At 41.8% G+C, this 72089-nt stretch overlaps 1 protein-coding gene across 4 annotated transcripts; it reads left to right on the top strand.

Moving 5' to 3' along the window:
- The first annotated feature begins 21089 nt into the window (after positions 1–21089).
- Positions 21090–52326, top strand: TOX3 (TOX high mobility group box family member 3). 4 transcript variants are annotated; one of them, XM_040498011.1, is made up of 7 exons: positions 21090–21818; positions 26036–26287; positions 39581–39850; positions 44165–44392; positions 45944–46024; positions 50376–51065; positions 51350–52326. In XM_040498011.1, exons 1-7 carry the CDS (start codon positions 21774–21776, stop codon positions 51401–51403), a joined length of 1620 nt encoding a protein of 539 aa, XP_040353945.1. In that variant the 5' UTR covers positions 21090–21773; the 3' UTR covers positions 51404–52326. The 4 variants fall into 4 exon arrangements, with proteins under 4 accessions (XP_040353945.1, XP_040353944.1, XP_040353947.1 ...); XM_040498010.1 differs by having other exon boundaries at positions 21091–21818; positions 26033–26287; XM_040498013.1 differs by having other exon boundaries at positions 21091–21818; positions 50376–52326.
- Positions 52327–72089: the final 19763 nt, after the last annotated feature.

Below are 72089 nucleotides of genomic sequence, written 5' to 3'. Positions count from 1 at the left end.
GTCGAGGGGGTAAGGTTGACAGCGGGCGAGGGGAAGGGAATGAGGCTGTACAGATAAGGTGATGGCCATTTGTGAATGGCTTTTCTCCCCCTACTGAGGAAAAGAGCTTGAAATCAGTAAGCTGCGGGCAGCCTTTGAAGGATTTTAAGCCCCACAAGGATTCGCATGATCAGATTTCCATTTTGGAAGACTAACCTTACTGAGAACTAATTATGTGAATTATGCTATGCCCATGCCTTGACGTACCCTGTAACTATTAAACATCACATCTTAGGGGCACCTGGGTGGCTCAGTTGGTTAAGCATCCGACTTCGGCTCTGGTCGTGATCTCACAGTGCGTGGGTTTGAGCCCCGCATCAGGCTCTGTGCTGCCAGCACAGAGCCGGCTTCAGATCCCCTGTGCCCCCTCCCCGCCCCTCCCCGGTTTGCACTCTGTCTCTCTCAAAATAAATAAACTTAAAAAAAAAATCACATGTTAGAGGGTAACAGTAAGGAAAATGGTTGGGGAACATCTTTAAGCTTAAAAAGTATTAGACACTTTGGTCCCAATTTTACTTTCAAGATTACACTATACATTGTGGAGAGGAAAGACAAGATAGGAAGTCATTATGTGAACGTATTGAACGGTCGGTCATGTTGGGCAGGGGTGAGAAATGCCTTTTCTGATAGTCCTACTCTTCAGTATTATCCGCTGTTTTACAATGTAGTAAAAATGTTGTTTGGGAGATGAATTGAAAGAATGGTAACTCCAGACATGGATTAGAAGGAATCAAATCTGGACTGGAATCTGAGGGCTGGGTGGCACTGGCATTGGCATTGCCATTAGAAGAACAACGTGAAAGATGTATGTGTCACTGCCTGCTTGATGGCTGAATGACCTTTTGTGGAAGATGACAGAGGGGATCAAGGGCGATGTTTTGGATGGGAAGTTTAGATAGTGGTTAGGTTACTTGAGGCAAACACGTCTGCGATTTGTAAAGAAGATCGCTGCGTTGGGTTTGTTGAATTTGAGTTGTTGGTAAGACACCCATGGTGAGATTCAGAAGGAGTTGGAAAATTACAACTCAGTACAACGACTGATATTTAGACTGGAGGGCTGGTGGTGGTTGACACATCGGACGTGATGAATTATCAGAGCATGTGTTAAGAAGAAACTGAGAAATCTTCAGGGGGCTAAGAAAACTGTCTGAGAGTAACTAGTTCCAAATGAAAACACTCTTTCATAAAAGGAATGGTTGAAAATGTCAGAGGAGGAAAAGCGATCATTTGAGACCGAGAGATTGTGGGGAAGTGTCCATGGGATTGGGTAATTAGTCCACGGTGTACTTAATGACAAGCAGTTCATTAAATGGAGGAAGACGGATTGCAGGAGGGTTAGGGGTGAATGAAAGATCAAGGTGTGGAGCTGGGTTAGGGGCGATGGGGGAAGGAAGTGATGCTAACTTGAGAGGGACTCAGTGGTTTTCCCCGCACCCCTGGGGATGAACAGGGTTGGAACGTTTTTGTAAACTGAGGGAGGAAGCAGCGGGGTGGGAAAAGCTGAAGAACCCAATGAGAGGTGACTTCGTGGAGCCGTGTCTAGATGGGGGTGGGATTTAGAGTAGCTGTGGAAGAACACAAAAGAAGGAAAAGGATGATTTAAGGTGCTGGTGTGGGGGTGACAGTTGAAGAATTCAACCGATAGCCTCTGTGTTTCTTGGTGAGGGACAGAGTTCTTTAGAGGAGGATGGGACAGAATGCTGGAGGTGGGGGAAGGGAGGGGGGAGGAGAAGAGGGTGGAGGAGGGGAAAGAAGGAGGGAGGAGAGAATTTGGTAGAGCTGCTCTAGGAAATGAATAGGAAGAGTTACAAGGGATTGCTGAGTGCTCACAGGGGCTCTGCTGAGATCAGAAACCTAATAATAAAGAGATAGATCATGCCTGTTGGGACATACATATTATTGGTGCTCTTGTCTCCAAGGCTTATTTTAATCCTTGTATACATATGTCTGTGTGTGTGTGTGTGTGTGTGTGTGTGTGTGTGTGTGTGTGTGTGTCTATTTATATATTCCATAATGAAGGCTCAGTGTACCTTTGTTGAATAAATGAGTCAACTGTAGATTTGCAGACCATTTGGGGCGGGGAGGGAGTCTATTTCCTGGAACCCAACTAATATAATGTTAAGACTTGAATCCTTTTTCCTTGTTATGTTTTACTTCTATGACCTTTGTTTTCTTTGTCTTCAGTTGGTATTTCCTCTTCCGCTTAAAAAAAAAAAAAAAAAGTTCATGGAGAATGCAGAGATACATCCAAACACTTACTTGGGTCCCTTCTGCTGATAAAGCATTGTATGTAGTTAGTCCTGCAAGTGTCCTCTGGGACAAGATGGTTCTTGCCCCTTAAGAAGCTTCCAGTGTGTGGGAGATGTGGGGGGGGGGGGCGCGAAGCATAGGAAGAATCCCTTATTATCAGCACATGCTGAGTGCCATAAAAGAGGTGGAAAGGAAGGGCTTTGAAGATTCTAAAGGAGACAGCAACTCTGGTGGCCCAAGCTGAGGAGGGTTTCTGCAGGAGGAGGTGTTTGCATTGCATCTTGATGAATGCATGGAATTTCAGCTGGAGGCCCCTAGCTGCAGGCAAGGGTGTGTTGCACTGGGGGTGGGAAGAAGCATTTCAGATGGGGACTGGAGCTTGAGGGAGCTTGAAGTCTGGAGAACGTGGGGTATGTTCAAGATGGAAAATACATAGCAGGAGGCCACCTAAATAGAAAGTATAGTCTGTTAGTTACTCAAATTTGGGGACATGGAAGTTTCTCTTCTTATTTAATAGAGCTGACAGGACAGCAGTTGAAAGGGGAAAGAGTCAGTGTGGATGAATTTCATTCTTTAGACACATCAGAATGGAGGGGGCGGGTAGAATTCACTTTTCACTATTAATCATTATTACTTTTTTTTTTTTTTTGCTTCTAGACTTTATTTCCATATTTTCTTCATCGTTAAGTTTTTGGTTCTTAAAAACCGTAGACTTGTAGGAATTCACCTGGCTTTGCAGAGGGTTTAAAAAGTACCCCAACATCAACAATCATCAAAACAAATTGTTTTGTGAGGAATGAATGGTTTCAGATTTTATTAGAAATTTCCTCAAATGTTCACATTTACTATTTCCTGCATTAACTTGAACTGCAAAATCTAGTCTGACTCTCTTGTATTTTACAACGGATATTGAGGAGACACGTGGCAGTGGCAGTTTCCGGCTTACAAACGGGTGTCCCAGAGACTGAGACGGTGCTTTTAATCCTGTTTCTTCTAGTGGATGTCAGTTTCTTCTGAACACATTGTGGAAGTTCCTCAAACTTAAAGTCAATAAAACTGGAGATGAAAGGTATTTCTTGCTTAATAATACATGGATGTTTAGTTTTGAATTGGTTAGTATTAAGTCTCGAGGTAGGAGTCAACCTGTAATACCTTTTAACATATGACCCTTCCCTAGCAGTGAAAGAGTATTGGGAAAGCTCGTCTTTGTCCCTTTTGCACCACTCATGATGAAGGGGATGGCATTTGATTTTTTTCTTTTTTGTCATCTATGACTCAGCTGCTCCAGTGACCCCTGATAATCCAGGCAACGGGGAGGGATGTGAGGTAGCAGTGTGAGCACAGGGTGGCCCTGTGCTTACCACCACTGGAAGCCAACCAGTTTCCGGAACGTACGGTGCTTACAGATCATAGACAAGCAAGGCCATTCCACTAATCCCAAAAGGTAGATCTCTGCTTTATTGTAAGAAAATCTCTTTTGCCCATTTGTTCCAAGGAATTTTCCTTTACAGACATTTTTTTAGACTCTTGTCTATCTATTGAGGGTAACTTATATGCTTAAGGGCATAATGCTTACTATCTCTTCTCCCATAATAAATCAGGATCATATGATGGGTATTCACATTTTCTTTATAAAGTTGACCCTTGAACAATGTGAGTTTGAACTGTGTGGGTCCAGTTTTATGTGAATTTGGGGCATAAATACAGTACAGAATTATAAATGTCTTTTCCTTATGATTTTCTCTTTCTAAACTACTTTGTTTTTTAAAAGTTTATTTATTAGAGAGAGAGAGAGCAAGCGAACGTGAGTGGGGGAGGGGGAGAAAGAGAGGGAGAGGGAGAATCCCAAGCAGGCTTCTTGCTGTCAGCGCAGAGCCCCCACACGGAGCTTGATGTCACGAGCCATGAGATCATGACCTGACCTGAACAAGAGTCGGAGGCTTAACCGGCTGAGCCATCCAGATGCCCGGACTTCCTTATGATTTTCTTGTTTTTTTTTTTTTTTTTTTTAACGTTTATTTATTTTTGAGACAGAGAGAGAGCATGAACGGGGGAGGGTCAGAGAGAGGGAGACACAGAATCTGAAACAGGCTCCAGGCTCTGAGCTGTCAGCACAGAGCCCGACGCGGGGCTCAAACTCACGGACCGCGAGATCGTGACCTGAGCCGAAGTCGTTCGCTCAACCGACTGAGCCACCCAGGCGCCCCCCCTTATGATTTTCTTAATAACATTTTCTTTTCTCTAGCTTGCTATGTATGTTAAGAATACAGTATATAATACATATAACATACAAAATATGTATTAATTGACTGTTGTCGGTAAGCCTTCTGGTCAACTGTAGGCTGTCATGAGTTAAGTTTTGGGGAATCAAAATTATATGGGGCTTTTCAACTACACAGCAGTCGGTGCCCCTAACCCCCACATCATTCAGGCATCACCTGTAAGTGTGACTCACCCTTAGCCACAGCATGACCTCTTGGCCCCTCCATTTTGTCTCCTCCCACCAAAACTGGAGTGAGTATTTGAGTTTCTTTTGGATATGGTTCCATGATGTTGCATAGAGGTCTGTTTTGTCTTCGCAAGTCCTGGAGGGCCTTGGGGCCTGTCCCTCCCTGCATTTCCGCTCTGTGCTTTTTGTGAATGGCAAAGTGTCTTGGTGTCACTAAAACAAACAGATCACACTTCAAGTTTTTCAGTATTTAACATTACTCATCCCTCTCTTCTTCCTGAAGTCTTCTCCTAACGTCAGGAAGACCACCCTCTCTAAGCTGCTTCTACAACCCTTGTCACTTTCACAGGCTCCTTTGCTGGATCTATATCTGGGTCATTAAATACTGAAGTTCCTCAGGGTTCTGCCCTAGACCTCCTCTTGCCCCACTCCAGGTAGTCTCTCTCCCCGGTCTCATTCATGTTCATGGCTTCGTTAAACATCTGCACGTACAAAATCTCTATTCCACTCTGTTCCCATAAACTACAGACATCTCTTGGCGCCTCAATCCCAGCACATTGAAAATGCACCCATGATTCAGCCCTCCTTCCCTCAAGACTGATTCTTTCCTGCTGACTCGTATCCAGTTATGGAAGCTCCAAACCTAGCTGTCTTCCCTGATAGCCCCTTCTCGCTCTCGCCTCTCAACTCATCAAGTCCTCCAGGGTCAAAATTCTGGGACTCCATCCACTTCTTCACTTTCCTCATTACCTCCTTAGTTCATCCTACCATCATATCTCACCTGCTCTGTTGCAGTATTTTCCTGGCTGGTCAGCCAACACGCATTCTAATCCATCCCACACCCTGTGTCTTTCTCAGTGGCATACTTCACAGGTGACATTTCACTTGATACTTTTTTTTTTTAATTTTTAAAAATATTTATTTATTTTTGAGAGAGAGAGGGCAAGCAGGGGAGGGGCAGAGAGAGAGAGAGGGAGACACGGAATCCGAAGCAGGCTCCAGGCTCTGAGCTGTCAGCACAGAGCCCGATGCGGGGCTCAAACTCACGAACCGTGAGATCATGATCTGAGCCGAAGTCAGACGCTCAACTGACTGAGCCACCCAGGCGCCCCTTCACTCTATATTTGTATAATCGTTAGGTTGTTTTCTTATTTCTCTGCTCAAGGTTGTGTGCTCCATGAAGGCAGGGACTTTTTTGGCTATGTGCTATTTTGACTACTTCAGCAAACTGCTTGGCAACATAGATGTTATCAGAATATATTTGTTGTTAGAAAGAGTAAATGAATAAACAGTAAAAATTGATTATTGCTTTTTTTTTCAGGATTTTTATACACTTACGTGCTTTATGCTGATAGAGACTAGGGAACTCCTTTCTGGGCAGTTCCATTGTAAATGTATTTTTTTTTTTCTGATTACAGAACTAGTAGGTACTAATTTTAGAACGCGCACAAAAATAAAAGAAGAAAAATTCCATAACAATGTACACAGTTTCGAATCATCGTGTTTACACCATGGCCATTTTCCTATGTCATTAAAACCACTTCACAACTGTTTCAAATAAAATCAATAAATTTGAGACATACCACCTTTCTAGAATGTTTACATCTGACGCAGTTAAACTCCTAGGAAGACCTTGCCCAGTGAATGAAGTTTCTCTCCACTACTGGAGTCCATAAGGTTTGATGAACATTAGGCACTTGGGATGAGCACTGGGTGTTGCATGTAAGTGATGAATCACAAGAATCTATCCAAAACCAAGAGCACACTGTATACTGTATATTAGCCAACTTGACAAGAAACTATATTAAGTAAATAAAATAAAATAAAATAAAATAAATAAAATATATTACATTGTGTTTAGTGTCAAAGATACCTTTTCTACTTCATTACTCCTGCTACTTGGTAAAACTCCATATCTTATCCAGACCTTCCATCATGAACGTCCCTCGAGAGCAGGATGATAATTCCTTGGTCACTCTTTGTCAGAAAGCAATACTATATCTAGTTCCAGATTGGACCGCATAAAGCATCAACGTCAGGTTCTGCTGCTAGAAATTAAATCTCATCTCTTTGGTAAAGTTACTTTTCTTGTATTAAAAACTGTCAGGACCAACTTTAAAAAACTTCTGGCCAGTGTACATCCACAAACCTGTGAGGGTTGGTTTCTTTTTATTTTTAGCTCATTTTCGAAAGGCATGCGAGGGGAGTTTGTAATTGTTCGATGCTGGAACGAGACAAGCACTTGGTATTTTCTCGGGCTCTTATGGTCAATGCGAAGAGCTTTGACTTAATATAACCTATTTCCTGTTATCTCTGGAGGGTGTATTTTCCCATTGGGGAAATCTGATGTTTTACGTCGAGTTCTCTTCTACATGTACTTTTTTTTTTTTTTTAACCAGTTGTTCTTTAGGCTATTATCTTTATCACCTGGAGAATGTTATTAAAACATAAGAGTTAAACAGTTTGAGCAGTAAGCATGGTCTTTCCTGTGAGCACTTATTTTTGGTATGGAGTGTTTGCACAGCCCGTTGGGGAAGGGAGCCGCTTATGGCCAGTACCAGATGGACATCCCTCATGGAATCTGTTACTTATCCCAGGGGGCCCTATTAGACGGGGTTTGTTTTCAGTATTAATCTTGATATGAAAGCAGCTGCAGTTCTTTTTAAAAAAAGATCATACCTCTAACTTATTTTTATGATGGCCAAAGAAATTTATAGATAGGCTTTATAGATGGTTCGTACTTCTTCCCTCAGTTATTAACCAGCGCCGTGAAATGTGGAGCGATTTTTCCTTTGTGCCATATATATTCTTCCACTAGTAGCAATGAGGAAAAAAAAAAAAAAAACAACAAAACACATCCCTTTCTAGGAATAAATGGAGTCAGGATTGGTTGGTCATGTGTGCACTTTGTAGAAGTCCCTGTAAAATGGTGCTAACATTTTATTTTAAAGCTAAGCACTTTGTCCTTTTGTAAAAAAAAGTCCCTAAGCAAAAATGCCCTCCCCAGATAGGTTGCATTTGTAACTGTGGCATATTGAGAAGGTTGGTCAGTATTTAGATAGTATTCATGTACTGTCTTTAGCTTAAAACGCAGCCCCACTAATATCCTTTTACGATTGTTTTAAGATTTTTGCATCTGCTTTATCTCCTTTTTGGTCACTTTTGCCTTTACAACTCGATACAGTTTTCCTTCATATAGTTGAGTTACTCCTCTGGAACAGGATTGGACTTTTGCTGAAGTGGGTAAAATTTGATAGATGATTTGAGAAGAGCTGCTTACACATTGCTGTATAATCACATCTTTTTAAATTCACGCAAGGCAATGTTAAGGTAATCTTGAATGTGTTAGTATACAATGACTTTTTGGGATTCCAAGAATAAAATGCCTCTTTTATATAGGAATACTTGAATTCATGGTTATTTTATGTAAAATGCTAAAATAACTTTGACATCTTGACTGAATTAACATTGACATCTTGACTGAATTCCATTTTTTGTCTTCAAGATGAAAGCCAATGGCCCCTCCTTTGAAGGGATTTTATTTTATGGTTATGTGTAAGAAATCATTAGCCTCCTAACCAAAAGTAATTAAAATACAAGTCTGGGGTAGGGGGGAACCTCTCTTTTTTACAGTAAACATGTTACGAAATCTGAAATTACAGATTTCGGAAGAGCTGGTGGGGAGGAATGTAATTTTGCTTTCTCTTGCCCCAGACCTTATCAGAAGTGGGATTTAGGGTCTTGTGTGAGCCCCTTCCCAGTACAAGATTTTAGATTAAAAAACAAACATAACTGGTAAGATAGAGACAACTAATGAAAGCCGTATGATCACCCATCTGGTAAAAAGTTGTCCCTACAGAATTCAGGCAATCATAAAAGCACACAAAGATGTACGTAATCAAGATATTCTTGCAGCGTGAGCAAAAGCTCCCTGCCACTGTGCTGTAAAACACTAGGCCTGACATGTTTGAATCACCAGAACAGCGCTGGTGGCTTCTTATGTTATCATCCTTATCAAGTATCTGAGGCTTGCTCTTAAACTTTTGGAAGTGATGGATGTGAATTCGTAGACATTAATCCTGTTGGATTTAAATGATTGTATTTTATATATGTTTGGGATCGTCTTATCACTGATGGTTTTTGAGTGACGTACTTGAAGTATTCAGTCTATCAAGTATGATCGAGACTGAAAAATAAACACATTAAATCACAATTCTTCAGGAAGAATTTATTAGAGGTTTGTTGCTCTTTTTTTAAATGTTAGCCTTAGAATAACGTGTTACACTATTTCTGTTTCTTCATTTATTTGCGGCAGGGAAAAGAAAAAAAAAAAGCAACTGAGCATTTATGTAAATGGAAAGCTTCCTAGCTGACAACCAACTATTTGATACATATTTGAAACACATTTAAGATAATCCTTGGTTGCAGTCAATAATCTTATAAGTAGGTCTATCCAAAGTCAGCATAATGCCCACTTGAAGAAAGAACACTGATTGTGTTTGGATAGCGCAGAAGCAGTAATCCTGTAGTATTTATTTTTAAAACACTTCAAATATCTTTTGTTTATGCTTAATGTATGGATTGATCTATATCAGGGTTTCTCAGTCTTGGTACTATTGACATTTTGGACAGGATAATTCTTTATTGGGGGAGTTGCTCTGTGTACTGTTGGATGTTTAGCAACATCTCTGGCTTTTACCCACTAGATGCCAGAAGCATCCCCTAGTCGGGACATTAAAAACTCTCTCCAGACATCATCAAATGTCCCTTGGGGGGCAAAATTGCCCGTGGCTGAGAATCTTGTCTGTATATCTTGATGCTTTACCTGCACATCTACATCTATAGCTTTATCGGCCTCTCTGTATTAGCTATTTGTCTTAGGCACCTGGACATGATATAATTGAAGAGCACTACGTTTTATACTTTACAGATCAAGGAATGGAAGACCGATAATGGGAAGCCGTCGATGATTTGAAGGAATTCATAACAAATCATAATTGGAGGGACTGATTGAAATTACAGAACATCATGAGTTTTACCCCTGGTTAGGAGAGTTTAGTTATTGAACTCAAGAAATGCTGTGATTGTTTAAAACATTTTCACTTAAAAATCCTGCAGGATATTTGGCCACTTTTACATTTGAAATTTCATATAGTTGTGTAAGAAGGGAAGCCCAGGAGACTTACTAAGGGTATTCGGTATAAATAGGTCACATCATTAGAGACCTTAAAGTTTGTTTTCAGTGGAAAGTCTCTGAGGTCCTTAGTCATTTGGTTGCAGCATGAGCTACAGAATCTGGAAGTATGAGGAAAATAACCCCCCGATTTTATCTTCTATGACTTCCCATTTCTGTTTTGTTTTAGGCTGTGCAGTACTTTGGGGGTCCATAACCATTCGGGGTTCTCCCGAATGCAATGTGGACTGAATCACGTGCACAGAAAAAGAAATAGCTCAGTTACACGTTTTTCAAACCACACTGAAGCTGCCAGTTGGAAGTACCCCTGAGCCTGATCCTGGGGCACTGTCTTAGCAGTTGAGTACCTACTGTGTGCCAGGATATGGTGCCGCGGTGGCCAGTGAGGCTTTTATAGCCCCTGCCCTTGAGGGAGATGGACTGGGAAGTAGGTCACTTTAGCACCATGCTGCGTGACACACAGACTGCCTTGGAGCTTGGAGGCGAACCCCGTGCAGCCGGAGGTGGGCAAGGTGGCGCCGAGGAGTACTTTTCCAAGGTGTTATTTTCTGACCACCCTTGCAGATGATACCTACTGTGCGTCTCCATGGCTCTACCTACTATAAACAAATTACCACTGAAGTGCCCCTAACAGATGAGAGCTAAGTTGTTCTTCCTCCCAGGAATATTAGAATTTATCAGGAGACACAACCCTTTCTACACCCAAGGGATGTACCACTGGTGATGGAAACCTACACACGAACGTCAAAACTTTTGGGGACGGGGAAGGGTTCTTTCCGGTTCTAACACTGACATCAAAGAACGTACCCGCCTTTTTCCATCCAGACCAATAACTGTTAGCTATCATGTCAGTGATTTTCAAGACACCAAAGCAGACCAAGTACATCTATCTCTTTTACAAGTTGCTGTCACTGTATAAAAGATGCCCACAGTTTGCCGAAAACAACAGAAAACACACAGAATAGACGTTATTCGTACTTTCTGGAAATTATGCTCTGAATCTTCTCTTCTGCTTATTGTTGGCTGATCTTCCTTCACTTTTGTGTTTTCTCTCTCCTCCACCTACAAACATGTCGTGAGTCTCCTTTTATCCATACAGCATGTTGGAGCTAAACTTCTCCAGAGTGTCGTCTGTAAACCTCTCCAAAGTATAGTCTGTACTTGCTGGCCCTGGCTCCTGTTTCAACCCTCCCTCTGTCCTCTGCCAAGAGGGCTTGTAGCCCGGTGTCCTGGTCAGCCAGGCCCACTTTTATGACAGGGCTTTGCCCAAGTAGTTTTCTCTGCCAGATTGCTCTTGTCTCACAGGCAAGCTCCTCTCCTACACACCCCTCAAGACCCCACTTGAATGGCTCCTTTTCTCTGAAATCTTCGGCTGACGTTTCATGGGGAGTGCTTTGCATATATCCATACTGTAGCACCTGTCAAAATTCCTACCTTTTGAGAGTGAGGCTCCTCACTCTCAATTCCTGACATTTACCAAGTGCCTCTTCCATACAAGACCGTTCGCTCTCCCTTCTCACACAGTCCAGCCCCGACAGAGCTCTATTCTTTCATCTTAGGAATGAAGAACAGAAACTCGGAGTGCTAACACGAAGCAGCTCGCAAGTGTGATAGAGCTGGGATTTGCACTTGAATCGCTCTGGCCATTCCTTCCCTCCCCCATTCAACAAATATTTACCGAGCACCTACATATCACAGGCCACCGACTGTCCCAGGGTCAGAGGAAACGGCATGCAGCCAGACATTAAGCAGAAACCTGCATAGAGTAAGGGGAGAGGGGAGAGCAGTCCGGTCCGGGTCAGGAGGATGGCAGGGGCAGAGGCCCAGAGAGTGAGGAGTAGTCAGGGCAGTGTGCTTGGGGCTTAGTGGTCAGGAGCGGCCCTCTGAGGAGGGAGTTTGGAAAAGCAATGAGCAGCCAGATCATCTGGGAACTTGGATTTTACTCGAAATAACATTGAGAAGTCACTGGAGTTCTTCGAGTAGTAAAACTCTCTCCCTCTGCCAGTATAAGCCACAACAGTCTGTAAAACAGATAACGCGTGGTCTGCTTTGGTTTCTGAAAGACTCACTGAAATGTTACCTAGCCATTAGTACAGATAGAAAAGGTGGCTTCTTAGGTACAACGCTATTTAGTCCTCAAAACCCCCAGGATGAGGCAAAATGCTGTTCTTATTCCCATATCGTAGATTGGGGCGGGGGGAAGGGAGGGACTTAAGCGCACAGAGGCTCAGTAGCTTGTGCACAGTTAACATGGCTAGCAAGGGGATCAGCTGGGGTTTGAACGGGCCCTTAAGACAAGTTAGGCAACTTGTCTACCATCCCGCAGCTAGTGTGGCAGGATTGGAGTTCAGAGCCGTTTAGTTTGACTCGAGATGAAACGTTCTCTGTGTCCGCTCCTCCCTCTGCCCAGTCTGGACGCCTGCAACCCCATGCCAACCTTGACGTGTTCTTAACCGGTCTTGCTTCCGGTTTTTCCCAGAACTGACCGTGTCCACCCTGGACTCTCCATGTGCTCAGGTGTGGGTTTTGCATCTCTCTCTGCTTCTTCCCTCCAACAAAATCCTTCACAGACCTTCCGATGTAGTACATTTCAAAATGCTTAGACTGGCCCTCAGGGCTCTGCAGAGCCTGGCTGCCGACCATCTCCCCTAGCTTACCTCCCCTTCTCTCAATACCTGGTGCCTCCCTGCAACCAGACTGGTCTCTGCTCTGCTTCTTTGAACGCAGCCTGTGCACACTTTGCAGCCTCGCGCACTCCCTTCTCTCTGCATGGGACGTCCCCTCCTCCTGCCCCCTTCTGTGGTTCCAGACTTGTTCCTCAGGGTGGCCATTCCCTTTTGTTCTTCTTCTGAAAGTACGTATCATTGGTCAGCGTCACTCCCGGACTTAGCCCTTAGGCTGAGAGATGTTTTTGCCCCATCACCCTAACTGGGTTGTCATCCCTTAAAAGCAACAGTCGTATCTCCTACTTCTTGACATCTTTGGAAAGTTAGATATATTCCCCAAACACATCCTACTAGTTGGTATCCAGTAGGTGCTGGGTTCAGTGTCAGTGAGGCTTTTGGGAGAAAGGGGAGAGCTGAGAGAATTACACAAAACGTGTGGCCACTTAACAGCAGGTGCATTACCACTGGCTTCTTTTCATTGGTTGTGTGCTTAAGACCTGTTGGGTCTTTCTTTTCCCATCCTCTCACTATTGGTGATGCTTGCTTGCTGGGCTAGTCTCGAAGATTGCTCCATTTTTGTGAAAAAGAAAACTTGATTTGGGAAGCTTAGTGTCTTCTCCCCTGCTTCTATTTGTTTTTCTGATATTAAACAAGTGCAGTTGGGTTTGAGAGGGTGTTGTGTTTTTTTTTTTTTTTCTTGCCACCTCTAACTAGTCCAGATGGTTATGCAATTTACAGACTCAGATGCATCCAGATCATGAAAATCCAAAGGCCTCCATGTTTGAGTAGAGTCCATATGTTGAGGCATTGTTTTTTCCTTGTGTCCCTGGAACTTGTTGAGAAATCTAAAACCTGTATTCTAGAAGTCTAGAACCTTTTTTCCCTCCTTGGTCCAACTTAGGACGTTTCTGTCTTTCCTTCTGCTCATGAGGGTGGGAGGGGGGCTGATGGTCCCCTCATGGGTGTTTACATTTTCCCGTAAGTGAGGAAGGTAAGAAGAGATTGGAAATAATTGAGCCAAGCATTTATTGCTTTAAACAGAACAGCTTGTGCTACATCAGCATTTCAATAAGATCATCTTCAGATGTATGGAAAGCTTTATTTAAAGAAAATTTTTTTTTCTACATTAGTCCAAGATGAACTAGACTAGTAGTTTTCAAATATTAGCACGTTCTAGAATTCCCGAGAAGCTGGTTAAAAAAAAAAACGCAGAATTTTAGGGCCCCACCGGCTAGAGCTTCTGATACAGTAAACTCTGGGGAATTAGGTAATCTGCATTTTTTTTTAAACAGGCATCTGGTTAATTGGTAGTCCCTAGCACTGCACTTTGAGAAACTCTGACCTAACCTTTGAAGCAAAAATTTCTTAAAAACAGAATATTTTAAATTAGAAAAAAAAAATCAACTGTCAGATTTAATACTCAGATTCTTGGTCCCTTGATGTTAGATTATTGGCTTTCCCTTCTCCGGGCTTTTTGCCTGCAGGCCAGAATCAGCCTTGTCCACTGCAGTGCATTTTCAAACACCAAGGCACCCACCCTTAACACTCCAACCTCACCCACCCAGGCCTCTGTGTCTTTTTGATAAAAGGACTAGTGCATCATCTAGAACGAAGCTTTTTTTTTTTTTTTCAAGCTAAGTGTCTCTAACGTTTGAAATATTAATTTTATTAGAATATATGATTCTTCCCTTCACCCTTTCTTTCCAATAGGTGTGGTTTGTGCAGGAACATTTGGTGATGGATGCTTGGTTTCTCCTTTTTTGCTTGAATTTCAAGTGCTTATCTGGTGCCCTGCTTGGCTTGGAGAACAGTTCTGCGTACCAGCATTTCACATCTAGAAATAAACTTATTTGCTCATGCATTCAACACAGATTTGTTGAACACTTACTATTTATCAAACTCTCCTTGGTACTGGGACATCAGCGTAAACAGTAGACAACACGTACTTATCCTCATTAAATTTACATTCTAGGTTGGGGGGGGCGGAGAAGACAGTAAATATGTTACGCTGAAAAGCATCATGAGAACAATCAAGGCAGGGAAGGGGACTAGAAAGTACTGGAGGAGAAAGAGGGCTGCAAAGAAATCTTAGAGGGTAGTCAGAAGATGACCTTTGAGAAAAGACTCAAGAGGGAAGTGAGGCTCAGTGGTTCAGTCAGTTGAGAGTCCGACTTGATTTTGGCTCAGGTCACGATCTCAAGGTTCAAAAGTTTGAGCCCCATGTTGGGCTCTGCCTTGGGCTCTGCACGGGCAGCAAGGAGCCTGCTTGGGATCCTCTCTCTCCCTCTGTCTCTCTCTGCCCCTCCCCTGCTCACATGCTTGGGAGCTCGTGTGCGCGCGCTCTCTCTCTCTCTCTCTCTCTCTCTCAAAATAAATAAACATTTTAAAAAGAGAGAGAGAGAAGGAAGTGAGCAAGAGCCTTGAGGGCATTGCAAGGAAAGAGCCAGTACAAAGGCCCTGAGGTAGGAATGTGTCTGGGGTATTGGAGCAACAACAGGGAAGCCAGCAGGGTTAGAGGAGGAGAGGCAAGGGGGAGAACATTGGCCAAGGGTCAGAGAAGAAATGGGGGGTCATTATGAGGTCTTGGCTTCTTCTCTGAGGGAATAGGAAGCCATTGGAAAGTTCTACGCAGAGGAGGGGTATGACCTGATTAGGTTTTCAAGGTCTGTCTTTGGTTCTGTGCTGAGAATAGACTGGTGGACATTGTGGTAGGACCAGCGAGACTTGCCAGGAGGGGGAGCATTGACCCCAGGAGGGGATGGGTGGCTTGAGCCTGGGTGAATCCAGTTGAGAGAGTGACCAGCGGTCAGTTGTGTGTGTAACTGGAAAGAGGAGCTAACAGAATCTCTGATGATTTGATGGCGGAAGGAGAAAGAGTGGATTCAAAGATGATTTTTGGCCTGAGTCCCTGGAACTGAGTCATCTCCCCATCAAAGGAGATGGGGAAGGCTGTGGGTGGAGCAGGTTTGGGGAGAAGATGAGGAATTCAGTTTTGTGCATGTGATTGGGATGCCTATTGAGATCCACATGCAAATGTAGGCAGTTGGGTATGTGAGTCTGGTGCTCAGGAGATAATTATCTAGGAGTTTTTAGCATATGGAAAGGCAAATAATATTTTTGAAAGTTTATTTTCTTGCAAAAATCTTGCTTTATATTTGAACCTATTAATATATATATGTGAATTTATATATGTGTGTGTATAATTATACATATACGTGAACATAATCCTCTCTTTGTGTATACATAATTAGCGGACTTGTGTGTGTGTGTGTGTGTGTGTGTGTGTGTGTGTACTCTCCTGCTAATTACACATCTTAGTCCATTGTTTGCAGTTTCTGTTTCCAGACTGCTGTTGAACCCGTAGCCTTTGGTATGGACTGTCTGTATTCACTACGTCGTTGTTCGTTCATGATGTGGTGTGCCAGATCCACCCCTGATAATCTCCAGTATTTATTGTCACTTGCCATATCTGGCTTGTGTTCCCTCTTTGGGGCTCTATATCTCGAAACAGATTCCCACTGCCAGAGATGGTTAAACCTTGATTGTCTTTGGTAAGTTCTTTTCCACGGGGTAGCAAACAGAGCCTTTGAGAGTGTGCGAACTTTGAGGCACTGCCTTCTCATCATGTGACCGTACTTTGGCGCACTTGGTCCGTGATGGCGCAGTTCATCTGTGTAAGCAACTTGACAGATGTCCTTACTGAGGCATCAAATTGGATGGTGTCTGCTAACAAATCTAATGGGAACAAAGAAAAGAGAAATCGAAGGATTATCTTTTTTTTTAAGGATTAAATTGGTGCCATTTAGCTGTTTGATACCCTGTAGTTAATGCAGCTTTATTAGAAGCCTACACAATTCTTCACATGGGTGTCAAAATAATTTTAGTGAAAATCATGTTGTGTGGACTGATCAAGCCGAAGTATCCGTCTTGTGATTACAGACGGGTTTTGTCTGGGCTGCTCTACTTTCTTCCAAGCCTTTTGCTGGACAAGCGAGAATTAACAATCTCCATTAATTTACTTTGGCACTTCACACGGGTAGACAGGCCATGAACACGATGGTCTTTAATAAATTTTTTTAGAAATCCCGCAATGCTCCTTTTTAATTGATGTCCTTCACAAATTGTATTTGCCGAAGCTATAATTATTCATCAAGCCGCAAAAGCAAATCTACCTCCAGGTACAATGAAGATGTGCTTTTGTGAAATTATTAAGATACAGAAGTTTGACATGCAGAGTAATTCCGTCCTGCTTTATAATTATATCTTTGGGGATTATATCTTTGGGGATCACATCTATTAGAGCCTATCAAAGTGGAAAGGACCGATCATCACCAGTGTACTTCATAAATGCCCCTGCCTCGCAGTGACCATTCCCCCAATGTGTAAGCTCTTTGAAACACTTGGAATTGGTCTGTTTCTTAAGAAAGAAGCATTAAGGAATGTTTTTACGTGCTCTCCGTCGTAGGTAACTCTGTTTCACCTGACGTTCCTTCAGTTGATTTGAAATATTTTGTTTTGACTCCTGAAATCACGGTAAATAATCTTAATGTGGCTGAACTGGGGGATCTTCAAAGGAACATCAGTGGAGAGCTACCACCTAGAAAACTTGGAAGTCGGCCAAATTACGAAAGCCCAGAATGAGTAATTTAGAAATTCTTATTTAGGTGATTCATAAAAGGCGTAAACTTTACCATGGTGCAAAATGAGGATGTTAGCTTCTTGTAGGAAGTATTTGGGAAAGTAAAAGAATATTGTCAATAAGGGGTTTGGAACAAGGTTTCCCAAAGTGTTCCCGCAGACTGTTGTGGGGGAAACCAAAAGAGGTGTCCCATGGCAAATATGGGGGGAAAGGGGAGGTTTGCTATCTCCCACTCAAAGAAAACTGTGAGCTGCATCCAGGTAGGAACTTTGTCATCTTTCTCACCGTTTTGTTGCCAGAGCCTAACGCAGTGCCTTGCACACAGTAGGCACATAAATAAGTGTTTGCTGTGAATGAATGAGCTGCAGGACTTCTTGGAACGTTTGCCTGGTGTAGTGGGCACAGGGACTCATAAAAGAGGGGCAGTAGTCTGCAGCCTTTCTCAAACTTATGGGCTTTGCAACTCTGCAACTCTTTTCTTTAAAAAAAATTTTTTTTAAATGTTTATTTTTGAGAGACAGAACACAAGCAGGGGAGGGACAGAGAGAGAGGGAGACACAGAATCCAAAGCAGGTTCCAGGCTCCAAGCTGTCAGCACAGAGCCCGACACAGGGCTCGAACCCACGAACTGTGAGATCATGACCTGAGCTGAAGTCAGAGGCTTAACCGACTGAGCCACCCAGGCGCCCCTGCAACTCTTTTCTTAAGGAGCATTCTGCTAGACTTAGGTACCTGGAAACACCTCCTGGGAGACTGTAGCCTTGAGTGAGAGGATAAAAACCAAGTTCTAACATTGAATTCATCGCTGAGTGAAATATTCAAGGTTCCGTGCCTATTGAAATGTTAAGAGGGGTACCAGACTCCAGTATTTACCTCTGTGATTTGGGGCATGGACCCCTTGAAGCCTCAGTCTATTTATCTATAAAATAGGGATAATTTCCTTTTTTCTAACTTGTTCTTGGGAAAATAAATTACATTTAGTCCTGCTTGGGAGAGTTAAATGAAATAATGTATGTAGAAGGCCTCTCAGGGTAATTAGAATGTGATCAACCTTTCTCCCCCTCCCTCTCTCTTCAGCAAGTGTTGGAGTGCTTCTAATATGCCTGGCATTGGTGCCAGTTTGTGGGGAGACAGCAGTGAACACAGTGAAGGCCCTTTCCCTCATGGACCTAGGGATTTTTTTGTAATATATTCTGTTTACCGATGTCACTGTCTCTTCGAACGTAAAGTAAATTTAATTGTACACAATTCAGTTAAAGCTAATTGTTCTGAGGTCATTATATTAGAGATCTGCCCCCAAAGGATCACTTTTTCTCTCAGAATCAGATCTGTTCTTACACAAAATGAGTAAAGCAGGATTCATAGGTCACATTTTAAAATAAAGCAAATTAAATTAAGCTAGTGTTACCAGATAAGGTAAATCAAATGGAAAGTGGCATTCCTGTCATCCTGATCAATTTAACGATGCTGTAGGGTGGCCAAATTTAGCAAGTAAAAATACACAATATAGCAGGGTATAGTTGAATCACAGATAGAGAATACTTTTTTTTAGTATAAGTATATCCCAAATTGTGCATGGGACATACTTACACTTTGAAAGTCGTGTATTTGAAAGCCAAATTTAACTGGACAGCCTGTATTTTATCCAGCCACCCTACCACGCTCAAGCAGGGACCCAGCCACCTGTGCAAGAGAAAGACCCTTCCCTGCACAAGTCAGTATCTGAGGCCATATTTGTAGGGGAGATACGTTACCCCCAGTGGAACAGCAACCCTTGCTTCTATTTGAAATGATTTATAACTGTTCCCGCCCAATGGCCAAGTGTTTCCAAATTAAAAGCCATTAATTAAGGCCTGCTATAGATACAAAAGATATGCAAGGAGTGCTTTGTAATTCCAGCTCAGTACTTCAGGTGAGAGCTTTTCAAATTACGTGGACCACTGGAGCCACCTGCTTGACTAAACGCAGCGCGGCCGTCGCGTGGCTCGTCAGCACACCGCGGTGCCAGCGTCGTTCCTGATTTTTCTCATTTCTCCAGGGCAAATACTAATTAATGGATACAATTCACAGCTGATTAGCTGTAGTTTCTTCAGTAATTACATTCGCATACTAACTGTTCAGAAGAGGATTTCTAACCCAGTTCTTATTTTACTCTAAGCTTAATTTGTTTTTTGAATTGTTTAGGCCCTTAGTTTAATAGCCATTTTATTTTTCTTTGTTGTTTTAGGTGCTATTAGGTAATAAGTGAGTTTAATCTTAAAAAAATACTCTCTGATAATGAGCTGCTTTCCTTAAATGGATTTCTAATTCCCCAACAACACGTACATTTAAATAACGTTAAAGCTGGGTGGCAGGCTTTGGGCCGCTTGCGGGAGGCATGGAATGAGTGCCTGGAAGGCACATGGTGACCGAAGTCCTCATAAACATCCAAAAAGAATAGTCAGAACGGAGGCCCCGAGATTTAATTCTAGGATCATTAATTCATCAAAAATTCCCAGACAGAAACCTGTGCTTTTGCTTGCATGCATTTAATGTCGTAGGAAAAGGGGGGGAAATGTGTCTGTGTATGTGGGCGGGAGGTGCAGGTGCGTGCGCACCCGCCCACGCAGGTACCTTTTTTCATTTTAAAATTATTTTAAAACCGTTTTATTGAGATATGATGGGCATACCACAAGCGGTACCTATATAACGTATATGCACCTTGATGGGTTTGGACATAAGTATGTGTTGGTGAAACCATCCCCACACGTTTTGGATATCCCGTGCCTTCAGAGAAACTAGGTAAAGGTCTCTCTTAAGTGCTAACAAATACATCTTTCAGAAATCCTTATAAAGATGTTTATCCAAATGAATCTGAAGCTCATTGCGTGAGTATGTATTTAGGAGTCGTTTTACAGGGTGGGATTTTGCTTCCGGAGACCACAACAGCACTCTGGAACCATTAGAGCCTTCTGTGTAAATCCTGCTTAGTGCTTGGATCCCTGACATGATAAAGTGTAGCATGTCAGTTGGGCTTCTGTGCACGAATCCTACAGGTTCAGAGTCAGGGGCCGAGAGCCCCCTAGAAATAAGTGTTGGTGGGTTTACTACGAGGAGAATTATGTGGATCTTCCATATCTATGTGTCTATATTTATTCTCTACATTTATCTATCTGTGTATCTGTATTTCTTTTCTCTCTCTCTCCCTCTCTCCTTGGGGAAGTTATGCCTTTTACTTAATTTTTTAAATGTTTTGTAAAGTCTATTTATTTTGAGAGAGAGAGCAGGGAAGGAGCAGAGAGAAGGAAAGCCAGAATCCCAAGCAGGCTCTGCACTGTCAACATAGAGCCCCACGCGGGGCTCGAACTCACAAACTGTGAGATCATGCTCTGAGCTGAGATCAGGAGTCAGACATTTAACTGATTGAGCCACCCAGGCTCCCTGCCTCTTAGTTTAAATAATTGATAGCTCTATTTACATGAGAGAATGGATGTATACATTTCACCCTTTGCAGACCAAACCTTTATGTTACTTGATGCACTGAAGGAAAGAAACAGTACACGTTACAAAAAGAAGGGCATTCTTTTACCACTTCATAAAATCGTGAAAATAATATAGCCCCAGATAATTATGCTCACAGAGCCTTTCCATATTGCCAGACTGATAACAGAATGTTTAAAGCAACAAAACGCGCCTCCTTATACCATCTGAACCTGAAAATACATTTCTGGCAAAATCCCAGTTTTACATTTTGATAACAGGTCTCTAGCAGTAAAGAGCTTACGTCTGAAATGCTGATACAGTCTTATTTGTGATGGTATGAATGGGCTATTGTGTTAGGGAATTAAATAAAAATTGCTGTGTTCATAGGATTCCGTTTATATTTTAAACCTCTTTGCACTTAATGTTACATCGAGAGATTAAATATCACTGTTTTCAACAGCTCTGATGGATACAGATATCGTTTTCAACTCTGTTTGGAGATTTGAAAAATATTCTTTAGTCTTATTATTTATTTATATTCATGCCACACCCCATTCGCTAGAAAATAGAATTTGAGTCCTGGGAATTGGATTCTATTCCCTTTAATTCACATCTTAACCTACTCACACTCGTGACATCTGTTCTTGAAAAGTGAGCTATGAAATCTCAACATGCTGTAAAAATGTGTCAAGGTGGTTTTCTTGGAAACTTTTCCTTCTCCTCTCTCACAAATGCCAGTTCAGTAAACAACACCCACTAGTGACCGGGCGGCCAGAGGTTCGTCATGGTCTCCCTTCGCTGTTAGTCTTGGTGAGAATCAACCCCGTTTCCCAGAATTCTCAAGTTAGCTTGACTCTCTGCTTTATTTTCTGAGGGAAGCAGCCGGACTACATGTAGCACAAAACCTGTCACGGTTCACATTTGGTCTGAGTGAAACTACTCTTTTAATTCATGACACTAGCATTCTTTACAAATCCCATCTGAGTTTTAAGCACACCACCGGGATTCTTGATCTGTCTGCATATTAACGTAAAACAATCTGTTTTCTTTCAGTTTGGAAACAACAATAACTACATGAACATGGCTGAGGCCAACAGTGCTTTCTTTGCAGCCAGTGAGGTAGGTGTCTGTCTTCATGCGTCCGTTCACGTTTCGTGTGTTATTTGGATCATTTAAAAGGCTGGAAGGGAAAAGCAGAGTATCAAATTTATCTCTCTTATGTGGTGCAAGGTAACGACTCTGAAGGAGAAAAACCTTTTGGAAAAGAAAATGACCTGACAAGACTGTCACTTATCCGGAGGCTGTTAGGAACGTTAGTAATTCACACACATCTCTTGATGAAAAGAAATGTACATGCCAACAAAAGTAAATATGTAAGACAGCACATAAAATCTGTCTCTCCAAATTGGCATCTAAGCAAATAAGTGGTTATTTTGAAAACTAGGGGGTGGAAGAGACTTTTAATAGAAAGTATTTCAATTCCACAAAGCTCTGGGGATAATTTCATTAAGTTGCCATGGTTTGGGAAATGATGTGGGGGAATATAGTATTATAGTTTCTTGGGTCTTCAGTGGGAGTGATGTGAAGGGAGTGTTTCGTTTTCTTGTTAGATTCCCATGGACCATTACAGTACCTGGCACATAGTAGGTGTTCAATCAATACAGAGAGATGGAATGAGTGAAAGGGCACGCTCCAGGACTTGGTCATAGCAGGGAAGACTGGATGATGGCTCTGGGTTTGTCTACAGCTTTACTGGTACAAATGGAAAAAACAAACAAACAAACAAACAAACAAACATCTTCTTGTTGCTGTTTTTACTGCATTCCCTACTCACTGACCTAGGGCTGCTGTCTGAGCTCATTGGCCTGCCCTTCCAGAAAAACCTCCATCTTGATTAGAGCAAGAAAACGGTTTCCTCACAAGTGGCAAACGGTGAGATCTAAGATGCTAGAACAAGAACAAGCAGGTGAAATTGGTCCAAATGGAACATTCCCTCTTGTGGTCCCCGTAATAAAAAGTCTTCATTTTCCAACTACGTTCACATATAGGAAACCGAACTAGCCTGACCCCAGAGGATGGAAATCATAATGGCTTTGTAAATGATCTTGGTACAGGGAAGCAAGTGGTATGAAAGAAATGAAGTTTGCAAAATTATTAGAGAAAAATGGGGAAGCGAGGATTAAGGGTATTCCTAGATTAATCATTTCTGCAGTGGCCATCATCTGTCTAACCAAGAAGACCGCCTACATAAGGGATATTGTCTGGCACTAGCTGCTGTGTTGTTTGTGATAATGAACACAAACCCCATCTGTAAGGACAACATGATGTTTCATTCTGTAGGATTTTTTCCCTACATTTGAATCAAACATTGATGAAAGCTCTACTGCCAGCAGCTGTTCAGAGACAATTTAATTCCAGCTGTGATAATTCACCGTGTCAGACATTGGCTGTTATATGTTGATACAACAGTTCTCCAGATTTGCATTTTTATCAAAAGGAACAAATGTTTTGAACATTTCAGTACAGATGGTATTTAACCATGTACATACTATTTTAACATGTTCAAGGTAAACACTGAAAAGCCAGTATCCGTAAAAAGTAATCACTATAGACTCCGAACGACTAACCTGATAGCGGTCAGATGGCGGAGTCACAAAAGTCAGTGTCTTTTTTGTTGGTACTGGTGCCAGACGTGGTTATTTTTATAATCTCAGATTTTTCCGGTGTTTGGGGTTACTCTTTTCTCTAAGGAATGCTTAACTTTACCTCTCTTTTAAAAGTGGTTTAACATTTTAGCATTTTCTTGGTGATTTATTATAATGTCACTTTATTAGGTTATGCTACAGCAATATACTCAATTCTAACTTAAAATTAATTTGTTTTTGAAAAAATTATACCATAGGGACACATTATTCGTAAGACACCTCTCTGTTCCTTAACGAAAATAAAAGTGAAAGCCTCCTTAATTTTGACCGCCTAGCATAAGACGTGCTTTATGTTAGAGTTTTTAAGAGCTAATCTTACGCCATGATTTCACTGTACATCTTGAACAAAAAATAAAGCCCAAGTAAATGTTAATGCGCCACGTTACAGCATGTGCCTAATTTCCCGATCATTGCGTTAAAAGTAAATTTATTTGGTTTTTTAACATTTTAATGAGTGCAAACTAATTCAGGAAGACTTTAGGTTTGAATGCTGTGAAGTCGAAATTGTGCCTGAAACCAATTCCCTTCACATAGATATTGCCCTGTAGATAACGCCACAGGGACTGGGATACTCTGGGTTGGAAATTCACACATTTGCTTTATGTTTTCTGTCTGTGTCATGATTACCCTGACCATTTTTAAAGTACTTTAAATATTTATTGAAATAATATTTCAAGTGTTAATTACAGTGGTAATGAAAACAGCCAAATGCCACATATCAAGAATGAGTGTTTATCCGTATTGTTAATGTGATATGTTAGATTTCATTAAGCAGTAATGGGGTAGCAAATGAGTCACAAATTACAGTTGCATCTGTTACTAGACCACATTAGTGCCAAAATAACGGCAAATGCAGCCATAGGGTTACGTTCATTAGCCAACCACGTTTGTGGCCAATCCATCCCTTTGTGTTTGGGAACTCGGGGCACCACAGTAAGAAATTGACGTCTTTTGGGGGGTTAATATTAGAATAAATATGTCAGAGAATCTAATACTTCATTCTAGCTTTCAGAGATGTTTTTGTGCTATAATGTTTTTGCATATACCGAATCTGCTGAGAACCTCAAGGTGTTCACCTGTCCCACCGTAGACTCCCATAGCTTGTGACCTCTTTATTTCTGGTGAGATACAATTAACAGTGGACAGGTTGTATATGCACAGAATGTTTTTTTTTTTTTCCCCTTCAGTTTGTTTCTATTTTCTCTCAAGTGGTTATTATGTATCATCATTGATAGTTCGAAGAATGATGGTTTTCCATTCTTTTTTTTTTTTTAATTTTTTTTTTTCAACTTTTATTTATTTTTGGGACAGAGAGAGACAGAGCATGAACGGGGGAGGGGCAGAGAGAGAGGGAGACACGGAATCGGAAACAGGCTCCAGGCTCTGAGCCATCAGCCCAGAGCCCGACGCGGGGCTCGAACTCACGGACCGCGAGATCGTGACCTGGCTGAAGTCGGACGCTTAACCGACTGCGCCACCCAGGCGCCCTGGTTTTCCATTCTTAATTAGTTCTCTTAACCGATTACAGCAGATCCAAATTAACTTGCACCGGTTAATTCTTCAAAAAATGGTACTAATAGTGAACTATAACTTTGATCCTCTGAGCTAGAAAGAATATCTGACCCCTTCACCCTACCCAAAAGAATACCCTAGACCTTGACTACTGCCCCCCGCCCCCCCACCAATCTAAGTTCTATTTTAAGAAAAGTGGTTGGTGTAATAGAACATGGAAGCCCTCATTTACATCAAAAGGCCCCGTTTTAAAACACCGTCTTTAAGGATCTAAGGTCCTTATTTACTTAGGTCTTGAGAGATAACACTTGCTTAAGTAAACGAGCCAGTACAGTTAGTACATGTATATCAGTGTATCTCTGTGCTCATTCTATAGATAGTCTTCCAGACTTGAAGACTCCTAAAAATGTTCTGATAGATACACATTAAAATCATCATAAAAGCGAATAAGTCCCCCTTATTATTTTAACTCTCCTTTTTATTTTATTTAAAATAAAAGCACTGGGACCTTTTAATATATGCTCTGATAATCCTTATGTAAAATTTTGTATTCTGAACTGTAACAATTTCCATAGAAGCGTTCTCGGCACTTGGGAATATACCCATAAGGAACTTTAAAAAGCAAACCACCAATTTCATATTACTTGTTTGATATGTTGTGGCAGAAAGTAAACATGTGTAATGTTCACTCCTGGATTAATGTTGTGTGTGTGCACCACAAAATCGTCAGCATTTTATGAAGCATGTGGATAATGTAAGCGGTTTGAGCTGTTTCGCTAACATATCAATAAAGTGGCAATTTGTTATATAGCCAAATCTAATGTCTCTGATGCTCCAACTAACAACAAAGACAGATGTTGCTAATTAAGTACGCATTAAAAAACTGTTAATACTGATACTCCATTAAAACCATATGATAATGAGACTTAAATCTTTAATCAGACTGATCAGCAAAACTTTATATATGGAAATCTGTGTTTAAGATGTTTTCATTTGAGAAATAAATATTTGGCCTAGCTATGCCGTGTTTTCATGCAAAATCTTTCTTCTTCCCTCCAAGGAGAAATAAGATATAGGAATAGAATATGAAGATGTCTGTGTTTTGTTTCCTTTTAGCAGACATTCCATACGCCAAGCCTCGGGGATGAGGAGTTTGAAATCCCCCCTATCACGCCTCCTCCAGAATCAGACCCTGCCCTGGGCATGCCCGATGTTCTTCTACCCTTTCAAGGCCTCAGCGATCCGTTGCCTTCCCAGGGAAGTGAATTCACACCCCAGTTTCCCCCTCAAAGCCTGGATCTTCCTTCCATAACAATCTCAAGAAATCTCGTGGAACAAGATGGCGTGCTTCATAGCAGTGGGTTGCATATGGTAGGCACTACATTTATTGCTTGAAAGTGTTTTTTTTTTTTTAATCATTGCACTTCTCATGGTAAAGACCAGGAGTCTATGTTCTGAAACGTGCTCCGCCTATCTACTGATGGGCGTGAGGACTGTTCTTCCTAGTGCCATTTCAGTGCAGGGACAAGAGGGTTATGGGTTGGTTCATGATCACCTAAAGGAGGATGACCCAGCAAGATCCTTCCGATTTGAAATGATTTTCAACAAGTCTGATTCGTTGGCTTGGAATTAGCCAATCTTCCCTTGGCTTTGGTTTACCACAGAGATGTCCTCGAGTTAGAAGTTTGCCCAGGAGAGATTTGAGAAATGGAGGCCCTTATCTGGTGCCGAGGTCTTTTGCATTTGTTGGATTGTGACATGATGTTTATTATGGTACATGTTCTGTTCCTACCTCAAATGAAATCTCAAACTGTGATACGGAGAAAGGGAAGAAGAATAATTTCTTATAACCAGCAGAGGAAAATATAGAGTGAGTTATTGTGTGAAATATACCTAATTGTGTTATTTATTGTCATAAACACGGAATAAGGCACTCCAGAGAGCCAAGATCACTAATGCAATAATTTTGGTTCCATTTTTCTTAGTGTGCAATTATAGTTAGCAATCGCCAGAGTAAATCTGCTTAAGTATTTTAAACTCTTCTGCTGGGATTTTTTTTTTTTTTTCCCCATCATAGTGTATAATACATTTGTGTCGATCTAGGTGAGGTACTAAGCAGACATTTTAAAACAAGATTAATAGTTTATAGGGCTTTTTTTTTTTAACCCTGATAAAATGAAACAGATGTGTTGGTATAACAAAAAACAAATCCTATTGCTTGTTTACATATTTCTCTGCACGTTAGGACCACGCCAATGATGTTTATTGGTTTCATTGTTAATTCCCCAGATAACAACAGATGATTGCAAAGTATGTAGTAGATTAGCGCTGTGAAGATTCCGCGTGCTCTCTGAAATGTAAGATTGCTTTCCCAAATAGGATTGATGCAACAGAATTTTCTTTTGCCTGTGATCTCTTGTGTTTGAGCTGAACATCGGGTTTTTAGTTTTCCTTTTTTGTCAGAAAAGAAGCAGCAAGCAGTCAGGAAGTGGTCATTAAGTATTCATAAATGTTCCTCACCCTCACAAATAATTGTTTCCTGTGGACTTCCTTACGTTTTTGTCCCTTTGACACTGGAATGGAGGGTTCTTGTCCTCTGTTCCTCTACAGTCAGGCTTGCAGTGCGGTGCCTGGAAAGTCATAAAAATAAAAAAGGGTGTTTAGTCACCAAGGGAGTTTACCAGGGCTCACCATTATTCATAGATGCTCAGCAAGGCCGATGGAAGTTGCAGAAATAGTTAAAAGACCATATAATGCGTGCTAAAATGTGTATTTTATTAAATTGGTAAATATTTATTAATAATATAAGAATCTGCCTTTGAATTAAACATCTGATGAATTACCTTGCCTTAAAGCTATAAAACTGTTATTGCTGCTATAAAAAAGTGTAAAGGAGGCATTTTGACTATGAAATTTCATTTCATGGTCAATTGAATTTACTATATTGGAAAGAACTAAAGATGGAATCATAAAATAATTATGATATTCACATACACTTAAAGAACAATGCTTTCACGGACTGGCCTTGGGAGAGAGGACTCAATTTTTAATGCTTCTTTTGTAATGTATTGCTAATCACTAAAGCAGTTGAATTATTTCATTGATTTTTAAGGGTATAAGTACTTTAGCTAAGTGCATGCTGTTGTCATGGTATTTACATGGACCTCATCACATTTATTGGTGCCTTTCTGAAGTTTCGCTGAACCTGAGTGATATTTATTTTGGCTTGAAACAAACTAATCTTGTTGAAAATTCTAGCAGAATTTCACCTTGAAGAAATGTCATGGGATTTTAAATCACAAATGTTGGAAAAAATAAAATGTACTTGGACAGAATTATGATGAATACAACGTGTCGTTGGCTTTGTTCTGTGTACTACCTGACATGTTCACCTATAAACTTGAATTCAGAATCGCCAGAGGCATGGTTAAAAATAGGCTATGTCAAGGTTCTTCTATATCTCCCTCCGGGTACCGAGTTGGCTGGCTACATCATAATACTCCACAGCAGCTCCTCAGAGATTTCCCTTCGGAAGGTCACCAGAAAAATAATAAATAATACTTTATACATCATGCATTCGGCTTCCCAGTGTGCAGTGGATATTTCATACCTTATGCAAGTAAGAAGTTTTATTATCCAAATGAATATGGCTGTCTGTTAAGGTTTGCTGTGGTGAATTAAGACTCTCATAGAAGAAGAAAAGCCAGCTTGTTTATGTTGTATCGAACCAGCTTTTCTTCAGAGCTTCATTGGTTTTCCTTTAGAAAGACTTGACAGTTTTGTCACATTACTGATTAGCTGCATTTTTGTTGGCAACAAGCACGACGTGTTTATCTTCCTTAAATTTATGCCATCATATTTAAAAACAGAAAGCAGGAACAAAAAGGAGGGATTAAAAAGAGCCCAATGATTAGCATTCACATTTCAAAATATGCAAATAATGCCCTCGTAGTCAGAAGCAAATTGTTGAAAAATTGAATGTCGATGCGTTTGTGAGTTCAAAGAACAACCTTGATTTGCTTGTGGCGGATGTGTATATTTTCAAACAGGATGTGGTCGGCAAGTCAAAGCCAGCAGTGTATTTTGGTTAGAAAAATCTTTACCTCTAAGCATTATTGTCAGTTCAGATGATCATCTGGAAATTATTTTAATCTACAAAAGATTGCAATTCTAAAAATCTACAACGTGCGCTCCAAAGGGTTGGCTGGTTTTTTTTTTTTTTTTTAACACCTCTCTATAATCTGCCCAGCCTGCTGAGTAGCATTGACATCAGTAGTACATCAATTTCAGAAAGTGGATTATTTTTACTAGACAGCTATTGTGACATATTGGGTCAGTCATAAATGAAAGATATTCATGCAAGCATGCAATACTTGTAATGAAGTCTCACTCTGACCTTCTGTATGATTGATTCTGTAATTTAGTTTTCTCAGGCAGTGCCTGAAATGAAATGAAATCATGTTGAACAAGTTTTGAATACCCACAGTGCACCAGGAGAAGAAAAATCTGCAGCCCTAGAGGCTTGAGAGAGAGCAGCTGAACGATTTATCTCTGTGCTATTATAGCCTTTGCCAGCGTTCAACATTTCTTTTTTTTTTTTTTTTTTTTTTCTTATTTGGCTTAAGTACTTAATTCTGCAGGTAGCTGTAAATGGGAAAATAAAATGCTGTTCAGATTTAAAATGACAGGACAGGAGTATGTGCAGGGGACTGATAAAATATCTTGAATAGAACTGACCTTTCATGTAGCTGAAAGTTACTGGGGGATTCATCCTCATAATTACCATATAGATTATTTTTATTTCTTTCCTGCAATGAAACATTTCAGAGAGCAGTAGTGCTGATTGAATGAAAATTGAACTTGTTAACATTCTTTTCAGCTTAGCCTGTTGTACATAACAGAAGGTTAGCTTTGATGAATTTCAGAATTCTCTTTGATATCCAAGAAACAGACAGTAAAATAATTGTCTCTGGTCTGATATTTTGTATGCCCCCCAAAAGAGAATTTATAAAACACACTGATAATTCACATACTTTTTCTTCATACATTATATTTCATGTTTAGAGGACTGACATTTTCAGTTTGATATTGCTTTGGATTTCATTGTGATACCACATGTTTATAGAAAACGCTACTCTGGTCGCTCTGGTAATATCAAACGTAGCGTGAGGGACCAGAAGAGGATGGAAGTAAGGGAGGTGTATTTGAGTACGGGAGTCTCTGTACCTAGTAAGGAAAAAGAAAAAGAGAGATAAACGTCCTATGGAAGAAACGCATGCCCAGAAGAAAATTAAAAGCTTTTAAAATATTCATAAGACTCTGAGGTCACACTCTATACACAGATGCCACTTTTGACCAGAGAAATGGGAATATAGCAAAATAGCACATCTAAAATTACCAGGCTTATTTTCCAAGTTTTACTTTTTCACGCCATCATTTGTTGTGGCTCCAGTTTCGAAGGTGAATTATTTTTGTTTTTACGAAATGACTTTCATGCCGTTTTTATACTTTAAAAAAATCTTACATTTAGAGAAATAGACTTTCAATTAATACATTGTTTTAGCAATGTTGCCTAATGTGTTACAGATAAAGCAGTTATTTCATGGGTCATTAATGTGTTTAATGCGTGGAACGTTCTATTAAAACAAGCCCTTATTATTGTTATGAACATGCTCATTGCCATTGTCAATAGGGTCTGCAGAGTTGCATTCCACAGGATTGCCTTGTAGCCACTGGAGGGACCAACAGTCTCTCATACAAATTGAATGATGACTTCGTTTAGATTTATTTTTGGTCAAGTGATGGTCAAAAAGCATTCTTATTCTAAGTTAACACTGGAAAAGGCACAGCTTACCTAAGCAAAACACTCGCTTTGAGTGGAACTAATTCAAGTCCAGATTGTATAATTGAAACGGTGTGAACCTTTAACAGATATTTGCTTAGACCTACTAAGTGCCATATATTGTTCTTAACCGTTAGAGACTAGACTGATTACGCTATTTATAAAGTTGTTTTCTTGGCTACCAGTGTCTGTTCCATGTAATACAAAAATCACAGAGTCTGATGACTATTTTACAGATGTTTGTCATCCAAAGTCACTTTCCAAAAAAATTTTTTTAAATGTTTTTATTTATTTTTGAGACAGAGAGAGAGAGAGAGAGAGAGAGAGAGAGAGAGAGACCGAACACAAGCAGGGGAGGAGCAGAGAGAGAGGGAGACCCAGACTCTGAAGCAGGCTCCCGGCTCTGAGCTGTCAGCACAGAGCCCGATGCAGGGCTTGAACCCACAAACCGTGAGATCATGAGCTGAGCCGAAGTCAGTGCTTAACCGAATAGGCCACCCAGGCAGGTGTCCCCAAAGTCACTTTTAATTTAGCTGTTACTACACCTTGGCAATTGTCTGCCAAAAATGCACAGGCCACAGACATTTTTTATGGGCTGCCTTTCTTTGTCGAGCAAATAGCCTTGTACCATACACCGCTTAAAATAAATATTCTTTGTTCTTCTTGGCCTGTAAATACTCACTGACCCTGAACATACGAGTGCTGTCTTTAAGGTCAAGTTAACGTTAGGCTCATCTATTAAAAGAGGAGCGTGTTCCAAACTTTTCCGCTAAACCTGCTTAGCTTGTGTGCAGTATGACACATGGTCACGTGTTTGATTTATAACATGCAAGAAAAAGCATCGTTAGAAAGTTATACTGTGATTTATTTCTCCCTATCTTGGTTTTAGCATGTCTAATCTATAGCTACCAACTATACTGTGGTATTGCCAGTAACTCCCAGTGGGTCAGGGACAGTAGAGACACCATTTTCCATCCCTCAGATTCCCAAATAAAACTGGCTTGAGGACTCCAGTGTTTTTTCAGAGGGATGGGTGTTACTTTCCATGCCACTGCCCCATCCTTTTATTCATGGCACCTGTCGCCCTTTGACACGGTTTCCGTTGCTTGTTCACATCCTGTCCCCTCCTCTTGCCTGTGTGAAGTGGGCAGAACAGGGTCTGGGCTGGAATACAATTCCAGGCTCTCAGTAAATGTTTTATTCGTCGAATATATATGCACGAATGAGAGAACGGCGAAGGAATACGTATTTGCTGTGAAGAGAATACCTTGACCACTAAATAAAAAAGTGGAGGAGGGGGGTTTAAAGTTCCAAACAGCTGTGAACACGGAATCCCCCTTTAAACTTTCCATTTAGACCCGAATAAAATAAGCAGGGAGCTGACTCCTTGGTAAAACAAAGGAGTTACAGGGTATATTGCTGAAATACCATTAAGTGTTTTATGGTAAACTCTTGGAAATTTTGTTTTGCTAAGAAACTATTAATTAGCTCTCGGGAAGACTGTGTTTCACAAAACACTCATGTGTAGGTATGTTTGATTACAACCCTGAGAGTAGCTATTAAGTAAAAATTATCTATTTTGGTGAGGTTCAAGTTTGTGGTATTGAAGGTCTGTAATTATCATTGGTATGCATTTGTCACACCTGTGTTTGTTTCAGGGTTCACTGGGGTTCGGAATATACTAGCTTTGCACGGCAGCTGCCTGCTGTTCACTTGGAAACAAAGTTTTAACATTGCAATAGACGTAACTTAAGTAATGGAGCATAAAATTACCGGGCCTTAATTTCATATTTGTACTTCTCTGATCTTTATTAATATGAAGCAGTTTTTATTACTGATAATTGTTTAATTGCTCCGTTTCTCAAGAAATATTGATTGAAAAAAAAAAACACCACAGTGAAAAATGTTATTTAGTCACACTCGCTAATATATTTGGGTTATTTGCTTCTTAATTAGATGCTATCCTCTCTTATGAAACCCTAACATTGGATCGTTACAGAGAATATTTATTTGCATAGAAGGTGCGTATCAGATGTTTCAAAGTCCTTTATGATAAAATCAACCCAGACAGAAGTCAGCACCACTGTCGTGAGTAAAAGGAAATAAAACAGAGTAATAATGTGTGGTTTTAAAAATAAGGAATCAGTTTGAAAGCCTCTATCTTCCATTTGCACAAGAAACCAAAACCCAACGCTTGAGGATGTGTAATTACATAGTACTGAGCGGGCAGCAAGAGATAGTATAATAAATACCAGGGGTGAGACGGAAAAGAGTCCCTGTTCAGGCACCAAGATGTCATAGAGGCCCAGACCCTTGCTCCAGACCTGATAGAATGAGCGAAGACAGATTTTAATATGTAGAGGAGGGAGAGTTTTGTTGGCTGAGAAAGTCTGAACAAACCGCTCATTTCCCGCCCCCACACCCCCACCCAGAATCCCCACATATCTTTATATGAAGTATGGCGGGGGGGTTGGGGCGGGCGGTAATATCCCGTTGTGATTCATACAGGGAGGACATTTTTCACCTTGCCAGCCTCCTTCAATCTTGATTAAGTCTAGGAGAAAGTCTCGGTTTGGGACTAATAAGTCTTTCACCCCTCTTTTATCTTTCTAAATAAGAGAAAGCAAGGCTCACAGCCTTAGGCAGGCCCCATACCTTGACCGTAAAGGTGTTGTTTCCTTTCCTTGGTATTTATTTGGCAGTCCATTGATACGGGTGTCCCCGGTTTTTAATTTATGCTAGTGATCCAAAGTTTCCTTTTTATTTAACCTAAAACTATTCAGATTTTAACAGTTCACTCAAATGGTTAATGTTCAGTAATAGATTAGATTTCAGGCAATTTAAGAAAATGAGGGACCACCACCAGAAATCTCCATTCCTTGGTTTCCTGTTAAAAAAAAAAAAAAAAAAAAAAAGACAAGACAAAGAGGCTCTTTTATCAGGTGGAGAGAGGAGCCAGTCTCAGCTGAGCACTCCCCACACCAAGACCTACACAGGCCATGAAGGTTTCGTTGAACTGTACTTCTAGGCAAATAGAAGACCCTGCACGTCCTTTTATTTTGTGAAGTCCATGGCCTGTCCATTCAGAAAGAATTGGGTACTCTTCAAAATGTAGGAAATGTAGGTTAAAGTGTTAGGATATATATTTATATTTGTGTTATTTATATTGTAACCAAATTGTCCCCCACTGATTTCAATGGGTTGCCCATGAAGGGCAATCAGTTACTATCTATTGGAATAAATAATCCCCCTAGATAGATACAAAGCCTTTAAATTTATCACGACATCCTTCTACACTATGAATAAAATCCAGACTCCCTAGGATCAACTACAAGACTTGTCACGTTGTGGCCATCCCTTGCCTCTACAGCTTCAATGCCAGTCTTGCTTTTCCTGGCCCAGTAACACTGGCCCCTCCTTTCCTTCCTCATGCACCAGGCCTTTGCACATATTCTGCTCTGCCTTGGATGCTCTTCCCTCTTTTCTAGCTGAGTAGCTTCTATTCTCCCTTTATCCCTCAGCCCTAGTGGGTCACCTCCTCAGGAAGCCTTCCCTGATTACCCCCACCCTTTGCACCATCTGGCTCATTGCCACCTCCCCAGTCCACTGAATGTCACTCTTCACCCTGCCTACCCTGCTCCCATCTGTATTGGCATCCTTTCCATTTCTCAAGCAAGCGAAGCTCTCTCCCACCTCAGACTTTGCACATGCTGTTCCCTCTGCCTGGAACATGATTCCTGTACCCTTCTTCCCTGGCTAGCTCCTCATGCTCCAGGTATCTGCTCACATGTCCTCACCAAGAAGCCTTTCGTACTGACCCATCAAACGTAAACACTATTCTTGTGCCAACTCTTTTTCTTTAACCTACTTATTTTCCTCACAGTATTTATCGCAGTTTGTGTCTTGTTTATGCAAATGTTTTCTATTCTTACCAGCAAAACATAGGCTGCGGACACTCCCTCCACACCCAAGATGATGTTTTCCATTATATTTGTCTAATGAAGCAGTTCTCAAATGAGCGGGCTTTTGCCCGCCAGGGGACATTCGCCAATGTCTAGAGACATTTTGGCTGTCACAACCAGATTGGGGAGTGGAGGCTCCTGACACCTAGTGTGCAGAAGCCAGAGATGCTTCTAAGTCGTCTACAATGCACAGGAGACCCCTCCCCCAACAAAGAATCATCCAGACCACAGTGTCAGTCCTGCCGAGGTTGGGAAACTCTTATCTAATAACATCAGAGATCAGAGTGAGACGAACAAGAGAATATGAGTTTTTCCCAAAGGATGAACTGTTTTAAGAAATGATACACGTGAACCCTGCAATTGTGAAAGCTACCAGCCTTCCGTTCTTATGTGGGATATAATCGTGGCAATCTCTTATAACCCGCTAGTTGCTTTGCCTTTCGGTGATCGTTGGTAAGGCTTTAGGACTTAATTTTAGGGGCACCTGGGTAGCTCAGTCGGCTAAGCGTCTGACTCTTGATTTCAGCTCAGGTCATGATCTCACGGTCCATGAGTTCAAGCCCCACCTGGGGCTCTGCGCAGACAGTGTGGAGCCTGGCTGGGATTCTCTCTCCCTCTGCCTCTCCCCTACTTGCTTCCTCTCGCTCTCAAAATAAATTTTTTAAAAAAATCTTGTAAAGACTAAATTTTAGTAAGTGAGAGGTAATGATTTTCAAAAATGCATTAATTTCTTAGGGCTGTATCTGTGGTTATACATTTCTTTATTGTGTCGTGACTACTGGGAGAAATTGCGAGCTATTTTTGAGGAGTATATATGAATTATTCTTGCCTACACTTTGTCAGAGTATATTTATTAGTCCATTCTAAATCATGTTTAATTTGGGTAATGCTTAAAAGAATCACATGCTAGCTTTCTAGTTTTCAAGGATTTGAGCATTGGCATATTGGTTTCTCTGGCCTGGCACATAGCAGGTGCTTAATAAATACCTTTAAACTGAACTGACATCTTTCTTTTTTTAAGTGGGAGTCCTAAGATCAAAGGAAGTATCTTTCAAAGGGTACCTTTTTTTTTTACGGAAAATGATTGGAGCTGCTAAGAATCAACAAGTTCCCCAAGGCAGTTGTTAATAATTGGTGGCCCTAAAGGAACTTGAATTTCTAAAGAGACGCTTTCACTACTAACCTTCTTGTTCTGTAACAGTCATGCATAGAAAGGTATTATGGCATAATTGTGGACCATGGCAAATGCTAGCACATTTTGATGCATCAGTTATGTGGTTCAGGGGTTACTGGAAAATATGTTAGAGGACCTTGGTGCATTGTCCTATGGGAGATAAGAAAAATGGCGCCAGCATGTTTGGGGGTCTGAAGGCTATGTGGATGGCTCGAAGTTTTGGCAAGGCCTGGGCCCCACCACCAGTATGTTTCAGGAGTAGTTTTCTCTCTGTCCCCAAGGTAGAAATTTCTTGTTATTTCTCTCTCTCCCTCTCTCTTTGTTAAGTGAAATGTTGCGAGCACTCTCAATTTATAAAATAAATGAGTATAGACTGCTTTCATTAAAAGGGGGGTGATGGCAGTAGAGAGCCTGGGGCCCCATTCATTTCTTTCTGTCAACACATGTCGCCACTGTTGGGCCATGGCTCCCGAGAGCACTGTTTTCCCATCAAGCTAGTTCAGTGACACTGCAGGTGGAATTTAGAAAGAGCTGATGAAGCCAAGAAAACTTACTTCTTGGCCTTCTGTTTGACCAGGAGCTCCATTTGAAAGGCAGTAGGTGTGGGATAAGTCAATCAAATACCTGTATGTGCTGAATTTCATAGGCATTGGAGCAAAGCAAGTTCTCTGTCAATGAGAAAGTTGTGTAAATCAGATCATCATATTTCATGGTCACGCCAGTTAGCTGATTTATTATTTTACAGTCAGCATTGAGATACGCAATTTAAATGTAATCTGGAAGTTCCTTGTAAATACTTAAAACATCTAGATTTAAATAAGTCTGAAAGGACTATTAAAGTGCATTCTGAAAGACCTATATGGAGAGTAGAATTAAAAATAAGATCGCTTGGGTGCCAGGGTAGCTCAGTTGGTTAAGTGTCCAATTCTTGATTTCAGCTCAGGTCATGATCTCACAGTTTGTGGGAATGAGTTCTATGTTGGGCTCTGGACTGACTGTACAGAGCCTCCTTGGGATTCTGTCTCTCCCTCTCTCTGCCCCTACCCTGCTCATGCTGTCTCTCAAAATAAAAAAAAATAAACTTGAAAAAAAAGAATAAGATGGGGCATCTGGGTGGCTCAGTTGGTTAAGTGTCTGACTTTTGGTTTTGGCTCAGGTCATGACCTCGTGGTTTGTGGGTTCGAGCCCCACGTGGGGCTCCACGCTGACAGTGCGAAATCTCTCTCTCTCTAGCCCCCCTCTCTGCCCCTCCCCTACTCATGTGTGTTCTGTCTTTCAAAATAAATAATAAACTTTAAAAAAAGTTACAAATCAATCAATCAATAAAAATTTTTTAAATGAAAAGAGTAAGATCACTCAGTTGTCACTAGCTGGAGGGTAGAAGCGACATAAGCAAGCAATGGTGGAAATTGAGAAGAGCATGGGCGAGCAGGTAGACAGCTCAAATTTTTTAGGACGAATGGCTAACTGAGTGGTAGGATGCCAATCAATAAAAACAAATTAGGACACACCGACACTGTAAAATCCACTTTTGTGATACACGTCTGCAGAGGGACACCTGCCAGTAAGTGGAATGTAATATTTCAGGGACAGCGGAAGAGGGTGTCGGTATTGTCAGTGAGACCAGGAGGAGTGGGATTGTTCTGGTACATGTGACACGTTTCTCCAGGATTCCCCAGCAGTTTAGGAACTCAGAAAGTATTAAGAAATGGGAAGCTTATACATTTAAGATGAAACCCTAGCACTTAGCTCTACTGTTTAAACTACTCATAGATCTTTTTAGCTTTTCCTCACTAGTGTGTTTTTTTCATTCATTTTGTTTTGTGTTTTTATAAATGGAAACGTTTAAGATGCTCTTCTCTTCACCCTTCCAGTTCTTTCTCTTATAATGTGACCATTGTTAAAAGTTTAGATACTTCTTAAAAAAAAAAAAAAAGGGGGACTATACACTATAATTATTTTACAACTTGATTTTTCAATTTGTTTTTTTTTTTAATTTTTTTTGTTAACATTTATTCATCTTTGAGACAGAGAGAAAGAGAGAGAGAGAGAGTGGGTGGAGGAGGAGCAGAGAGAGGGAGACACAGAATCTGAAGCAGGCTCCAGGCTCTGAGCTGTCAGCACAGAGCCCGATGCGGGACCCGAACTCACTGGCTGCGAGATCATGACCTGAGCCAAAGTCGGAAGTCGGATGCTTAACTGACTGAGCCACCCAGGCACCCCATCTTTTTCAATTTCTATATCTTGGATATCCCTCTAGGTCAGTGGTTCTCAGATGGGAGAATTTTGCCCCTCGAGAGATAATGTCTGGAGGTATTTTTGATGGTCATGACTGGTTAGGAGAAGGAGAAGTTGCTTCTGGTATCTAGAAGAGGCCAGGGTTGCTATAAACATCCTACAGTGCAAAGGACAGCCTCACAACAAAGAATTATCTGCTCCAAAATGTCAATAGAGCCAAGATTGGAAACCCCATTCTAAGTCAATACACATAAATCTAATTCATTATTTTACAAAGCTTCGTAATACTTCTAGGATGCTGGATCATCGTTCATTCAACTAGTTTCCTATTGATATTTGCGGCTTCTTATTTAGTGATGTTTATATATTTGATATTTAGAAATGAAACGCTCCTATTTGGGTATTTACAACTCATTTGTTTCTTCAAAGAGCAAAAGTAAGTCTTCTCAGAGAGACTCAAAAGAGGAACAGTTAAGAATTCATAGGCTTCTGTATAAAATTAGATTCCGGGTCACTGTGAGTCGAGAGAAATTTGGTTTTGGTAAAAATCACAGACTCACACTAAATGACAAGTCTTCAAGTAAGTTGTTTAAAAGCAGGTCTTCATTTTTTGATTCTTCAAAATTAAAAAAAGAAACAGCAGCAACAACCCTAAGGCCTTTTAAATAACTGCCCACAACAGAAGGGCTGCTCTTGAAGTCACTGCAGTAACTTTCAGAGAAGCTACTTCTGATGATCTCTGCTTCTTCCTCATATGTATTTTTAAAAATCCATTAGTATCTTAAATCATGGCGGGTTGAACGAAAGGGTTCAGAAGAAGAAAGTGATACCCAGTCCTAGAGATGTTGAATGACTTCCAGATGCCATTGACAATGGAATTCAGACTGGGAATGGCCCTCTGGTTAACCACAGAGGGTTTTATAGAAAGGGTGCCCTGAAGCAAACAGATGTTGGCTCTGTGCCTCCCTAAGCCCCTCCTCTCTGCTTGTCAAATGCATTCCTGGAAGGGTCAAGTGAAGACCAGATTCTCCCACCCTTGTAGAGCTGGGTCTACGGGAATGGTACCAGAAGTATGTGTGAGAATGTTGGAAGACCCACCTGGTAAGCTGGGAAGGAGTAAAACCCCTGCTTCAACCCTTTCCTTCTTGCCTGTTTCCTCAATAAGAAGCCTGAGTTGGACGTTTATCCTTCTTTGCCAATAGGCTTTTACTATTATTTTTTAGAGCCATTTAGTGACAGTTCTAGAGTGAAATAGACTAGGCTGGATGATTTGGTCTTAGTGCTTTTGACCCTTCAACTTTGAGGCAAGAGTCCTTCTAGTTAATGAATGAATAGGGACCATCATCCCGGAATAGGTCAGACCTGTCTAAGGAACTGCTAACATTTTCAGCTTGTTGACATTTGGGAAAACGGAGAGCTCACCTCCTCGTTGACTGTTGCCTTTTTAGGACCAGAGCCACACGCAAGTGCCCCAGTACCGTCAGGATCACTCCTTGATCATGAGGTCCATTGTCCACATGACTGATGCTGCTCGCTCTGGGATCATGCCTCCCACTCAGCTCACCACCATCAACCAGTCTCAGCTCAGCGCCCAGTTGGGGTTAAACTTGGGAGGCGCCAATATGCCTCACACGTCTCCTTCACCTCCAGCAAGCAAATCAGCGACACCCTCCCCTTCCAGCTCCATCAATGAAGAGGATGCTGATGAATCCAACAGAGTAAGTTGACTGCCTTAGTGTGTCACGTACCCAAGAATTTCGAATCACCTCATGCTGTGTCTTTGAGTTTCATTCATGGTAGTTCCTGCCTTCTCTTCGTGGATTTGGCTAGCATTTAACTTTATGATGGTTTGATCCCCCCCCCCTTTTACTTTTTTTTTTTTTTTTTTTTTTTTTGTGAAAAGTGTATTCTGCTGGAAATTGGGAGATCTGGCTTCTCCGTCTGATTGTAAGGCATCAAACATGTCACTTAACTCATGTAGGCATGATTTTCCCGGTCTGCAGAAGGGAAGGCTTATACTAGATTCCCCAGGAATTCTATACTAAAGTGCTCTGGTTCTAAGTTAATGTCCATGTGGATAAGTTTCATCCAGTTAGTTGGCTGAGCTGCTGTCACATTGGGGAACCTTGCACCTTGGATGATGTTTATCACTTAGTAAATTCTAATTGTTGCACATCTCTGCTTTTGTCATGGAGAGTGATGCTCAAATATGCATGGGTTGAAATAAAAACTTAGTTGCAGGTGGGACCTTTATGAATGCCTAGAAAGGTATTCTGTTTCATTAAAGTTACCTGTCCAAGATACACAATTACTCATTCTTTATTCATTATGTGTTGTATACCTACTCTGTGTTTTGCCTTGTACTTGGTTCTGGTGACATAAAGATTTATAAGAGAATTACTACCTCTGGGGCTCCCCACTGGGGACGAAAAGCAATGCTTAAAACTAGCTCCAGATGTGATTAGTGGTATAATTGATGTATCTGGTGTGCTAAGATTGTAATCGATTCTGCTTGGGAGAGTGATTTGAGGAAGACTTTATTGAGAAGGTGATATTTGAATTAGGTCTAAGAGGATACATAAAAGTTTGTGAGGCAGAAGAGAGAGGCCAGCATTCTGGTCGAAGGAGCAATGGAAGTACATGTCAATTTACGAGTGTCATGAACAGTTTGATATGGGGAGGAAAGACATAGGCATTGAAGAAAGCAGTAGCTGAAATGTGGAAGCCTTTCTCCTGCAGGTCGTTGAGAGCTGATTAATGATTTGCATAGAGGAATAGCAGAAGCAACTTTATGCTTTAGAAAGATGGCTTTGGCTGTATACAGAATGCGTTACAAAGGGAGGGATGGGAGGAAAGGAAACTAATCAGAAGATCTTTTTGTCATGAAGAGTTTCCTTTTAGCAAAGGAAGGAATGGACAGGAGGTACCAGATCCGTGAGACATATGAGAGGGAGAATCATAAAGTTTTGGTGATCCGCTGGGGTTTGAAGGAATAAAAGATAAATGGGGTTTTAATACGAGAGTTAGCATGGATATCGGCAAATGAGAGAATCAGCCCAGAGAAAGAAGAATGTTACTTTTTCTCCCATGGGAAAGATGAGAGTTTGGCATGGTATGGGTTGAATTTGATGCACCCACATTTGAGCTAGAACTCAGTTCATTGGAGGGAGAACAACCGATTTGGGGACCATCACACGTAGATAGGAAGACGTGGAAGTAATCAGGATTTCTCAGAGTGCATAAGGAGCGCTGAGCATCATTTATTTTTATTTTTAAGTAGCAAATGGAAAAAGAAGAGCTAGAGAAGGTAGAGAGTGATGAAGGAAGAGGGAAGTGAGGTTAGAATCTATTGCAGGGATTTAAAGGAGGGTTTGATCTGTCCTGACATCTTAGCACCCCACTGGATATGTTAGCACCCTACTGGACACAGATTGGGTGAATGGATGACCAGTCTCTGCTCACACTCAAAAGAACTTTCGTAAGGTGACGTGAGAAACAGGGATGTGAATAAGGCACGGCTAGGTTACAACTGGCCATAACACATTTCAGATGGATTCCTTTCATTTCACTCACATTTCCACTGATCTGATACTCACTTCTGTACCACACTGAAATTGTCATGGCTAAGGAGAACCTTATCTGTGACTCCTAGCTTACTCCATTTTAAGCAAGAGTCTAGGTTTCGTGTAAAGGCAAGGAACCCAATTTGTTCTCCTTTAAGCAACTGAGCCGAGAAAGAAAGATTAAAATTATCATTGATTGTGTCTCTTTTGAGGAAAACTATTTCCCCACCTTTCCCAACCCTCTTCAGGCAATCACATGCAGGTTCCTGTGGGAGAATTAATTCTAAGATTTTATTTAAACTGCAAGATTCTAGGGGCGCCTGGGTGGCGCAGTCGGTTAAGCGTCCGACTTCAGCCAGGTCACGATCTCGCGGTCCGTGAGTTCGAGCCCCGCGTCGGGCTCTGGGCTGATGGCTCGGAGCCTGGAGCCTGTTTCCGATTCTGTGTCTCCCTCTCTCTCTGCCCCTCCCCCGTTCATGCTCTGTCTCTCTCTGTCCCAAAAATAAATAAAAACGTTGGAAAAAAAAAAATTAAACTGCAAGATTCTGCATTTCAGGTTTATTCTTAAAAGGTAATGATGTTTAGGGCACGTCATGGTTATCCAAGGAAGATATCAAAGGTTGTCAACATTTGAATGCTACTTTACAGGAAGGGAGATTGAGCTCTTTGGGAAAGGTTGCCCTGGAAATCGCTTTCACCTTGCCACTGGTCAGAGCATTATTGCTGCAAACAGTGCCAAATTTTCTTCCAAGAAACGAATATAGTTGTTGGACTCAATTAGAAAAATCTGTGGTATATGTATGTATCTTTTTCCTTGGGGGCAAAGCAGTATTTTTTCACTGAAGGAAAACTTGGCTCCCACTGAAGCTCTAACCGAAAGGCATCTGACAGCCTTAGGATAAGTTCAGATTCATTAACTAGAATTAAACAAGTCGCATTGATTCTGAGAATTTAAAAAAGAAAAAAAGATGATTGAAAATTATTGCATTCATTGTGGGAGTTATGAAAGATGGCATTTTGGAGAAGAGGTGAGATGTGGCTTACCAGCCTCTGAAGTGGGTAACTACTTGTATGAAGTATGGATGTTGTTACCACTCAAGTAGCGTGTGTAATAGCCCCGCCGAGAAGTGGACTTGTGATACCCCAACACATTGAGGGTCCAGAGCGCTCAGAAACAAGGCACTAATCAGTTTCCTCCCTGAGAATTTCAGTAATTGGATTACATTCCAAATGACTGTCATGCAGAAAGTAATGATACTCTCGGAAAATTTGAATTTAGGATTCAAGACTCAAGGCCATTAAAAACCAATCTGTCAGCAACTTGAGTCTATCTCTGTTGATCTTCCCCCACGACTGGCTTTTAAAACTGGTCTTGTCAAACATTTCAGCATTCGTGATGAAGTTAACGGCAAAATGATCTTCAGTATGGTCCTATTACAATCTAGGGGGATAAAACAAGGCTGATGTATCTTTTCTCCTGCTTCTCTGGTAAGGATATTTTACGATCACTGACGTTAGATAATGGTAGTAGCAGGTTACTCTGGAGCTCATTGGTATATCAATGTAGGGAGCTATACCCATGTCATGTCTGTGGTTTTGATCTCAGAGAGTTTGTATGATAAGTATGTGTGAAGTATTTACTGTCTCTATGGCAGGATTCTTCTGGGCAGAGTTAGTCACCATATATCATAACTCTTTTCTTATCAGTCTTCTTTGTAGCCTGGGTGATTTTAAGTATCAGTTATTGCTCTCATACTGGTTTTTAGTTCAGTGAAGAATACCAATTTTCTTTCTATCTCCAGTTAAAGGACTTTTGACATTGTTTATGTTTCTTGTTATCCTATTCTTCAGAAAGTTTTAATTGCTTAAAGAAATAAAGACGACCTTTCTTTTATTGTGCAAGCTTAGGGATTGTAGCTACTTTCCACTGGCGTTTCTGGAGACCCATTAGCCAAGTAACATTCTGGTAAGATAAAACTTGAAGCTTCAAAAAATCGATTCAGACTGATCATATATATGGCAGGTGACTATGGCAAGGGACCTCATTTCAAATATCTGAATATGATCCACGTCCTGAATTATTATTTAGATTTACTTCTAAGACCTCTGAAAAGGTAAAATATTTTATGCGTACACATGTAATGCACACACACATACACACACACATATGCACACACTTCATTGCCTGGTATAACGTTCTGTTTTTCATTACTCATAATTGCTATTTAGAGCATATGTTGTGAATGTATTGAAGATACTTCTGGGTCTCATTAATCAATGTTCTAAATGCTAATCTCTGCTGTCCAGTTAACTCCAAGAAAACTTACCCCTCCCCTGCTTTCACCAGTGATTCATCCATTGATGAATCTGCTTAACAAAACCTTAAAAGAACAGTTGTGGATCTGGTTAGGTCTTGCTGCCTTCTCTGCGAGTACATTCTAGGCAGTGAATTTTCTTCCTGCTTTGCAGGCCATTGGAGAGAAAAGAGCTGCTCCAGACTCTGGCAAGAAGCCCAAGACTCCAAAGAAAAAGAAAAAGAAAGATCCCAATGAGCCCCAGAAGCCAGTGTCAGCATATGCCCTGTTTTTCAGAGACACACAGGCCGCAATTAAAGGTCAAAACCCCAATGCAACCTTTGGAGAGGTCTCGAAAATCGTTGCGTCTATGTGGGACAGCCTTGGAGAAGAACAAAAGCAGGTGAGGTAGAGATCCATCGTGACCATAAAATCAAGAAGTTACCAGAGTATTTCTTACATCTTCTCTGAGTGAATGTTCGCTCAATACGACTGTTTCCTATGAAGGCCTATCTAAGCTGTGGAATTTAGAGGCGCAGTTGTGTAAACCTAAGCCGCTCCCCAGGTATATGGATTTCTCGGTCCCCCGTAAGGGTTCGTGTTCGGAACCCATTCAGTGGAGAAATGGGGGAAATTCACGCAATATCCTGTAAGCATAAACTTTTGATGATCATCGTTTCACATTAGATAATGTGGTATTTGCCCCCTTGGTTCAGAAAGGGCACTACAAACCGATCAGGACCATCCTGCTTGCCTTTTCTCTGATCATCTTCCCGAACCTTTGTGCCGTCCCGGTGGGTTTCCAAACTTTGAAGCCGCCTCTGCGAGTCTCAGTACTGTCCCCGGGCATTCAAAATTTTATTCCAAGTTCATTTGAAAGCTTGGCTGTATGAGATGTATTGAGAGATTACCAAGCCGGTGGGAGATACTTCCTTTGGGGCCTCACCTCCTATGCTTCCCTTGAGGCTCCTCCACACAAAGGGGAGTTTCATGCACCTCTCATCAAACTCCAGTGACCATTAATGGGATTTCACGTTATGTGTGCTCGGATGACCAGACCTCCCTTGGGAATAAAATGGAATAACCATTTCGGGAATGAGGAGTGCCAAGGCCTCGAGTTTTCTTTTATGAATCATGACCTCATTCCTACTCGCTGGTTACTCTGGGATGGTGCAGCTATAGAATTTGCCCATTTGCAGTGAGCTTATTGTTGTATGTGGCGCACTGATTTTCTGTCCCAGAAATGTAATCCTCAGGGACTGCCAAAGCTGCTGCGTCTTTTACCTCTGGAGACAAAGGCAGTTGCACTTGGGTCTAACACACTACCGTCAGATACTGTTAAGAAAAGGAAGAGCAAATCATGGGATTTGTTTATGTAACTCGTTGGCCTCACTAATGGAAATTTACCACCTTTTAACTATTTCTGCGTTGTTTTTTGTTTTTTTCCTTCAGAAGAAAACTGTGCTAGTTCCGTCTTTTTCTCTTACGTCTTCGCACACCGCACCTGTTGTTGGTGTTATTTTAATCTTCTTACTTGGTGCAGGTTAGACGTGTGTCAGGGCGAGAGAAGACACTGATGGAGAAACTCGTGATTTCCTGTAATTTGAACGATTGGTAGCAAATTTTGCTCTTTTTGCTATACCCCATCCGCTGCCTTAATGCGAGGCCCTCAGCTGGCTCTCTCAAGGCATCTAGGCCACAACCTGAAATCTTTTTTTCTCATTAATCATCGTAAACATCCAAATTGTGCTCCTGTGAGGATGGCAGGGTTTTGTTTTCGTGTGTGTGTGTGTGTGTGTGTGTGTGTGTGTGTGTGTGTGTTTTCACGTTTAAAAGCCAAAGCTACCGAAACCAGCTTTCTCTATGAGTTACGTTGTGACCCAATTTGTGCGGCCGTTCTTTTATGGCTGAGAATTTGTAGGCTAACGGTGATGCTAATTGTGTCTTTTAATAGGTTTATAAAAGGAAAACGGAAGCTGCCAAAAAAGAATACCTGAAGGCCTTGGCTGCGTACAGGGCCAGCCTCGTTTCTAAGGTAAACCCGTGCAGGAACGGCCAGTCTCTGAGTTACGGTGTTGAAAACAGCCCAGTGCACTGAACACATACAGGCAGCTCCCCTTAACAGTTGGGAAAAAAAAAAAAAAAAAAAGGCGTCTTGAACAATTCATTAGCTTATTTGTTCCCATTGGAGATTACCTCAATGATGGTATGAAAAAAAGGAGTTCAGTTAAACCGCTGCATCTCCATTGTTTCCAGAAGCTTCACTTTATGTGTGTTGAGACTGTTTAACAAAACACAAAAATTAAAGACCGATCTCGAATAGCCTCTCATTTTTGCTTTCTGTCAGGGACTGGGATCGGTGTCCATGTCCTCCATTTAAACTGGGCGGTATCGGGGCGCCTGGGTGGCGCAGTCAGTTAAGCGTCCGACTTCAGCCAGGTCACGATCTCGCGGTCCGTGAGTTCGAGCCCCGCGTCAGGCTCTGGGCTGATGGCTCAGAGCCTGGAGCCTGTTTCCGATTCTGTGTCTCCCTCTCTCTCTGCCCCTCCCCCGTTCATGCTCTGTCTCTCTCTGTCCCAAAAATAAATAAAAACGTTGAAAAAAAAAATTAAAAAAAATAAACTGGGCGGTATTTTGGCCAGGTGGTTTGGGACATCCTATCATAAATTCTCGAGTGCTTCTATTATTGTCCTAGGGGATGTTGCAATTTGACCAAACTGTCCCACATCATATACATAAATAAACCTCATGACTTTTTAAAATAAAATTAGGCTCCAAATACTTAAAAAAAAAAAAAAAAAAAAGGACATGTATATGTATTTTACATAGAGGAGCAAATGGGCCCTGATGTATTATAAAATGCACCAGTATCCCAAAGCAAATGTCACTCTGGATTATTATTACCTTGATCCAAAAGGAGTGTGAGCTATTACGTTATATTTTAACATTTAATTAACCTTGTCTTTAGCCTCTCGAGAATTTTGAGAGGCTTTGGGGAGAATAATTTGAACTAATGTTTTCGCTCTTGATGTATTTCGTCTGGCAACCAGGGATTCATTTCCTGTGTCATGCTTGTTGCCACAAGTACCACACGAGGCTGCAGGGCATGGTGGGTGTTGTTGGCAAAGCCATTTCAAAAGGGGCTACTTCCGGGGCACCTGGGTGGCTCAGTCGGTTAAGGGTCCAGCTCTTGGGTTTCGTTCAGGTGATGATCTTGAGGTTCGTGAGTTCGAGCCCCGTGTCAGGCTGCAGAGCCTGCCTGGGATTCTCTCTCCTCGTCTCTCTCTGCCCCTCCCCTGCTGGCTCGCTTTTTTTCTCTCTCTCAAAATAAATAAACTTTAAAAAAAATTTAAAAGGGGCTTCATTCCTTTTTTCTCTTCTTCCCCTGAGTCGTTTCTTCTTTGTATTAAGATCCACCAGCAGCAGCAGTTCAAACCAGATCAAGAGGGGTCCCCCTTGTTTAGCTGTCCGCTGTTAGGACAACTTCCGCGTCATTAGAAAGAGAATACAAACATTCACGAGGTCAATAGTGAGACCTTTTTCTGAGACACTGGAAGACACACATTAAAAGACGTACCAGTTCTGGACTCAGATTTGCCTACTGGCAGAACACAGCCGAATGTGTAGGCTACTGATGCTAAGAATGGAGGTATAGTTGGCTAATTAGATAGAGTGACCCGGCTAGAGGAGCAGTGCACATGTACTTCCTAAGTGGATCATTTATTCATTCATTTACCCAGAAGCAGGCATAGGTGATCTTTGTGTATTAGAGCATGAATAATTGACCACACATGGATTTCAGCCAAGAGGCAGTATCTCAAAAGACATCCAGAAAATAGCAACCATGATTGGGCTCATCGAGTCTGTGACTGATGTGGAAGGGATACCATAAAAGTTATACATCGGGGACTAGAGTCACGATTCAGAAGTATGTCAGAATAAAGCTTAGTGAGTCCCCCAAACCAACAGGATGGAATTTAAAAAGAATAAATATAAAGCAGTGTTTGTTTGGGGTATTTTGGGTTTTTGTTTTTGTTTTTGTTTTTGTTTTCACTAAGTTAGTGAAGTTTGAGAGCATCCTTAATTTATATTCAGAGTCCTGGCAGGTACCTAAAATAGTCCGTGAAGTAGAAGTTCAGAATAATTTCAGTCCGAACCAAAAGTGTAAAATAGCTTCTAATGTGATGATCTCACAGGAAATAGTATCTAATTGTACAGCATGGTGATTAGACCACATCTGAAGTATCGGTTCCATTTTGGAATCCAAAATTTAAAGGGGCGTGGTAACTAACCAACAAAAGTTAATAGAAGCTTAATATTAAAACACAGGGAGTAAACCTGGCAGGCAAGCAAGAGCTGTTTCCACTCGCCCACCCATTTCTCTTCACCAGTATGGTGGTGTCTTAAAGGCACACTGGTGTGATTGGCCAGGGGTCTAAATATAGACTTCCCTTGCAGTTTCATTCTTAAGACTAGCTGGGTGATTTTTAAATATTAGAATATATAAGAATTGTTTTCCTGTTTATATGTAGAACACTGTGTGTATTCTACCTTATGGGTGATTTCATAGTTTTGTTTTTTTTTTAATTTTTTTTTCAACGTTTTTTATTTATTTTTGGGACAGAGAGAGACACAGCATGAACGGGGGAGGGGCAGAGAGAGAGGGAGACACAGAATCGGAAACAGGCTCCAGGCTCCGAGCCATCAGCCCAGAGCCCGACGCGGGGCTCGAACTCACGGACCGCGAGATCGTGACCTGGCTGAAGTCGGACGCTTAACCGACTGCGCCACCCAGGCGCCCCCTCATAGTTTTTTAAAGATGATTAATGAGTCTTTGCAGGCTTCTTCTTACCTGAGGACTTTAGAACGTGAACCTCCAATAGGCATGTAACCCACCAAGCTTCCGTAAAAAATCGGAGAGCTGTCCACCCATAGCTGGTGTTTTGCCATGATGATGTGTTCAAACATAATCCATCAACAATGGCCTCTCCTCCATTGAGTGACTGTCAACATAAGATCACCACTCAGAAGATCCTTCTACTAGTAGAGTTTATAAATGGGAGTAATAAAAAGCTGGAAGTAAACATTCAGTACCATTGAAGAGTGGATGCCAGCTTGATGCCTCCAAGGTGCTCCCACCCTCCCCTTCTAAAAACACCTAATTTTGTGAAGAACAAGAGAAGAAAATAGCCAGTAAGAGCAATCACTTCAGTCACGGTTACATTAGTAAAAGAATTTATCTTTGTGGAGGTGATTACGTATTTTTAGTGCAAAATGTAATAGCCTCTCTCTGTGTTGAGCCTCAGATCAGATCAGTTGTTTATCTTATGACAGATTATTCAGACACCCGAGTGTTGAACGTTCTCCCCTGACCTAGGGCTCCTGTGATAAATTCTGGAAATCTTTGAAGATATTGGGTAAACTAAAACATCTCTTAAGCCATAAAATACTTGCATTTAGTATCTCTAAGGAATTCAGCGACAGTCCTCCTATATTCAAGTGAGCATTGTCATACACTGCCTGGAAGTGTAGAGCTTTGACATTTTCTAGTAGTAGTTTTCTGGTAATAATTAATAAAAAATAGCTAACATTTACTAAAGGCGTCCCCTGTGCCACGCGCTATTCTAAATGCTTGACAACATATGAATTAATTTAATTCTCACAACCTCTACATAAGGTAAATACCATAACACCCCGTTTTATAGGTAAGGAAACTGAGGAACAGGTGGGTGAATTAACTTGCCCAGAGTCATGAAGCTGCCAAGTAGTCGGGCACAATTTGAACTCCCCGGCAGTCTATTGTCTTTTCAGTATGAGTCGTAGTGATGAGGGCTAGCTCAGGCTTCACTGCTGGAGGTGTCGTTTCTTGAACATGTGTATCAGTTATCTTTTGCTACCTTGTGCTGTGTAACACCCAGCCACAAAGCCCAGTGACTTGAAAAGACAAGCATGTGTCTCAGAGGGCGCCAGTGAACTGGCTGGTTCTTCAATCTAGGCCTGACTCGGCAGGATCCACCAGTCCTGCTCATTGGTCTGCAGTCGGCAAGGGGGTTGGACCTGGCTGGGGCTTGTTCTCGGACAAGGCAGTTGGCCGACTGGCTGGCTTTTGAGTGGTGACTGGGCCCTGTGCCCCTTGTCACGCACATGGTTATGGCAGATGCCTAGGAGGGTACAAGGCCAGCCCGATTCAAGGGGTAAGGAATTTGACTCTACCTTTTGGGGGGGGGAGCTGAAAAGTCAAAGGACAGGAAAATGGAGTCCAGAGAAGAAAAATGGTGGTCATTTTTTTTTTTAATCAATTTGCAATACTTAAAAAAAAAAAACAGTTGACTATTTTAAATACTTGGGTATTTTAATATCTGGGGATTTTCTCCCCCCAAATGCAGGCTGCTGCCGAATCCGCAGAAGCCCAGACCATTCGCTCCGTTCAGCAGACCCTGGCGTCCACCAATCTGACATCCTCGCTCCTTCTCAACCCTCCACTGTCGCAGCACGGGACCGTATCAGCCTCACCTCAGACTCTCCAGCAGTCGCTCCCCAGGTCCATCGCCCCCAAACCCCTAACCATGAGACTCCCCATGAACCAGATCGTCACCTCGGTCACCATCGCCGCCAACATGCCCTCGAACATTGGGGCCCCGCTGATAAGCTCCATGGGGACGACCCTGGTGGGCTCGGCGTCCTCCGCCCAGGGGAGCCCTTCCGTGCAAACCCAGCAGCAGCACCTGCAGAGGCAGCAACAGCAGCTCCAGCAGCACCAAATGCAGCAGCAGCTCCAGCAGCAGATGCAGCAGCAGCATTTCCAGCACCACCTGCAGCAGCACCTGCAGCAGCAGCAGCAGCACCTGCAGCAGCAGCTCAGCCAGCAGCAGCTGCAGCAGCAGCTCCAGCAGCAGCTCCAGCTGCAGCAGCTGCAGCAGCACATGCAGCACCCGCCTCAGCCCTCTCCTCGGCAGCCCTCCCCGGTCACCTCCCAGATGACGTCCCCCATCCCCGCCATCGGGAGCCCGCAGCCAGCCTCTCAGCAGCACCAGTCACAGATACAGTCTCAGCCACAGACTCCGGTGTTGTCCCAGGTCAGTATTTTCTGAAGGCGCCCGCGGCGGGCACGCCCGGATTGGCGCACGCGCGTGCGGAGGCGAGTGGCGGAGGAGGGTAACCCGAACGCGGCCGAAGCTTGTAAGTTGCGGTCGGTTATGCAGAAACGTGTCACAGATCACATGGTCCTCTCAAGTGTCTATTAGATAGGCAATAAGAACACAGTGTAGCCGAGTATCACCTTCTAGCTGACTGTAAATCACTTTGTTTTTAAACAAGAAAAGCTGTGCTCTTTTATGTGATGCCTTTTTTATTTATTCAGGCTATACCTACAATATGTGAATCAAACCGTTTAATGAATCCTGGGACGTACTGAGGACTCTAAACTGGCCTCTCTGAGTCATAGAAAACGGCCTTATTTCTCCAGAAGTGAATAAACCGCACTTCCAGGCTATTTGAACTTCCGGAGCCCTAAAAATAAAAAGCACAGTGGTAATTACCTGACATAGGAAGATCCAGTTTCATACAAACATTTGTATGACGTGAATAGTTGATGGCATTTTTTTGTCATGAAAAAAAAAATAATGTAAATCACAGACTTTTGCCAAAGCTCTTATTTTTTTTTTCCTAAATCTCTCCAGAAAAAAAAAAAATACAAGTGATTAGATTCAATTATTGACTTATTTCCACTTTTTTAACCCATGACTTCTCCAAATCAAACCACAGTATATGTTGTAACGATATCTATGACCACTGTTAGCCCATTATGTTCATCCCAATTAGAAGAAAAGAATGTGAATATTATATTCTGTGTTTTGAGTGACAAGTTTCGAAAATAAAAACACTGTATTTTTAAAAGGGAAATGCACTTAAATGAAAACAGTTATTACAAAAGTTAAGATTTAAAAAAAAAATGCAAGAGTTTTTATTATGATGTAATACCGGTAGAATATTTAAAAGGCGCACCACATCTGAATAATCAATGTAAATATTTTCTTTCAAAGTTGTAAGTTTTCATATCATGTGTTGTAAAGTTTTCATACATGAGGCTTTAACGTAAACACTGGTGACATAAACCATTCATTGCTACGTTGCTTATTGTGTTTTTATGCTGTTTTATACTTTTTTATGAGTTATGATAGCAGCGATTAAGTTGTTTGTATTTTGCTTAACTAAAACAAAAAAATGCTTTTATCTTGCTATAGAATAAACACATTTCAGTAAAAACTGTGGACTGTATTTTGATGCAACAACCAGGAAAATGTTCACTTTTCAAATAAAATGATATGTCAAATTTCACTTTCGGTTCCTTGAATACGTATGCGATGGGAAAACAGGCCACATCCCAACTTTTCTTGAGCCAACGCATCATACTCTGTTTTCAGTCGGAAATAGGATGCTCATTGCCAAGAATTCGGGTTGCGTGGCCCACACCCAGGACCTCTTAAAAAATGGAAACTATTTGTTTTAACGATCCTTTTGTTAAGATGCAAGGGACAGGTAAGTATAGAGGAAAAAGCAATTGTCTTGTCTTTGGGGCCAGAACTTGCCGGCAGTGTGTTGGTACTGCTGGTAAGAGGGATGGCGAATGCTGATTCTTAAGCCAAAATCATTATTTCAGTGCTCATTTCTTCCCCCCTTTTCTTGCTCTGTAGTGGCTCCTCTTTGAGAACAGTGTGACCGCTATCCCCAGTTGTCTTGCATGATTAATTACAGCATCTGTCCTGTCAGAAGCTATAATGAAGAGGTCTTGATAAAAATTGCAAATTACCACTGGCAACAGTCTTAAACTGTTTATGATAAAATGAAAATTAAAAACAGCAAGTGTCAGCCCTGACCAGAATCCTAATCTGGAAAACCTGAGGGTGTGAGTAGGGTGTCCGTAGCTCCCGTGCACAAGACATTCAGACATAATGGAATATGGATTCCTCCAAGTTGTTGTTGTATTTTCAAAGAATATTTACTGTATGTTGTGGGCTATGAATAATGAATTCAGCTTTCAATATTTCATAGTCCTCTCGTACTCTGTATTATGTACAAATATTGAACAGCAAGAGATTCTAATTATAAATTTATAGATTTCTTGCTGTAGAAAAATTTATGTCTAAATTGAAGCTTTTCATAAGATGTATTAGTTGACAGGTATCAGTGTTCAAACAGTCTTAGAATGATGCCTAATCACATCGACAAGGAGGCAATTGTGTTCCACAAAGAAATGATCTGCTTGCCTCGGACCCATCAGAAGGAGAGCTGGTGGTAAGAGATTTTCTGTGAATTGAAACTAACATTACATAACAATAAGAACCATTTTATATTCTGTTGTGAAACCTTTAGACAAACGTCTTCAAAATTAATTGCTAAACTACATGTGACAGTAATTGTGTATTAGTTCTGTCATTGTCATTTTGAAAACCCATGAAGTATTGCTTGGGAAAAAAATGTCACTAGTGATAAGACTTAATTGCAAGCGAAGTCTGTTTTCAACTGTTTGCAGTTAGAAGCAGGTGTTGTAACATCTATTAAATGATTTTGTAAATCTTGGGTTTTATCACATTTGATTAAATGCTGCTAAGCCACTGACGGTCAATTTCAAGGCAAAAAAAAAATAGCTTAATTACGACAGTTTAAGAAAATTAATCATCAGGCAAAACTGTATGTTTAAAATGTCAAAAGGCTTGAATCATGAAAAGAATTCTCCAACCTTGTCACCAGATTATTTTTCTCAGAATTCACTAAGGCAGATTATGAATCAACGTGTATTTCAATGTATACATGTGACTGGTTCCTATGCCTGAGAAGTCAGTAAGTACTTGCTGTACTTTGTTGTTGTTGTTGTTACAGGTCAGAAATAAATCAGGGTAATGAAAAATAGACATGAGAAATGTGGCATCTGATTAGTGGGATTTCTAAATGGTCTAACTGCCTTCCCTCTTAAGCGGTCTCCAGTCGTGAAGGAGGCCCCTCCACACCCCCGCCCCTGCCTCTACCACGCACACCTTTTCACTCCCCCTGCCCGGTGTGCGTTGTTTAGTTACTCTAGCTGAATACATTCCCTTTTTTTGCATTAACCTGTACTGCTGTATGATGGAGGAACATAAGGAGTTTTCATTTTTAGCTGACACGGGGGTCATTAGTTCCCAACTCAAAGAACAAAAGCTTAAATGCCTTCGTGCAGCATAATTTTTGCAATTTATTACCACCTGACAGAGGTTTGAAGGCGTTCTAGACAGATGGATTAATATCTCAAGCTTAAGTAGAACTCCTCTGCTGTGTCCATTCAGCGGGTTTCAGACATCTGAATGGTTTCTTTCCCGTAACTCACTTCATGGAGCATTTTTCAGCACTGGACTTCAATCTAACCTTTCCTTCCACCACCCCCCCACCCCCTTTGTTTGGCTTTTGTTTTGCAACAGCTGTTATTATCGTTTTTGGTCAGCTGTGATTGCTGGAGGCAAAATAGGACCAGATGGTGTTTTGCTATGCATGAATGGCGAGTTAGAGGCGTTGAGATTGAATAGGCCAAGTTTGAATGGTGTCTGTATACCACCTGCCTGCCTGGGCTGTGGCACACACATCACAGTGGCAGGATCCGCCGCCGATCTACTAGAATCGGATGGGAAAGTGGGGCGCCGCGGTGGATTTTCCCCATATTTATTGATCTTCCATGCACTAACAGAATAATGCAGTGTACTGTCAATCTGAGTTAATTGGATATGACACAGCATGCGCGCGTAATCTATCACTCTAGAATTCTGGTTCGCTGTAAGGATTTCATTGCTCACGCAGACACACACATATACACACACACACACAGGGCAGAAATTGATGGGCTAAGTAGACACAAGTTTAAAAAAAAAAACAAGTCTGTCTAAAATTATAGACTCACAAGTCTAAGGTTGAGGTTTTGGAAGGAGAAGACCTCAGGATTTGTGTCAGCTAATAATGCAAGGTAAAGAAGAGCCATGATTCTAGTATGTTTACAGAGCCCTCCTATTTGTCAGTTACCCATGAAGCAGTGCACATTTAGAAGAAATGTGCCTTGGTAGGAAAACCGCACAGATTCACAACCAGATTAGAATCCTCTTAGAAAATATTCCTAGATAGAATTTTCTTCTCACCCCCCTCAAATATCGTTAGTTTTGCTGACCATCTGAAGTAAATTTAGGGATAAACACTATCCCTGAATTTTAAAGTCCGTGAACAGCTTAACCCACCATGCTGCTTAGGATCCTACAGGTGTGATGGGTTTGTGTGTGCCAGTGTGTTGGAGGAAAAGCTTAACCACCCACGAAACATGGAGTTAGATATGCAGACAGGCAAGTCCATTTGCCTACGGCCCTAATTACTTAAATTTACTTCTGCTACATGCAAAACACTGTGATAGGTCCCAAAGGAGATAAGAAAATAAACAAGGCCTTCTGTTTACTTTGTATATGTTTGAAATCTTCCATAGTAAAGGTTAAAAAAAAAGAACAGATAATAAGCCATCTTCAACATCAGGAGCTTTTTTATTTTTTATTTTTATTTTTTTAATTTTTTTTTTTTTTATCGTGGTGGAGAAATGTACCCAGCAGACAGAATATGAACATGACAATAAGAGACAAAACAAACTAAACAAATTGTTCTGGGTGATTGTATTTTTGTTTTTTGGGTTTTTTTTTTTTTTTTTTGGTACTCTAAGAAACTGAAAATTTACTTAGAAAGGGAAGAGATTGTAATTGGTTAGGGGCGTTAGGGAAGGCTGCATGGAATCATCGGTGTTTAAGATGTGCCTTGAAGTTTGGGTGGATTTCAGTGGGCCGGGATGGAAGTCCTATCCTGGTAGAAGGAGATGACTCCGGACAACAGGAAGCAGGAGAAAAGCCATTCATGTTGAAATCACAAGCACCATCAAAGCAGCGGTAGACAATATAGCAGACTGGCTACACAGGGCTTCTGGGGAGGCGAGCAGGAGAAAGTTCTAGAAAGGAAGTTAGAAGTTGGATTTGTAGAAGGTCTTGCAAGCCTGGTGAGGGACTTAAAAAGCACTGAAGTTGTCCAAATGAGGAAGGTATGATCAAGATTGATTAAATGCATGCAGGATTGTATCAACTGACTTTTGAGAACGTGGTATCCAGTTGGCTTTAAAGCAGAATGAAAATGGAACAGGATTCCCACTTGAACATATATCTCAAAATTTTAATTATTCACATACTAAATAAAGCTATAACTTCATGCTCTCTCACCTCACCCCACCCCTATCTCCCTGGTGCAAGAATACACCAATGACAGAGCCAAAGGAAGGCATTTTTGGCAACAACTGTAGAATAAGCCTTGTCCCTACATTAGCATCAAGAGGGAAATCATTTTTCTGTGTTTCTGCTGTGAAAAGAAAGCTATTTTCACCACCGGTAAAAAGTACCTCTCGGTGCTTGAACTCCAATGTGATGCATGATGAAAAGAAGCCCTTGCTTTGTGGCCGAGTAAAACCTCAGGCAGGCAGCACTGGGAGGGATGTTGCTTATGGTCTCAATTTCATTTCAAAGAAGAACCTTCACAGATAGAAAATGTGAATGTGGCTGTACACTTCTTAGCAGAGGAATAATGCTCTTTTGTAAAACATCTCATTATCCTGAGCATCTGTATAGTGCTCTGCACTTTTCAAAGCCATTCCCTCGCTAGATAGGGCAGGTGTTAACCCCATGTAACAAATTAGGAAACTGAGGCACAGAGGGACTTGTCACATGTTCTAATATCTCTGCTTGTAAGAGGCACGGTCAGAACTGGAATGGAAATATTCTCATTGTAGATCTGCTTTTTCATCTTTTTAATATTTATTTATTTTGAGAGGGGGAGAGAGGGAGGGTGCGCATGCATTCACGTGTAGGTGGGGGAGGGGCAGAAAGAGAGGGAGACAGAATCCCAAGCTGGCTCCACACTCTCAGTGCAGAGCCCGACACGGGCTCTATCCCACCAACCTTGAGATCATGACCTGAGCTGAAGCCAAAAGAGTCTGGAGCTTAACCAACTGAGCCACCCAGGCACCCCCTTTTTTAATGTTTATTTGTTTATTTTGTCATCTTCTGATATTTGTATATGCCATGTCGAAGACATATATTTATATCTGTTATATATCTGTATATAGACTATGTAGATAAGTGTGTGGATAGTAGATATAGCTAGATAATGGATGATGGATGATGATAGATGATAGCTACAAAGATAGATGATAGATGACAGAAATCCACCAATACAAAAAAGAATAAGTAACCCGCGTTTTCCTCATGGTTGGACAGTCTGTAAACCAGGGTGAATGCCACCTAGTCTGTGTTCTCCACGGAGCATAACGCCACATGGCAGTTTTTTCAGTGTGAATACTTTCCAGTCTGATTGTTTTCTCTACCAAGGTCTCTCTGTAATTATTTTGTATTCAGGCAAACAGCTTTGACCTGTGGTGTTCGAGCGTTAGGGCTGGAGGCACCACAAAAGTGCCAAAGCATACTATCCCACTGCGTGTGTAAAAAGAGGGGGAAAAAATCGGGTTTTAAGGAAGATGGAGATGGATGAACATCAGGTAGATGTGGGTTGTTATGCATTATTTAAGGCATCCAGTGAATCCATATTGAGCATGGGAAATCAATGACTATATAGGGAGTGCATCTCCTTGGGGATTAGGCAGTGCTGACCCTGCCTACCGCTTTGTGAGTCACCACTCCATTTCCAAGACTACAGCCCCGCCCCCTGGGCTAGGTGGGGTATGTTCTACCACAGTCCACCACTTATTGAAGGAAATAACAGGGATGAGGACCTCTCTCATCCTTTGTCCCTTATCTGCAAGAATTTATTATTGCCTTAACTTTAAACGAACAGAGCTCTAAAGCTATCTTTGCAAACAGTCACTTGGTAAGATTGAATAGAAATGAATAATTCCAACTTACTCACCCAGAAGACCAGGCATGAGCACTCTGGTGAATAAATATTTGGGGACTTTCATTTGCAAGGTGTTTGAGTGACTTACACGGAGTCAACAGAGTCACGGTTATTTTGAGAGCCACATCTTAGGTTTATTTTCAGATTTTTGGCCTACCTTTTTCTTTCTGGTCAGTTTGCTTGCATCCAAGGGTCTGTTGTTACCGATAGGTACTTTTTGATAGCAAAAAGATTCTTTTTGATAACATTCCTTGTTACCTGTCATCCCTCTGACACGGAGAGGGAGTCTTAATTTTCACTTTGTCACAATGAGTGAACACGATGCCATGTTCTAAACCTGCCTTAATTGGTAATTTGCAAATTTGATACAAGATCTTAGTCCAAATCATTCAGGCCTGCTGTTCTACCCTCGCCCTCTCTCTGCTCATTCTTAATCCTCTCCTCTGTAATTGCTATTGAGTATGTAGGATCTCAGGGGACAAATAATAGCATCTGAGGAAATTACCTACATGTAGTCCGACCTCGTGTGTGCTTTTTTGGATGCCAAATTAAGATATCTATCTTCGGATGTTTGGACAGTTACCTGGAAGGACTGGCACCATTCTCTCCATAATAACACTTTTATAAATAAATTGTGTCCAAATGCTGGCATACCTAGCATGGGATTTTCTAATGATGTTCAGAATATTGTGGCCAACGAATGTCAGTACAGCTATATAGTTCTTTTCAAAGCAGAACATAATTCCATGGGGGAAATGTGCTATCCTTTTATGTGCAGAAAATAAAATCACTGTTGCTTATGCTATTTGGAGGTAGAAATTTCTTACCCAAAAAAAAAAAAAAAAAAAAAAAGTTTTCTCACAGTTTAAATCCTAAAATCTTAGTTAGCTAGGAGATTGGGACTATTATCAGGAAAATTTTTCAGGATTTAAATGTGCAAAGAAGAGGTGGCAATGATATTTGCTTCTAGACTATCAAGGTCCCCAAAATGGGCTGCTTGGCCTCAATCAACTACGGGACAAAAGCAACCAGTCAAAGCAGATGACTCTTCAGAATGGGTGCAAATAATCCTTTTTGGATTGGGCTTACTTTCTGTGAAGAAATCTGTTTGTTTACTTCTAGGTTGTGCCTGAAGTTTGTTTATTACTGAAGAACATTGTCATGGACAAAAATATGTGCTTTGTTTATATTTGGAACAAAATAGGAAGGTCAGACTCTTGAGAAGGTCAGACCTCTTCTACAGAGGTTTCTATCCTTTGAACCAAACACTGTTCTAAGATCAGAGTCACGTTTCTTAAAGTTGTTTTCTGTAATTGCTAAATATTTTTATGGGGTGAGGGGCCTCTTTGGGAGGAAACCTTCATTTGGGGGTTTCTGGAGGAGAAACTGGTACCCCACGACCTCATAGCACTTCACCAAGGGAAATTCAGGAAGCACCAGTTGGCCAATTTCCAGTGCTTACATCACTGCCACACGTACGAGAAATGAACAGAACTCTGCAGAGCATATTAAGTGTACTCAGTGCTCCACCAATACTCTGACAAGTGTCAGCGGTCTGCACACAGGGGCCACAAGTCCTGCAAAGAACCTGAGCTCACAGGTAAGTAGCCTGTGTGTCAACGAAACAGAACTCAGCCCAGGAAGGAGGTGATCGTTGAATTCCTGTGGTTTGGCAGGGGGGCCCCGGGCAACAGCCATGAAACTGCTTGGCCCCAGAACTAATAAGCTGCATTTTGTAAGCCCGTATTCTTCAAGCAACTAAGAGTTTTATGTTTGTTACAGATGGTGTTTATATGGAGTATACGAGCTCAGCGTGAGAAGTAGTCATAAAACAGACTGGGGCTTGGTATAATTATTCACAATTACTATTGTATAATTGGATGCCGTAACTATTATATAAAAAATATTTTAAGAAGTAGACTCTGCTCATACTTTCATAATAGTTCTTAACAATAAGAGACATATGCTGTAAACATCGTAACATATTTTATGGTGTTTACAAACTTCTACAAGTTTTGGCAAAGTTGCAAATATAAAAAGGCCAGGTTCTCTCTCTTGCATTCTCAGGAGGACCAGTGGCCCTCGTCACTTCTGGTAGCAAGCCACCCGGGGACTTCGGGGGCCAACTGCTCTAGGCCACTCAAACGAATGGATAGTTGTGGCTAACAATATTTCAGCAGTTAAAAAAAAAAGAGAAAAAAAAATAGGTCTGTTCTGCGGAAATTACCAAGTTCTTCAGTTTTGGTTTTTTTTTTTTTTTCCCAAGCAAAGTTCTGTTATGCCACATTGTCACAACTGGTGCATCACATAATGCTTATTCTAATGTTTCTAGATGGAATTAGTGAATCTACAGACATCAGATCATTATACACATAAACGCTTATGTCTTCTAATAGGAAGAAAAGACGAGCCTATGTCCCTCTCACCCCCAAGCTACAAAACAGGCACGGAGAAAATTCATTAGCGTTTTAAGCGAAACTTCATTTCCTTTTAATTGCGTTTACAAAGCAGGTCTGTGTCCATGAGCACAGCAGCTCTTGCCGGGAACAGTAGAGCATGGGAAGTAAATTTCAGAACAAATGACTTCAATGGTAGTCTTGTTTTCCGATGCGTGTGTAATGGACATTGAAATCCGTGCGGCTCTCCAGGTGCCCCCCTCACTCCTACTCATGGGTGGCATCCATCGCTGAACTTTTGCCTGATTCTTGAGGGTGATTAATGCACTTCGATGACTGGAGTCTTCAGTAGTATCAGGGATTTCCTGATACTGCTTTACCATCAAGAAGTGAGAGGCATCTCTACCATCTGGACGCCTCTCTAATTTCCACGATTCCTGATGCAGAGGAGTGAGGGCCAGGCTGGAGACTCTTACTCATATCAGCTCACCCCCTGTTGCTACAAGGATGGTGCCCTTGGGTATTTATCTGCCAGGCAACAACAAGCATGGCGTCTTCTGCCTTAGCAGTCAGGAAGAGTGAGGGTTAGCTCCCTTGTTATGTCGGAGGCCAATACTGAATGTTCCTAGCGTGGACTGTTTGAGGTATGGTTTCCAGAAGGACTGCTTCCCGTTGTCCTCCTTGGCCCTGAGGAGGGAGTCAGTGAAGAATGGCTTTGGTACTCTGCTGTATTATGCCTGAGTGTGCAGCCCCAGCCTTTCAGAGATTCTCAACTATGCTGCTGTTTCCTGTACCTGGAAGGTGGCCAAGAACGCTCCTGACTCGGTGAGAGCAGCAACATGTACAATGAACCCCAGGATCAGGTTCTCCCGCAAAAGAGAATATGAATGCTTAGCGAGTGCGGATGCTTGGGATTTTGCCTACTTGGACCTACACTGGTACACCCTGTTTCTTTCCTTTTTTTTTTTTTTTAATATAGATCATATAAACATGCATATGTATTTATGTACTGCTAAGCTTAACCAGTATATCACAACTGTTTCTTTTATTTGACTGTATGGAATCCCTTTTTTGCCAACCCGGCTTAATTCTATGGTACAAGCAGCCCAAGGGGACTTTTAATAAAAGCGGACAATTCGCCTTTCTGACATTAGCCTCAGAGTTCAGGATTTGATTTCCAACATCCTAGCGTCCATTAATAGCTCATTCTGAGCGTACTACCTATCAATTATTCTCATCTTCTCATATTTACAAATTTTATGATTTTTCTCTGAGCTTTATGAAATAGAGTATCTATTGATTTGACTTCTTATGCTTTATCCCATCATCTTATTGGCTTATTGTGCAGGCATAATATTAATAATACTAGTATTGTTATTCATTCATGCATTTGTTCAGCAAATATTTACATGGTGCCTCCTTTCATGGAGTTCTATTCTGATGGGGAATATAGTTTTATTAATTCATTAAGTAATTGGGTACTTACTAAAGTGCATTGGAGAAAAATAAGCAGAGGGAATGGGGATGAGTGTGTATGGAGGGATCAGTAGAGGATGTACCACAAGTTTGAATAATCAAAGAAAGCCTTATGAGAGAGTGACAGTGGGCAGGGGAAGGGGCTGTGTGTCCATCTAGGGAAAAAGCATCCAGGCAGAGAGAATAGCAGAATGGCCCATGCACAGACTCAAGGCAGCCAGTGTGGCTGGAGGTGAATGAGCGTGGGAGAACGCGGATGAAATCCAACTGGGAGGCAGAGAGACAGGCCATGGAGGACGGTGGTTCATAATTGTCACAGTGGATCATATTAGCTATTATTTTCTTTGTTTAGGTGTGATCATAATATTGTGGTTATGTTGAAAAAAAAAAGAGTCCTTAATTTCCTGAGCCACATACTGAAATATTTATGGATCAGATGAAATGATGTCTCGGGTTTGCTCTGTAATAGTGCAAGATAGAGAAAGTATATGGGGATATGGAGGGAGCAGCCTTGGCCGTGGGTTGAGAGATGTGGGGTCTGGGTGTTGGGTACATGGAGGTCAGTGTATCATTTTGTCTACTTCTGTGTATGTTCAAAATTCATCATAATCCTAATAGAAAAAATTGCATGAGGAGCCTTTAAAAGTAAGTAAAAGCTCCAGTAATCGGTGTAATTGGTTTGGGGTACAGCATCCACATTGTTTTGTTTTGTTTTAAGCCTCCCCAGGTTTTGTTAATTTCCTGTTCATGTGAGAACCATGGGTGTGAGACCATTATTAGGACATAGGCTTTTACTCTAAGTGAGAAAGAGAGTGAGAATTTTGAGCAGGAGAATGACACAATCTGACTTCTACCGAAGCAGATCATTCTGACTGCTGGGTTGAGAACAAACTATAGGGTGGCACGGGCAGAAGCAAGGAGATCCAGGCAATTATGGACAAATGTACCAAATAGTGTGGTGAGGGCTGTGACAGAATGTTGGGCACATGAAAAAGTAGACTGAACATATATATTGTCACTCCATCCAAGCCATTCCTGGGCAAAGGATTTTCCAAAATATGCTAGGATGCTGTGCTGAGAGGATAATGGTATTTCAGGTCTTGGATGGAATATAGTGAGGGAGAGAGTAAGATGACCCAGGGAAATACACACAGCTAGGCAAAATCACTTGCCCTAAAGACTTTTGACTTCCTTCACCGGAAGTAACTGTTACAGTTATGTGTCCAATCCCTGCCCCGATTGGTTTTTAATGGGTGGGGCAGGGTTGGGAAGGTTAGAAAGAAAATTTCGGGGCCCAACACACAGGAACTCGGCATCTCCTAAACCATCTTTCATTCACTGTGCACATACAGAAGGCTTTGGAAGTCCAGCCGAACCGATCAAATCAGTCTTTCATTGACAGTTCTGGCATGTTCTCCCATACGATGGAATCTTAAAGTAGAGGCAGGGCATTCCCCACCACACCCTGACCTGTATCTTCCAGATATTACTCTGAGACATTTTCAGCAAACCTTGTTTAATCCATAACTACATATTGAGTGTGCCTTCTGTAAGGCCTGGTATTGGACTTAGTGGGGAAAAAAATTGCTCGATATGTAAACCTTGCCTTTATAATTGTCATACATTCTGACCCCTCTTCTTTTTTTTTTTAATTTTTTAAGTATTTATTCATTTTTGAGAGACAGAGAGAGACAGAAAATGAGTAGGGGAAGGGCAGAGAGAGAAGGAGACACAGAATCCAAAACAGGCTCCAGGCTCTGAGCTGTCAGCACAGAGCCTGATGCGGGGCTCGAACTCACAGACTGCGAGATCATGACCTGAGCTGAAGTTGGACGCTTAACCCACCTAGCCACCCAAGTGCTCCTCTGACCCCCTCTTCTTGAACCAACCATTGCCCTTATTTAATACACAAATAAGTACTTAGTGATGATCTCCTTTGTTGTGTACTTTGCTACTGGAAATACAGTAGTTCATGGAATACAAGGTCTTACATACAAGCATTCATAGCCCCCCACCACCAAGGAAAGTACTGAATCCACAATGGATGGTTAAAGATGTTGGTTGACTGATTTTTAGATAATTTTCATGTGAAATCAATAGACGTTATTGATTTTAAATAAAAGGGTCCTTAACTTTTAATCAATATTGACTTTATTAATAATTCTTTAGTTTAAGAATTGTGCCTTTCCTAACAGTTATTGCAGGGGGATGGGAAGATGACTTGGGCTGATCTGGCCCAGCTTCTGGAGCACTGGGATAGTTCCCCAAATCCAGCTTAACAAAGAGCACATGAGATGGGGAAGTTGAATTGGTTAGATTTTCCAGTGGCACCTAAGAAGATCGCAGAGTTGACCATGACTCTTAGTGTTGTCTCCAGCTTAAATCCTTTGGCCCAGGCACGTCTGTCTAAGAGGGAAGAAATGCCAAACTTGACATTGAGCCAGCTGATCTCACCTCCGAGAAAACTCAACTTCTGCCTTCTACTACGTTGATCTTTCTCTTTGCATCACCTCAACCCTCTCCTATATCACTTGATACACAAGGCTTAAATCTTCTTACTGTTTTAAGTAGAAGTGATTCTGTATCTTATGCATGTATGAACATTGTCTCTTCCTTGAGCAACTAAGCAACTTTTGGTGGAGAACAATGCCTTCTACTTCTTTAGAAGCCCCACAGCAGGTGCTCAATAGATAGTTTTTAAAGAAATAGAACTAACAAAATGCATTATTGTGTTCATTCCTGTTTTAATTAGGACTCTCAATTGTGGGAGATTAAAAACCCGAATCAAATTGGCTTAGGGGAAATAAGGGAATTTATTTGCTCATATAACTGAAAAGTCCAGGGACAGAACTGGCTTCAGGCACAGCTGGTGCCAAGAGCACAGACAAGTCATTAGGCTCATTTTCTCTTCTGTCTACAGTGTTATCTTCATCCTCTGGTTCCACTCACTGAATCCCGGAAGTACTGGTTTACAATACCCTTTCTGCTGGCCTTCCCAGCAGAAAAGAGAACGTACTCTCCCACCAACGCAGAAAATCTCATTGCGTTCAGTTGGTTCTGATTGGGTCTTGTGTTCAAGCGTAACCAATCACGGTGGACTATGATAATGTACTACTCTGATTGGCTAAGCTCAAGTCACCTGTTCATCTCCGGAGAGGATGGATTAAGTTCCACCAGAAGTACACGGAGTAAGACCAGGAACAGGTTGTTCTCCTATGGAAAATTAGAGAATTGTTACCAGAAGAAGAGTGCATGGATTCTAGGGGGCATCAACAGTGCATGTAACATACTTTCTGCCTAGGAAAGTCCTCTCAGAGCGTTACAAAGCATCTAATGGAGTCTGGGAAAAGGGTAAACTTGCCTTTGGTGTGTGCCAACATAATTATTTTTGTGGCTTTGTTCTCTGTTGCCCTCAGCCTGCCTTATAAGTGAGGACATTGCCTAGAGTAAACTCTTATAGTTCGTCCCTTAAAGTGAGGCCATGTGACCTGGCTATTGTTCAGATTCTCTGTCTGTGGTTTGACGTCTATGAAATAAAGAGAGAAATTCTTCTCTGCAAAACCCACCAAAACATCCAAGCCCACTTGCCTCCTCTCTTTAGCTTCCCTGGGTGACTGTTGGATAAATGATTGAACATGGGACGGTGCTTATCTTCCCAACAATAGCCCCGCAAACATCCAACACTGTCAGATGCTTTTTCTGGCCTTTGAAAGTACGCCTGCAGCAAAACCATCTATTGAATGTTCACTGTGACTAAGACCTTGTGGACAAAGAAGACTGTCTGTGAAGCTGCCATCATTTGGCAAAACCACTCTCTGCAGCGCCTGCTGGGGGAAGAAGAGCAGAAGACGTGGTAGGTGACACCCCAACAGCAGCCAAGGATGGGGTGTTGGGGATTTCCCAAACTCGTACACTGTCTTGATGCTTTCCATAGAGCACAGCTGGGATGGGCTCCAGGTTGAGGACATTTCAAGGTGTGGGCCCGGGAGTTGGGAAGAGGCACTGGCCTTCTGCAGCCTAAACGATGTCCCAGATGTTGCACTTGTCTCTGTAAGGTTCTGTGTCTTGACTTCTTGCCGCTTCGTGCAAACTCCTGATCCAGATTGGATTTGCCAGGGGGATATTCCCTCTAATTTTCCAGTACAGCTATGTTTCATAATTTTAATAACTGCTGATATAATATTTCAGAACTCTAAATGAATTGTGAAGATCTGATCATGAATTCTACACAGCTTTGGCTTATTGTGTTGGTAATAGGCACCACTTTGTGGTGGTTCCCCTGCTCTTGGTGATTTCTCCTCCTCTGATTCGTTGGACAGGGTCCTCTGACACAGCCTTTCTGGCCATAGCTGATGGACCAGGGACACCTGTCCTTGGGTGAGCCAATCAGATTATCCCTTCCTGGAACTTGCCAATTGGAGCAGAGCCTGAGGGCCAATGGAGTGGAATTAATGTTAGCCCTTTGCAGTGTTTCTCAGTTTTTTCTGGTAAGTGTGCAGATTCTGGGTTACTCCCTGAAAAATTTTGATTCGGTAAATTTGGACTTGAATCAGGAATCAGTCTTAGCAAGCACTCCTAGGTGATTTCCTCTCATCACGTTGATTTGGAAAATACTTGGAAGTCTAGGAATTTCCACTCTGAGTTCTCCATGGTAGGTTGGTTCTTCCTTTCCAAGTTCTTAACGAGCGTGCAACCCTTGATTCTACAAATAACACATTCTCACCAGACTTAGTTTCTATTGCTTGCAGTGAAAGATTACTAATTTGGAAATATCCCATGTCTTGAGAGACCGGCCAAAGGGCATCACGTGTTGAAGGCAGAAAAGGGAAGGAGCTACAGATGAGTGTGGGAGAAGTAGATGAGCGAATGAAACAAATCCGCTAGCTGTCGAAGAAGATTCCATACTGTGGTATGCCTTACATTCAGTTGTCCTGGGAAAGAGAAAAAAAGCATAGTAAATGAGGGACTCCGACCCTTTGAGCAAATGAACGAATTGTAGCTCTTGCTTTCAGAGACTATGCGATCTCTTAGTACATGTCTGATGCCTTATTTTGCTCTCTCTCTCATTTTATGTTCAGAAAGTGCCAACACCCCGGGCTCTCTTGGTCAATACCCCCTTTTGTGTGAGAATTAAGTGTTCATCTTTGGATGTAACATTGACATATGAGATAAACCTGTGGCTAAATTGGGACAGCACCATGATCCCCCGTTTGACAGCTGGGACAAGAATTGGACCAGCCTACCAGTAGGCCAAAGGCTTTCTCCTTGAGCACATAGTTAGTGAGTTCTAGTTTCATTCAAAGTCTCTTAATTCCCAGGCACTGGTCGGCAGCTTCTGCCTGCTTAAGCCAGATGAGTCTATCAAATGCACCTGGATGTTCTTGCCAAAGGATCAAACTCTAGGGGTCATGTTACTTCACCAGTTTTTTACTTAGAGATCTCTAGCTCAACTTTAGTCTTAAGCACAAGGAGATTTACAACGCCATGTTCTCCGACTTAACACCAATGCAACAAACAGAGGGTTTCCAAAAGGGATGTTCTTCATAAGAAGGAATCTCTTTTGGGACGCCTGGGTGGCTCAGTCAGTTAAGCGTCTGACTTCGGCTCAGGTCATGATCTCACGGTTCGTGAGTTTGAGCCCCGCATCCGGCCCTCTGCTGTCAGCATGGAGCCTGCTTCAGATCGTCTCTGCCCCACCCCCTTCCCCACGTGCGTGCTCTCTCTCTCCTTATGAGGGAGGTACGTATGTGTATGTTAGGGCCCCAGAGCAAGAGATAAGTGCAAAAAAGACATCTATTTCTTGAGTTCTACGATACTAGCATACTCTCTCTTTTCTCTGTTGCCGAGAGCCAAGCCTTACAAATCACTTTCACCACCCATTCCCCAATATCTGGTATGTGGATGGGATTCTAAGTCACTCTAGATTTCCCCAAAAGTGCCGGTTTGGGCCTGACAGTGTCCTCTGGGCAGCCCAAGATAATTTGATACAGAGTGACAGTGTCCACTATGGTATATCAAACCTTTCTTCTTATTTCTCAATCCTGAACTGGCTTTTTGTCCCCTCTCACACTGACAGCCTGCTCTCAATTCCAGCCGGGAGAACACAGCCTGGATATTTGGCAGGTAATTAGTTGGCTATATATCAGCAAGAGTTGGTCGTTTTATTAAGCGTGTTCCCATCTTGTTCGCGGTTCCCCACCGGCGTCCATCAGCATGGTGGCAGCCTTCGTTTGCTCGTCTAATATTGTCTCCTGGGTAATGAGGAATTGAGGAAGAACATTCAAGGGGAGCCATGTTTGGCGTTCTCATTTTGGCACTGCGCCTCAGGTATCTAGGATCAGCTATAGGACCCCACTGTCAGGGAGAAGTGCTATCTTATTTTATTTTGAGTCCCCACCCGACTCCCCATAAAAGTGTCATCAGGGAAAGTTGCTCACGAAATACCAGAGTGGAATTAACACCAGGAATTCTGAAAAGCTTCAAACCTCCTCGACGCGGAGCGAGACCGCCTTTTCGATCCGTGCTTGAGGCTTCCCCCGGTTTGGCTGCTAGTTTGACAAGGTTGATGTGTGCCTTAGAGTTCATTAAGACTTACCTATGTCTCATGTGTTCAGTAATGATTTCACCTGTGGACCAGGCTTGCCTGAATTTCGGGGTCCATCTTCTACTCTTCCCCACATTCAGAGTGAGGTACAATCTGTAGAGTTGTTTGCTTGCCTGGTATCTGTGCCTCTTCGCACCTGAATCCTGGTTCTCCCTTGTCTGTGAGGCATGGGTACTGGCCAGTTCCATTCTTGGCCCAGAGTTGGACATGTGGACCAGGCCTGGCCGGTTACAGCATCACATCTCATGAGCCATGGGAATAGATTTCAAGACAAGCGTGGGACCCAGTCACAGCCTAGATCTCCAGGGAAGGGAAAAACCTCCATTTGTTCCGTAGCCTGCTCAGAACCAAACATAACGTTATCACAAGCAACTACGAGAGACCCTCCCGTCGGTGAAAATGGCCTCTGACAGAGGAAGGTGAAGTCAAGAGATGCAAGAATAAACCTGAGTCGGGGCGCCTGGGGGGGCTCAGTTGGTTGAGCGTCCGACTCTTGGTTTCTGCTCAGGTCACCATCTCATGGTTTCGTGAGTTCAAGCCCTGCATCAGGCTCTGCACTGACAGTATAGAATCTGCTTGGAATTCTCTATCTCCCTCTCTCTGCCCCTCCCTCAGTCATACTGTCTCTCTCGAAAGAAAGAGAGAAAGAAAGAAAGAATAAACCCGAGTCTGGTGAGATGGTTTAGGTTTCTGGACCCACTTGTTCCTGCAACAATTATTCACGCCAATAAAATCCCATTTCTACGTAAGCCACCGAGTAGCACGAGTCCCGACCAATACTCTTACCTCTTTTAATCCTATTTCATACGTCTGCTTTGCCTTCCTGTTCCCACTCCATTAGAGGCAACTCTGCCAAAATCCCTTCGTCCTCTCAGATTGAATTCATGGGTCCCTGCTTCCGAAACTGATGTCCTGATACTCACCCTAGTCAAAATGAATCGCTCCCTTGTCTCTTATCTTTCCACCTAAAATTCCCTATGGGATTTTGCATGTTCACAATTCACATTCACGTCTCCACTTATTAGAAGCTGTCTGGTGATACTGTGTCCCGAACACTTTATTCAGTGAAGGATGGACTTGAAACTCGTTCCTTTGGAGGATGTGAGCACTTTTACCTTCTTAGGAAACATTCACTAGATTAGTGAGGAGTCCCCAGAACAGCATTTCCCAAACTGATCTGTGGAATACTGGTGTACTTTAAGATACTTGAGTAACAGGTGCTCGTCTATAAACAGGTCTTATGGTCAAATAAACCTGGGAAAGTTAGTTGAACAAAACTGACAGTTGGTGCTTCCTGGAGCCTTTATCACACTCAAGAACAAGAGGACACTCCAGGCAGGATATGGGGGATGTGGATATAAAATAAAAGTACCAGTCAGGGTCTAGTCAGGAGACAGAACTCGTATAGTCATTCAACCCGGCAAGGTTTAATGTGAAACAATTATTAACTGGAACCAGAGGACTGGCTATTCTAAAGAATACAGGAAGGAGTAAATTTGGGAGAGGGCTCCCCCAGGACCGAGATTCATACCTCACTGTGCGGGGTACAGCTCAGCCCACTGGATGAAAGAGAGTTCACTGAGGCTCCACAGCCCAAGGCTGCAAGCAGGAAACCACCCACTGAGATGCCAACAAACCTTTCCTGGAAGGTGCCCAGCAGGTAGTCTTGAACTTGCGCCTCAGATCTTCTGTCTGAGGGAAAGAACCCTTTACAATCTTACTTTGAAAACTGACATGTTTTAATCCTTATTTCAGATGTGCATTGACAACTACCACTAAATATTTTAAGTTGCCTGAAGGCAGTGAACGTGTCTTCTTGTTTTTCTCTCTGGGTCTCACGGTGCCTTGAAGAGTGCCTTATATATCTTGTCTTCTTTTCCAACTTGACACTGAGCTGCATTTCTTTAAGGCTCTTATTACAGTTTACCTTGCATGAATTATGTCAGAGCGTCAACAAGAATTCTAGCTTAAATGCTATTTATTCTACTAAGACTTCCAAGACTTACCCAGCTGGACATTTCATTTCTTATTACCTGTGATTAACTTTTAAAAATCTTTATTTAAATGGCATTGTTATTCGTATACGTTCCTTCGCCCCCTGTTCAAGGGCAGTCGTGGGCATAGCTGACTGACTTGACATCTTGGTGGTCTTGACAGTGTCTGAACGATCACAGCTGAAACTGGGAGAAAATTCCATCACACCGGATTTAAAAATGAAGATATTTACTTCTCTCATGTAATAGAAGTCTAGAGATCCATGGTTCCATGTTAGCTTAACTATTTAACAATGCATGTATAGAATCTATTCCATCATCCACAGCCTCTTGGTTTTCTTTTTTTAATATTTATTTATTTATTTATCTATTTGGAGGTGGGGCAGAGAGAGAGAAAGAGAGAGAGAGAGAGAATCCCAAGCAGGCTCTGCAGGGCTCAATCCCATGACCATGGGATCATGGCCTGAGCTGATAACAAGAGTCAGGCCCTTAACCCACTGAGCCACCCAAGTGCCCCCCCCTACTTGGTTTTCACATTCAGACCTGTCACCTCAAATTCACAAGATGACTATTATAACCTAAGGATCAAGTCTTCACATGAGAATATCCAAATAAGGGAAGGAGGGAAAATTAATGTCTCTCATATCAGATCTGGATCACATGATCATGCCCAACTGCTGGGGAACCTGGGAAAATAGGGACTGGGCCTTTGTGGTTCTGTCATGGGAAGTGGGGGGTGGGGGAGAGGGGGAGGGCAACACCTGTTGAAAGGCAACCTATGGTGTCCACTAGAGTGGAGGCTCATTAAACATTCACTGAGTGAATGAACGAATGTTTTTAGTGCGCACTTCTTTTCCATTAAAGTATAGTTGACCTACAATGTTGTATTAGTTTCAGGTGTGCAGAATAGTGATTTGACAATTCTACATGTTACACAGTGCTTGTCATGATATGTGTAGTTACCATCTGTCCCCATACAAAGTCATTACAATATTATTGACTATATTCCCTATACTGTACTTTTCATCGCCATAACTTACTTATTTTATAAGTGGAAGTTTGTACCTCTTAATTCCCATTGCCTATTTCACCTGTTCCCTTTCCGTGGCAATTGCCAGTTTGTTCTCTGTAGTTATGAGTCTGTTTCTGTTTTTGTTTGTTTGTTTCCTTTTTTTATTTTGTTTTCTTAAATTCCACATATAAGTGAAATCATGTGGTATCTGTCTTTCTCTGCCTGACTTATTTCACCTAGCGTGATACACTTTAGAACCATTCATATAGTCGTGAATGGCAAGTTTTCATTCTTTTCTGTGGCTACTATGCCATCACACACACACACACACACACACACACACACACACCCCTTCTGTATCCATTCCTCTATCAATGGACACTTAGTTTGCTTCCATGTCTTAGTTCTTGTAAAGAATGCTGCAATGGGGTGCCTGGGTGGCTCAGTCGGTTGGGCGTCCGACTTCAGCTCAGGTCATGATCTCACGGTTCGTGAGTTCGAGCCCACGTCAGGCTCTGTGCTGACAGCTCAGAGCCTGGAGTCTGCTTGGGATTCTGTGTCTCCCTTTCCGTCTGTCCCTCCCCCCCCCTTACATTTTTTCCTTTCTCCTTTCTCAAACACAAATAAACATTAAAAAAAATAAAATAAAATAATGCTGCAATGGACATAAG

The sequence above is a fragment of the Herpailurus yagouaroundi genome, unplaced genomic scaffold (genome assembly GCF_014898765.1).
Source record: "Herpailurus yagouaroundi ecotype Mexico unplaced genomic scaffold, PumYag 190, whole genome shotgun sequence".
Taxonomy (NCBI): Eukaryota; Metazoa; Chordata; class Mammalia; order Carnivora; family Felidae; genus Herpailurus; species Herpailurus yagouaroundi.
Note: the sequence above shows the minus strand (reverse complement) of the source record. Positions and strands in the feature narration are given on the sequence as shown.

Coding starts and splice junctions, on each gene's coding strand:
- TOX3 (XM_040498010.1), top strand. CDS start 21,774: ATGAACATGGCTGAGGCCAACAGTGCTTTCTTTGCAGCCAGTGAG. Junction 46,025..50,375: donor GGGCCAGCCTCGTTTCTAAG/GTAAACCCGTGC, acceptor CCCCAAATGCAG/GCTGCTGCCGAATCCGCAGA. Junction 51,066..51,349: donor AGACTCCGGTGTTGTCCCAG/GTCAGTATTTTC, acceptor TTATTTATTCAG/GCTATACCTACAATATGTGA.